The sequence below is a fragment of the Lycorma delicatula genome, chromosome 9 (assembly GCF_047948215.1).
Source record: "Lycorma delicatula isolate Av1 chromosome 9, ASM4794821v1, whole genome shotgun sequence".
NCBI lineage: Eukaryota > Metazoa > Arthropoda > Insecta > Hemiptera > Fulgoridae > Lycorma > Lycorma delicatula.
The window spans coordinates 37,216,254-37,288,342 of record NC_134463.1 but is presented as its reverse complement, the minus strand read 5'-3'; the positions used below and the strand labels follow the sequence as shown (position 1 = coordinate 37,288,342).

The window sequence follows — 72,089 nt, the reverse complement described above, 5'->3', positions numbered from 1 at the left end:
AGAAGTAGTATAAAGTATGTAGTTTAAGAGAAAAAATATTTATAAAGTTTTCAGAATAAATTTGTTTACAATGAAAGTTTTTACTTTAGGATAACCTCTCGTATATACACATTTGTATATACGTATATGTTATTCACATATAAATATATATAAAAAATTTTGGTATGACGAAGTTACTCATTTTATTGACTTTTTGGTAAACAATACGATATTACTTTCGATCGCATGGTGGGAATGAGGATAAAGAATAATTTTTTTTACGTTTTGATATATGAGGAGTAAGAAAATACCATTCACTTAAATTGGGGTTTCCTTATATATATATATGCCCATGAATAAAATTGTGTGGTTTGAGAATTTCCAAAACTACTTGATAAATCTCCTTGAAATTTATATATACTAGTTGACTATCTGAAGTTGTGCATGTGAAAATTTGATGAAGATTGGTTGAGTCGTTCTTCAGTTACGCTTTAAGGTCGAAAAGATCTAAGCGGAGCAAGTTCGAAGCGTGTTTCATTATGTTGCTGCACATTGGAACGTTGACGTTTCTTTATTTGCGGCATCTTTTGTTAACAATATTAAACCAAATTAAAAAATGGTAAAATTATTAAAACAAAATTAAATTAACCAAAAGTCGATAAATTTATTGCCTTAATTACCAGATTTCCCTGTACTATAAAATTTTGTTAATAGATGACTAGTTCCAATCTTTGAGCGGCAAGGATAATTCTTCAGGATAATAAAAAAATTTTAGTCATTTGATGCGATTCACCATAACTACCACGTATTTCATCATAACTTATTTACTATGTACTACATAGTTATGATTCCTGTTATCTCATGCGAGAAAAAAAATGTGTTACATTCATTTTATTGCTTATTTTGTGTTCCATTAAAAGAATTAATTTTTAATAATGAATAATTTTAATTATTTTGATTCAAACGTATTTTTCTCCTTACTCCTTACATTCCATCGATATTTTTGACAGAAGTAACTCCCATGAAACCTTTAGTAATCCAGATGTACATTTCAAAAAATTTTATTTGAAAGAATATTATTGACAATTCTTCGTAAGAACAACTAACATTTGGCTTTGACAATTTAATCCTCAGTTAATCGTCCCTATTTTTATAGTAGATTTATATATAAATTTTTTTGTAGTAGGTTAATATTTTTACAACACTAAAAAAAAATGTATTGTTTTAGATGAGTTATATGGCTACAGAGTTACAGAGATATTGTATATACGTATTTATGAAAATTGTTAGCTTGAATGCTTGGTATAGTTGAACTTTTTTAATTTTCTTTCAGCGTTCATCTGGTTTCACACACTCTTCATTTAATGTAAGCTTATATTATTCAGTAGGGACAATATTATTCAGTAGTACATCACATCAATAAAGAGTGACAAAGATTAAAATTGATTATATATATGTACAAAGATTTTTGCCTCAAATACAATAAATCAGGATTAGTCAAGGCCTTGATATGACAATGATTGATTTGTTATAAATTAGTTGGAAAGTTTATTTATTTATTATGAAAAACAAGATAATTTGTACATAATTAGTATTTTAAAAGGGATATCATAATACTATTGTCAGAATCTTTTTAGCTTTTGACCTTTCTGTAGATTGAGATATTTTAATTATTAGAGATTACCCTCCCACCTATAAAATGTCTTACTAATCATTTTAATTTATTTATTACAATTTAATAACTGTAACACCTAAAGGAAAAATGATAAATTTGTTTTAAAACATCTAATTTTATTTTTCTTATTAATACTGTTATTTATTTTATTTATATTTTTACTTATACGAAGCAAAGGAAGTATTGTGATCGAGAAAAATCTCGGTTTTAGATTTCAACGGAAATATCCATTTTGACCATCCTTGAATCCATTTTGACTAGTTTCGGCGTGACGTCTGTACGTACGCATGTATCTCGCTTAACTAAAAAACGATTAGCCGTAGGATGTTGAAATTTTGGATTAGGACTATTGTAACTTCCAGTTGTGCACTTCCCCTTTCGATTGCAATCGACTGAACAAAAAGTCTCCAAAAAATGCCCAAAAAGTCCAAAATCCAAAATAATTTGGATTTTGAACTTTTTCTTAACTGCAGTTATAAGCCCTCATTGAGAGATTTTCAACGGTATTTCATAAGTAGTACTTATTTTCTCTGGTTCCAGAGTTACAGCCAAATAAAATTTTTATTAATGAAATATTTGGTTCATACAAGAGGAAGGCACATCGATTGGAATCAGACTTCATCTCATTTTTTTTTAAATTTAATTTTTATTAACCTCAGATTGTAAAAAGGTTTTTACGATAAATAACAACAATAAAAAAAAAGAAACATGAAAAAGTGTCAGAAGTTATTAATGAAATAAAATTTTATGTACTTTTTCATTTAAAAAAAAATGTACATATGTAATTTAATAGGCGTACAAGGAAGTCATTTGGTGCCCATATCAGATTTCTTTTTATTAGCTGTACTTTTTAAAACTTAAAAAACCAGTTTTGTTATTTTTAAAAATTAAAAATTTTTAATGTAAAAATATATACGTAAAATTTAATTAAAGTTCTTGATGATAATCAATCTTTATTACGATTTTATTATTATTTTTTTATATTATAATACTAAATGAATTAAAAAGGACTTCACAAGTTTAAAAGTATATAAAAATTTATTGAGATAATTTACAGACTAGGTTGAGGTTTCATTCCATAGAAAAACACATCAAGTTTGTCACCCAACATTTACTTTGGTTCTATATGGCTCCCATTTGTAATGCGACATACATCCCACCTGAAGTCAATTTCATTTCAGACTGTAACCAGCAAATCGGGTGTTACCTCCGGCGTTAATTCGAAGTCTTAGCTCAACAAGATCGACAAGTAAAGGTGGTACATAAACCCAATCTTTAATGAAATGCCACAAGAAAAAATATAGTGGGGTCAAATCTGGGGAGCGAGTTGGCGATCAGTTGGACTTTCATGACCAACCCACCTACATGGGAATCGAGTATCAAGAAAATCTCGAACTTCTATTCGGTAGTGAGGTGATGCCCATCTTGCTGATAGAAATGGCGTCGACTTCCGTCATCATCGTCTAACTGAGGAATTAGAAAATATTGAAGCATGTTTAGAAGAAGAACGGGCCGGACAATCTTTATTTGCTTAAAGCACAAAAAAACCATTAACCTTATGGTTATCACGAATGTGCTGCAAAGTTTCATGAGGATTTTTCCTACCCTGCTGAATATGGATTCAACAGTTACTGGTGGTCACCTTGCCACTTATGGAAACGTTGATTTATCACCAAAAATTACATTGCCTAAAAATGTATCGTTGTCTGCAATTCTATCCATCATTTTCACACATAATTGCAACGGAGCAACTTTGTCGTCATCTGTAATATGTTGAACTACGGTTAGTTGTATGATTTAAGTGCAGTCGTTTACGAAATATGCCCCAAACAGTCTTTGTGGAATGCCAGTCTCATATGATACACTTCGAGTTGATTTTTTAGGACTACGTGCAAAGCTTTCTCTAGTTGTTTCACTGCAGTTTCAGGGACTTGTGGGCGTCCTGGTCATTTTATACGTTTAACAGAACAACCTGTCTTAATGAAGGTTTGATGCTAAGAGTAAATTGTATGCTTACTAGGATTTTTCCTAACGTACTCTGTTCGAAAATTACATTGAACCGCATTTGGTGACTGCCTATCGTGAAACCAAAAGACACAGCTTGCACGTTTCGTATCAGTAAATACACCCATTTTTATTAACAATGGTGACAGCACTGGTGTCCCAATTCGTATTTTTTTAATAAACCACGTCCCTCAAAACTTGATGTGTTTTGCTCATGAAATGAAGCCTCAACTGAATCTATAAGTAATCTAGATAACTTTTCCTAAGCTTTTAAATCTGTATAATTTTTATTGGAATAGTTTATTTAGAAATTCCTCTCTTTTCTTGTATCAGTAAGAACTTTTTATTGAACGTATACATTGTTTCAGGTAATATATATATAAAATCATTTATATCATCCTCTTTGAAGGAATACCTAACAGTTGACCCAGAGGTTAAACACAAATATATATACATATAATATATAAAATATTATATTGATATGTTATTTCCTAAACTCTAGTTTATTATTATATGGTATTTATTTATGTACAGTATTTTAAAACAGACTTTGATTCAAAAAGGATAAGATAAATGTTTATTTGTTTTACAACTTGTATGTAGAAGAAATATAGAAATTCAAAGACGAAATTAGTAGCGGAGAAATTGTCCAATGAGAGAAAATAAAGGTGTTACAAATTCGTTGATGAGGTTGTTCTTTTGGTAGAAATAAAAAACTAGAAGAAATTTTAAATGGTACAGGTTTATTGTTAAGAGAGAAACTCAACTTTAATATAGATTGAAATAAAACAAAGATGTGGTAAAAGTAAAAATAAAATAAAATATAAAGGAAGAAAAAGAAAAAAGTTAAATAAGAGGAAAATAATATACCAAATTTGTATAATTTTCCTGTCTTTGTATAATAGTTTACAAACGATGGTTGTAAATTTTCAAAGAAGTAGATTCAAAAGCACATTTTTACACACAAGGAAAACTGATGCAGAAAAGAAACCTGCCGTTAGTTAGATTAAATATTAATCTAAGCTTGAAAAGTTTTTAAAATATATGTTTGAAATGTGGTTTATTATGGTAATTAAACATGAAAAATAGAAAAGCAAAAACAAGAATACAAAAACCTTTAAAATTCAGTGTTATGAAAAGATGTTAAAAATTAGGTGGGTTGATAAAATATGAAATAAAAATATCTTTAGACGAGTAAGAGAGGAGAAAAAGTTTCTGAAATAATCTTATGAATTAATCTAATGAACATTCAAGTACTAATTTTTTTTTTGTAAAAGAGGGTTCTGTAGAAGAGATAAAGGAGCTGATATAAAAGAAAGACAGGCATATTAAAAAAATGAACTGAGAATGTAGGGTGTAGTAAATATAATGAAGTTTAAAAGATTAGCAGAACAGACATGAATGAAAAATATATCAAAACCAATCGAATTTTCTGATGATTAAATAAAAAGTTACTTTAATTCTTGTCCATTGATGATTTTATTAAAATCCATTCTTAATGAGTGAAAAAAAATACTTCAATTCTGTCTATAGAAGTTGGTGCTGATGTATTTTTTATCATTTTTTAGACGACAAACCAGATTCTATAAATACTAGGTTTTCAGTAATTCAAAACGTTTTCAGTCGCTTGTACAACTATGTCAGTGACAAATGATGTTTGAGTTAATCACTGTAATTAATGATGAAATAAAATATGTATAATATTTCACCGAGAAGGAAGATAAAACACATTTTTCAATTTTTTTAAAATTAATATTTTATTTCACCCTCTGTATTTTAAACTTTTCTTATAAAGCAAGAATCATAGATGTGTAAATAATAAAAAAAGCATATTTTAATCAGTAATGATGGGAACTCTCGTTCAGTTTTTCAAAAAAGCTAACTTATATATCTTTTTTTTTCTTAATTTTCATTTGTGATTTCAAGGTCGTGGTTCGTAAAAAGCTTTTTAAATATTTTATGGGATTTATTTCATTTTTTATTAAAATCCATTTTTAATGAGTAAAAAAAAAATATAAACACATTTCTGTCTATAGTAGTTGGTGATAAGTATTTTAATAATAGCTATATATATATATATATATATATATATATATATACCTAACCAAGAATGAGGATTTATTCAAGATATCTACACAGCACCACTTTTACATTTACCCTTAGTGCCTATAGATAATAAGTTATGTTTAAAGGTGTATCTCAGTTGTATCTGTATCACGTAGCCAGTTTGTTTTTATTATGCATGAAATTCGTTCTTCGGTAAATCGTAATGTATGACGAGTAACGTCCATTCCATAAATTCTTTTCATTTCTTTATGCACAGAAAAATGATACGAATACGTGATCATGATTCCAAAAATGTAGACGCCTATTAAAATTTCAACGAGTGAAACTGTGTTCATACAGCAAATTTCATTAAAATTAGTTCAACCGTCCATGCAAAGAGGCTAACAAAAAATAGATAAAAAAAAAGCATGAACAATTCAGCCAATCTGCTTCAGTGGTTTTTGAACCCAATAATATCATGAAGGCGATGTCGGTAGCGGAAAGGTTTCCTCCACAAGAGGATCCCGTGGCGGAAATCTGGGATCTCCATCTTTCATTCGAAAATCCTAGATTTGAATCCCGGTCAGGCATAGTATTTTTCATTCGCTTCAAATTTTTCATATTCATATTCCCATGCACTAGCTTCTTTGTAAGTATCTATGGTAGATTAGGTCATCAGTTCAAAGAGAGTTAAATAAATAAAAATGATGTTTTTATTCCTTTGCTTGTCATTTAATAGACAATCGGTGATATCTTACTGGTTTTGCCGCATTATTTTTTGCTGGTTGTGCCAAAATTTTTCGTAGACTTCATGGACAGTTTGGAAGTGAATATTTACCAAAGGCAAAGGCATAAAATTAGATATATTCGTTCGTAAACAAGGCTATCATATGATCTTTGGAACTAAGAATAACGCATTGTGATTATTACTTTTTTTTTAAGAAATAACAGAATTACCCGGTAATTAATTATACGAGTATATATTTTCGGACTTCTGATTTTTATATAATTTGGAAAATACCATATTTAGGACCTAATTTATTCGTTACAATTGAAATTAATTGTTGGAAACGTCTTTCACTCCAGGTTATGTCCCTCGTAGGTTACTCAGTACCCGTACCCAAAATTTCATTATTTTTTTACTATCCACGTGTAATATACATTATTTAATAATAATAATAATAATAATAATAAGTTTAGCAGAAATCTTGAATTGTGTCTTCATAAGATAAAAAACGGTAAGTTTGTGTCAGATTTATGAATTACTTATAAACTAACCTAATCTAACCTTAATCTTAATTTAAATTGACTAAAATCAGATTTCACATAAATATTATTTTCACCGAAAATAATGTATATTGCACATTTACTAAAACCCATATCTTAAGCTTAATTTAGTCTTATATGAATCTGATCTCATTCTCAACTTAATTTCACTCAAACCAAATTATTTAGTTTAAAAATAATGAATATTACATTTGTACAGCACTGAATCACGAAAATGTTGGCAAAGGTACGGTTTATTTTACGAGGGACATAACTTGTCCCTCGTAAGTTACGAACGGTTTCGACGAACAGTTCGAATATAATTTAATACTAATAGTAATAATAATAATAAGAAGAAGAAGAAGAAGAGGAGAATAATAATAATAATATCAGTTGTAAGGAATAACTTAGGTCCTAAATAAAGTATAACCAAAACTTCATCAAAATCAGAGGTGAGTCCGTAACTAAATATAATTATAAAAAATCCTGAAGGATTTTTCGGAATTTCTTTTTGCATTTATTCCCGTTTTCCTTTTCTGTCGAGATTTTCACATTGCATAAAAATTTGAAATTTGAGTTGACTGTTAAGGAGTACGATACGTGAAATTATAATAAAAACTCATGTTCGAAATAGATTGCTGGGCTTTTTCCATTCAAATACTTTAGTGGCCTTTACTCAAATTTTTCACCGTTTTAAGAGAGATGAAAATACATTTTTAAACTTTATTGGAATTTGTCATAAGACTTGGATTTATTTTAATGCTTTACTTTTAATCAAAATTTAGAAACCATACTTTACCTTCAAGAAAAGCAAAATTAGTTTCTTCGCCTCGTAAAATTATATAATTTTCGTGTTCCGGCATTAAAAGGATGTTACGATTACCTGAACTTCCTTATCACAAGAAAAAATATCAATATTATATTTTTATAATGTGTTCAATCAAAACATGGCACTACCAATACGCTTCAAATTAAGAGTAACCCGAAATTTGATTTCGCCAAGAGAATGATAATCCGCATAATATTGACAATCCTTTGTCAGCTGAGTTTTTAATAATTTATTAAATAGCTCTCAATCCAATTATAATTTGTTTGTACCATTGAAAAACGTTTTGGGCGAAAAAAGAAAAAAACAGTACCCTAACATCACTGAAGTTTCATATATTTGGTTTAAGAAGCAACTGTCTCATTGAGGTTAAGGGATTTCCTCGTTGATAAAGCAATTAGATAGAAATCTAGAAGGTGAGGTTACGGAAAAGTAATAGATTTTACTTTTTTTTAAAGAGAACTTGAAAAAATTGTCTTACTTTAATTCTATTTAATCTCGAATCTGATAGATAGATCATATCATATATTTCATATTTCCTGAAGATAAACCATTTCCAAAGATATTACGATTTTTAAATCCGCATTGATATTGTAATTTCTACGTAATCATATTTAACGACTCGAGTAAAACTTACGGGTATTATAAAATAATATCAGTTTAAAGCTAATGGTAATTCAATAAATTAATTCATTAAAATCTAAAAAGAGATTTAGATCTTATAAGAGAACATATAATCCTACCTGCAAACACAGATAACTTAATGTCGGTGTTTCTGTATAAGACCCTATGCTATATATAGATATAACCTGAGGGTGAAAATTCCCTGTAGGGATATTCTCTCCCTGAATGATTCAATACATTTCCTAACACCCTCCTTACTCTTCCATATCCCGCCCCCCGACCTACCCTTTGCAACATTTCTCCTATTCCTTCATCTAAACGCACCCCCTTACAACACACACACACACACACACACACACACACACACATACACACACACATACACACACACACACACACACACACACACACACACACACACACACACACACACACACACACACACACACACACACTTTTAATGCTTCTACTCTCCTCCTCCTCTTCTTTCACTGACAACATAATTAATATCGTTTCCTCAGGCAACTCACGTTCAATGTCGTCTTTATAGTTTTAAGTCGAGTTAGACACAATCTATAATGTACTGTGTCTTACCTTGTAGTCGTAGTAGACCTGGCTGGGTTGATGGTACACATGAAAGAAACGAGAAGCAAGTTGCTCTGGAAACATGAAAGGATTGTTTAATAATGTAGTTGTATATTGAAATTATAATGAACTTTATTAAGTACAGTAAATAGAATGAGTGAGTGAGTGAGCGAATGGATTAAATGAATTTATTAATAGAAGCTATTTCATTCTTAGGTTATAATAATTTATAATTATAACTTATAATTATCTCTGTTATCTTATAAAGCACAGGCAACACAAATATTTGCTATATAATTCTTAATTAAATTTTTGTTATAATTACTTTTATTGTAATTTATATTGTTAATATATTTGTTTTATATAAAGCAGTTCTCTTTTTAACATAGATTGCGTTCACTCCATGAATTTCAAATCAAGTCTAGTTAATAGGTAATTATAATAACTAGCATTTCCCGTCGCGGCTTCGCTCGCTATATATATAAACATAATTTTAACGTGAATAAAATAATTAATTTTTAAACGCCAATCTTATTTTATTATTTGAATTACAAAAATGAGTAATTATTCAAAAATATAAAGTATCTTAAAAAGGAATGAACATAAATAGTAAATAACGTGCATGAGTTGCAAAAACATAGAAAGAAGCCATCTAGCGTGGGGGCTCAGGCGCCTGGATCTCCCATGGGTTCAATAAAGACATGCTTGTAAGAATTCTAATGATAAATAGAAATTAAACTGTTCAATTTATAAAAACTATCAATGTATTACAATCTCTTCAGAGCAACAGTTTGATTAGTATAGGACCCGAACTATGAATGATCTGAACAGTACAGGTTTGAAAATAGTCGACCTTCATCTTATAAATTGTAGTTACAGCTGATTACCCGTCCTTTGTGCATGTAAAAAATGTATTTTGCTCGTTTTTTAGCGTTACCCGACAAACTCCATTAGGAGGTGACCATACTTCGTTTTTCATATTTTAAAAAGTTTTAAATTCTTTTTATATTATGTTTTTTAGTCAAGTAATCGGAGGTGCAGCTGGTTGAATATCTTTTTCTTGTTTAACCTCCGGGAATCACCGTCAGGTATTATTTCAGAGGATGAATGAGAATGATATGTATTGAGTGCAAATGAAGTGTAGTCTTGTACAGTCTCACTCAGGTCGACCATTTCTGAGATGTGTGGTTAATTGAAATCTAACTACTAAAGAACACCGGTATCCGGATTTTTGATCAAGTATTGAAATCCATATAAAAGTAACTGCTTTTAATAGGATTTGAACGTTGGAACTTTGGACTTCGAAATCAGCTGATTTGGGAAGACGCGTTCACCACTAGACCAACCCGTTAAGTCGGTTGAGCCGCTTTTCCGTATACCAACGCACCTTTTAAAAATCAAAATACAAAACAAAAAAAAAAAAACATGAAGAAGGATTTCAGATAGTCATATGAAGAGTATGTGCAGACCCAAATAAAGAGAATATGATGTTTACTCTAGTCGAAAATGGGGAAAATGTGTATCATTCTTTAAAAATTTTATCCTTTCTTAGTACTTTTTCAGGGTCGAATTGATAAAAATCTGGAACTTTGTTTTTAGATAATCACATGAAGATTACACACACCGAAAATCAAGTTGATATATTCATTTTATATCCAGAAATTTAAAAAATACTAAAATTCAATATTACTCCATTTTAACGCCTTAAACTCAGAGTTTAAAATAATTATTTTCTTAGCGTGCAGTTACACCGTAAGAACAGGTATACAAATTTTCATCAATTTATATTCAGTAGTGTTTGTTGGGCGTTGGTTATGATTCTGTCAGGAAGTGTTTTATAGGTACAGATTTATATTTCATTTTAATAGAAATCAAAAACAGTTATTATAATTTCATAGAAACTTTAGAACAATTTTATTTTTTTTTATTGATATTATTATGGTTTTTATACAATAATTCTAATATACAATATTACTAATTAATTTTTTTTTTCCGAAGTGAAAGGAGATTTCTTTTCGAAAGTTGTTCCTTATTAAAATTATTACAATAATGTGATATTCCAGTTTTTCTTATGATTATGGTGCAGTTAAAAAACGTGTGATATAAGATGAACTTGCTATAATTGTTTTCTATAAGAGTAATGATATCTATATTATCGTTGAAAATGTAGAGTTATGTTATTCGTAGAGATTAAGTCATCCGTATTTCGGTGAGCTCAGGTATCTGTTGTGCGACTATAATCAGCTATCACTGTAAGGAAGCAGTGGAAAGATACTTCACTTCTCATTTTTCCTATTACGTCTGAAATAGAATTTTAGTTCTTTTTAAGAATAAATATCTTATTTTCGGATATTAATTTCTTTATCATCTCAGATCATGTATAAGTTTACGATTACAACGACAAATATATTTTCTCCTCTTGAGACATAAAATGTATGTTACGTTATTTCGTATGTTATTATTATATGTACAAACAATATTATTATTATTAATAGTAGCCCCTTGCTGCTCTGAAGCGTTTTATTACAAAGTAATATATATATATGTTTGTCCCGTATGCGTTTCTATATCACTCGTCCGATTGCGATGAAACTTAGGTTAGTTGTGCACACGCCCGCGCGAAGGTTTCTGAATTAGTTAGGACCCGCTAGGTGGCGCTGAGGTCAAGATATTTCGAAAAATTGTATTTATAGTCCTATTTGGCTCATATTCAAAATGTGTGTTACTTACATGGAAAGAAATGCCTCTGCAAAAATGGACCCGCTAGATGGCGCTGAGGTCGAGATATTTGAAAAAAAATTGCATTTATGGTTCGATTTGGCTCATATTCAGAATAAGTATAGTTACGTGAAAAGAAAACGTTTTGCAAAAACTATGCCTGCTAACAAACTTTCTTCTTCTATATATAAAAAAGGTAATGTTCGTTTGTGTGTTCACTATAGACTAAAAAACTACTGGACTGATTTACGCGCGGAAAAAAGGGAAAAAAAGAGAAAAATATGGAAAGGGGAAAGGGAAATAGAGAGAAACCTAAAAAGGGTAGAAGGGGGAAAGTGAGAAAGGGAAAAATGAAAACGGTAAGAAGAAAAAAAGATTCAGGGTAAAAAGAAAAGGGGAAAGGGAAATGGGAGAAGGGAAATGGGAATGAGAAATATGGGAAAAGTAAAGGGGAAAACGAGAAAGGGTAAAAGGGAAAGGTTAGATGTTGTGAAGTTCCGTAATGTTCATGTTTTTAATGTTTTATCAAACTTTTAATTGTTTTCATTTATTCTTTTTGTATACTCAAATCTAACAATAGTGAAGCACTCCCGGGTCTGCTAGTACTTTATAAAATCGGCAATAAACTTATTCCATTTACAATATATCTCACCCCTGGCCCCTTGGTTTTCTCTTTCTTTTCCCACCACAGGTAAAATGCGTGCTCAAAATTTATTTCCAGTCCATTCAAACATTCTACTGAGCGGATCCAGCGATTTTCTTTTTTTTTGTTCGGAATGGTCCGCAAATATGTATCAAGCATCGACAGACATTCAAAGTGATTTTCCTGTGTATAATAACCTCAGAAAGTTGCTTAATTAAGTAATAAATGAGGATGTTTTGAGAAAATTCAAGTTTGGTGCCCGATGACGCTTGATAATATATCTATGGGTCATTTCGAGCAAAATAAAAAAAATCATCTCGATCCGTCCAATAGAACGTCCACACGGACTGAAATTAGGTTTTCAGCCCAATTGTTTTAATACAAAAGAAGATTAATTAATATATTTATTTGTTATTATTAATAATAATATCCATATTTTATAAAGATTATTTTTCTATAGAAAGTTGTATTATATTAATTTTCCTAGCTTTTCTTTTGATTGCGATAAATATAAACCAACTGAAATAAAAACAAGTGACTGTTATGAAAAAAAAAAGGGAAAGTGTCACTTGTAAATATTTCGCAAAGTAAAAAATTTAAAACAAAATAAAAATTATCAATTTCCTTAATAAGGCTAGTATAGACATTTTTGTTTTATTTATTTAAATCTATTTTAATGGTAAATCAGTTTTAGGATTGACTGTCTCATTTCATAATACCAAACATTGATAAATCCAAAGGAAAGGAAGATAATGTGTGCGATTATTCTTATACATGAATATTTTAAAAGTACATATCTAAAATGAAATGTAGTATTTTTGTTAACTTAGTGTAAAGGTTGAAATGCAAATTAGATAATTTGGGTTATTTGTTACAGCGTTCAAATCCTAGTAAAGCCAGTTATTTTTACACGGGTTTGAATACTAGATCGTGGATACCGGTGTTCTTCGGTGGTTGGGTTTCAATTAACCACACATCTCAGGAATGGTCGAACTGAGAATGTACAAGACTACACTTCATTTACACTCATAACATATCACCCTCATTCATCCTCAGAATTATCTAAACGGTAGTTACCGGAAAAGCTAAACAGGAAAAGAGAGGGTTATTTGTTCAAGTCAGGATGACACTTTCTGACCGAATCTTATTTTACGGCTATGGTGTGTGTACAGCATTTGAGTATAAATTAGTTGTAGTCATAAACGGTTTTTACAACCGTAATAATTTGAAATTATTTCTTTTGCAGAAGAATATCACTAGCATTGTTTATCTAAGGATTAACATACATGTATATAGAAAATTCGGCTTAGTGAAAAAGGCAATGGGAAAGTATTTTATAATTAACTTTCCCTAATAGCATGGCATGGGTTGTTTATTATTCTTGAAAATGGCTTCCCATTTTCTTGACTTTTGTCTCTGATCACATCACCTAGTCGGTGAGATTATAGCACCTTAACTATGCACATTAATTTTTTTGATTACTTCTAATAAATACGTTATAAAATCTTTTCATAATCATTGTGACATATTGCGTAAAATCATTTTGCCAGTGACTGGCAATCAGATGATTCGTTTTACGCCTGTTTTATAAAAATCGATGCAACCACTTTAGCGTTGTAGAGAACGCAAACAAATATAAGAATAAATAAGTTCGCCACCCAAATCCATTTGCTTCCTACTGACGTAGTCAGCTAAATGTAAATAGTCGGACAAATAGTCTGACTATGAATAAAAAGCCAAGCATTTTCGGACATAAATTTGTATTAACTCTTCTCCTTATTTCATACTCTACAATCAGTTCCTAAATTATTTCCCTTTACTCCTGAATCATTCCTTTTTATATATGTATCTATATAAATGAAAGACAATCTTCGTTTTGTTTGTGTCCTAAAAACTACTTAACCAATTTCGCTGAAAATTTTACAGTTTATTATTATTTGTCCTGGAAGTGTTTATATTTTATTTAATAATGTAATAATTTAATAACATATTATTTAAAACAATTAACTATCTGAGGAAGTCGATATTGACATAGACAACGATCGATACAGACAATATCTCTTGATATATACAACGACATTAATTTAATAATAGAAGTTTTAGATTATTTATTTATACGTTCTTCTTTCCTTATTTAAATAATAATGAAATTGGTGAGATTTGAACTGCAGTAAACGTTTTGATAATAGTAAAGCTTTAACGGGTCCACTAGTATGTATGTATATATATATATATATATATATATATATATATATATATATATATATATATGTGCACTATGTAAAATATGAAAACCATAATAAAAATAATTTAGCCTAGGAATTAAACTACTTATTGCGTCGTGAAAATCAAATGATTCAGCATTTCACAATTTATTCTGTACGTTTAAAACTTGTTCATCTTTACCTGAATACTGTTCAAACGAGAATTACGCAGAAGTCAGTCAGCAAAAAAACTACGTAAATTTTTTTCATTTGTTGATTAACAATATCAAAGACGGGTTATTTCAAAATGAGTCATAATGGTTTCGTCATTTATAAAGAATTTAGAACTAGATGATGATTCGACTTTAGAAGGTATTTTACGAGTTTTACAATAAATTATAAGATTCTACTGTAGTGAGATTCACTTGTGTTGTTAACTTGATAAAACGCAACGCGCCGAGTTGTTTATGTATAAAATACTATTACTAAGCTTGTTTAGTTTGCGGTAATACCTAATAGATTAGCCATCATTATTAAATAAATAAATTTCTAGCCTTTACAAAAATTTATAGCTAATCTAAAGTGTAGGTATAACATGTTTATTTTTTTAAATAATTGGTTTTATAAATAATAAAAATCGGAATATATATACGGTCGTGTTCTTAAAGTACAACAAAGAAAAAATACATTAAAACCTAGTTCTGTGTCCTTGATTGTTCTACTCTCCAGTCCCGGCATAAGATTTTGTTTTCTACACCTTCATTTGCTATTTTCTCTCGCTGCATATAATCTTTTGTTTCGTAATAGCAAAATTCATGAACGAAAAAATTTTTCATTACTACATTTTACTTTAGAAAATTATTCTTTTTTATTTATTTATGTTAATATTAAAAAATGAAATTATAATGTATTGGAAAGCAAGAAAACAAAAAAACATTCAGTGACAGTTTACAAAAAAAAATAAATAAATAAAAAAATACTTTCTTAAATCCAAAACCGTACGGTTATTTCGATTATTAGACAATCATTATCATAAATAACGAGCAAATAGAGTTTGTATTGGGGAAAAATGATAGAAAAAATAATAAATAATTCTTACGAAATTGTAAAAAACGAATGTTCTTCCAATATATCAAAAAGACTGTTGAATAAAAAGTAAGATGTTATTGGAGACCACATTTAAAACTGTAAAGTTCGGTTAAAAATCTAAAGGATTAATAACTTCAATTCAAGTTCTTCACTATAACTTAATAGAACTACAATTATATGTAATTAATTAATTAATACATTAACCCGATTTCCATGAAGCGAGAAATAGTTTCTCTGTCTTTTATTCGAAGTTTCTGGGTTCAAGTCCCTTCAGGCACTTCACACGCTAAAAATTCATTATAATCGATGATTATTATTGAGTACCTGTTGTTGATATATTGTCGCATGTTCGCGGCTCAATCAGGGTATTGAGAGATTGACAATTTAAGATGTTTATATAACTACAGTTTATTGGTTTAAAAACATAAGTAAAAGAAGATATCAATAATATGACAATGGTGATAATAATAATAATAATAATAATAATAATAATAATAATAATAATAATAATAATAATAATAATAATAATAATAATAATAATAATAATAATAATAATAATAATGATAATAATAATAGGTGACAATAATAAAACGATTAATGAAAATTAGTAAATAAACAAATATTAATCATAGTAATCACAACCACAATAATAATCATAATAATTTATTTATTTATTTTTTATAACAGAGCAGCTACTTGAACCTTTGCATATTTTACATTGAACACAAAAAGCATATACAACGTATAACGTATATGTACATATACAAATCAATAACGAATTTACGTATATAAGTATTAATAAATGTATGTAATGAATCTATGCATAACAGAATAAAAATAGTAGTAGTAGTAGTAGTAGTAGTAGTAGTAATAATAATAATAATAATAATCCAAATAATAACAAATATAATTTTCATATTATTATATGATACCCGAAAATAGATAATAAAATGAATTAAACAATTTCTGGCAAATTTTGAAAACATAAAAAATATAATCATTAATTAAACATATTCTATCAGAAAAAAAAAATCCAAAAAACAGGGCATATATGATACATGATAAATATAATGAGTACCGATAAAGTAATATACAGATAGAATAATAATAATAGACAATAAAAAAGCATCCCACAATAATAATTAGAATAATGACAACAATGGCAACAGTAGACTATAATAATATTAAATATCAATAACTCAAGTAATCATAAAATGTCAATAAACAGAGATTACGTACAAAACAGAATTTAAAGTAGTAGTCAGGATTTATTTACAGGTAGATAAATAAATAATGAAAACCAGAATTCAGTCCCATTGGCAAAATACATTACATGACCGCTATTATTAACACTTTTCAACGCGTCTTTTATTAACAAACAACAATAGTAAAACAAGCAGATAAGAAGAGTATAAAACTCTTTTACTGCAATACCTTTGCTCTTCAGAAATAAAACAGTTTACGAATGAAATTTAGTATATTATCTGTTTCACTTATAATCTTACAGTAACTTGTATTGTCTTACATTACTTGTGACATCACCTTAATTGCGCCGACTTAGCTTACTTTGAAATTCGCTCCATCCCTGACCTTCCCGCTGACTGGTCTCGCGAACTGAATTTACAGAATTCACTCGCAGACTCTTCTCACGGACCTGATGTCGTAACGTCTCGCTAGACTGGTTCGCAGAACTGATTTTTAACTTTACGTTATCTTATTTTGTACAATATTCTTCATATAATTATTTAGTATAATTTTTTGTGCAAGAAATATACAAAACATAAATTAAATGAAAAAACTAAGAGAGGTATAATTTTATTTAATATTAAAAATATATTTTACGTTGATAAGAAAATTAAATTATTGCAACTGTAATGTGATGAAATAATTAAAAATAGTTATCAGACCCTGCACAAAAGCACAAAGTTTAAATTCACTTATCATTATGACTAATTGTATAAGCGCGTATGAAACTAGATCAATACAAAATCAACGTAACCTCAAATTGAGGTTATATCGTCTGTTGTCAATCTTAAATTGAGCTTAACTGAAGTAGAAATCGCCCTATTTTCATCAAATTTCACATTTGCAACTTCAGATAAACTACTACAGCATATCTAAATTTCAGTGAAATTGATCTAGCAGTTTTTGAGATTTTCGAGCCAAACATTTTATATATATATATATAAGGAAATTACATTTCAAGTGGATGCTATTTTCGTACTCCTCATAGCTCAAAACATAAAGAAAATTCAATTTCACTTCTCAATCCCACCATGCAATCGAAAGTAATACCCAAATCTTCTTCGCAAACTCTGTAAAAATTACCAACCCGTATGATGACTGCCTAAGAATCGAAATAGTCATCTAACTTTCAAGTTTATTATTATTATTATTTTTTTTGAGAACGTTCATTGAACATTTCCTTGTTTTGCCAGTTTATTTTAAGAACTGTGTAACATAATTGATTCTTTAAATTGAATATTCTAACCCAGTATCTGTAATGGCTGTGACCTATCTAAAGCACCTGGGTACAATAAGCAATATTCAGATTTTTACTGAAAGTAATTGTTTAGTAGGCAAGTAAATCATTTTAATAAATAAAACACAATGTCAGATTGCACTGTATAACATCATCTGGTTTGCTGATGAGTTTAATCATCAGCACATCACCATTCGTCTTACTGATGAAGACGATGGAACATTGCTTTTCCTTAATGTATATGAGATTGAATCGTTTTTGAATCATAAGGTGAGAGTAATCCTTACCATTATCGGGCATTAAATTTCACCAAATTGTATTCTTTATTTTTTAACCAATCATAAGGTGAAAGTAATTCTTATCATTATCGGGCACAAAATTCCAACCAATCGTATTCGTTGTTTTTTAACCAATCATAAGGTGAGAGTACGAGGGTTATTTTTTTTTCAAGGTCCGATCGGTCACGAAATTAGAACCACAGTGAAAATAAAAACATTTTTATTTTTAACAAGTACTTACATAGTTACGCTATTTCTCTACATAGTTGCCACTCCGATTTAGACATTTGTCGTAGCGTGATACCAACTTTCCAATACCCTCGTCATAGAAAGGAGCCGCTTGTGTTTTCAACCATGTTTCTACACTGGTCTGCAACTCGATGTCTGTGCCAAAATGTTGTCCATCTAGCCAGCGTTTCATATGAGCAAAGAGGTGAAAATCGGATGGAGCCAAGTTAGGGCTGTATGGCGGGCTTCAAAACAGGTGGATTAGAAGAGGAGGGCCAATCACATGGCCACAGGAGCCAAAACATGACTTCTTTATGAAGTGCTTCTGAACTTCATACAGTCGTTACTGGGTTTGGATCCCGATCAGGTTTGGCATTTTTCATGCAAAAAGTTTCGTACAAATTTTATGAGTCTTCCTCGTCACCTCTCAATAATAGTTGATAGTCGATAAACAGATAGTTGCACAAGATAATTAATTTACTACAACAAAGTTTTAAATATAAATATTTGAATAAATCATTTTAAACGTAGTATTTATTCTATGTAAGACTTTTTTTTTAATATCTCATTAAATTATGGTTGTAATAATTTTGTTATTAATAGAAAATATATTTTAATATTTTAAAAAAGTTACATCTCTTACTTTTCTTAATTTTTTTTTTTTGTAAAATTTTAGATTACCTTTTCAAACAAAATAAAATAACAGAAGTCTGTTTTTCTTTCGTTATCATCTGGTGTCATTCAATCGGTTTGATTTTTTTCCATTGTTCTTTCTTTTATATATTGTATTTTTTTCTTCTTTTAATACTTTTAACTTTCTACACATCCCTTTGTAATTGATATTGATATTGAATGTTTTACTATATGATTCAACAATCTAGTACTACTCTTTCTACAAAATTCTTCTACAAATTTCGCTCTTTTTCTACTCGTCATAAGATTCGGTTGAACTCTTTTTATCACGTTTTTGTATACCTTACATTAAATTGAGTTAACTTAATGAAACAATTCTGGGTAAAAATGAAGTAATAAATTGTTAAAAGGTATTTTTACTAAGATTCAATTAATTAAACACGTATAAATAATAATTTGAGACTTTAAACAATTATTTATAATGTTTTAAATGTTTTCCTAATGATGTTTCTTTGTTTCTTCTCAAATAGCTCATTAACGTAGAAATCACGTTTTAAAGTTTAGCGGTGTAAATAAAAGTAAATAACCAAAGAAAAAAGGTGGCTTAACCTTTTACTTTACTATTCATCCTAAATCTCATATGTTGTTTATTTTTAATTCTTTCTTTTTCTCGTTTAACGTGAGACAACAACAAACTTTGTATACGTTACTGTCTTTTAGTCTTTTCTATAATCCTTGTGGTGGTATTAAATTAGTTAAAACCTTGTTCCTTTCCCTTACTGTTCCTGCCCGTCATAATCTATAGTTTACCGTTCGTTTTCTTGGGTTCATCACGAACATTTGGCCGGAAATACTAAATTCTTTTCTGACTTCATTTTTTGTTCGTATTTTTTTTCTGGAAAGAAAAAAAAAATAGAGCTCATAATTATTTTACATTAAAAAATAAATGTTTATTTGCAGTTAATTTATAAACTAATACTTGTGTACAAAAGATTTTAGTTCAATTTAGCCATTTTGTAATTTAATTTTGAACTTCAATTAAGTACAACAGATCATTATCATTAAAAAAATTGTACATCAGCGTGAATAAGTCTATAAATTATTTATTTATTTATTTTTTAAATAAAGATAACTTTGCATATAATAATACAACTTGTAGAAAACAATAAATAAATAGAACCGATTAAAAAAACAAAAATCATTGAATTCGGTTCTAAATTAGAAGAAAACAAATTAGTATACAATTAATATACAAAATTATAATTAGTATACAAAAGTATACTGCTATCAAAATCTCAAGATTTAAATAAGGTTGGAAAAAGCATTATGTTTACTGTCTGTTAATTTTAATTGGTTTTATTCTTTTAAGTTATTAAAATTTTGTTTAATATTATTTTTATTTGCCTTTAAAATATAGGTAGGCCTACCCATAATATAAAAGTGTACAAACATATTTTCCGAATGAAAAATGACCCTATGAAAGAAAGATTGAGAAATCAGCGTTTCGAAGAAATAAAAATATTGAGTATCAGAATACCTTTAATATTTAAAAAATCAATATTAAATAATAAAAATAATGTCAAAGAAAAATAAAATATTTTCAGATTAGCAGTGACAAACCATTTTATTTTTTGTTTAAACCTATTCCGGTGATGTTAACTAGAAAAAACTTGATTATAAGTCGACAAGAGGACGTTTCATTAGACAAAAAAAAATGTGTCAGTGCATTTGGTTGTAAAGCTTGCACGTAAAAACAAAAACATATATGAGTTCAACTTTCTTTTTTGTTTACCTCCTGAACCACTGTAAGGTATTACTTCTGAGAATGAATTGAGGATGATATGTATGATTGTAAATGAAGTGTAATCTTGTACAGAATTAGGTTGACCATTACTGAGGTATGTGGTTAATTGAAACCCAACAACACAACACCGATATCCACGATCTAGTATTCAAATCCGTTTAAAAGTAACTGCCTTTCTAGTATTTGAACCTTACAATTTTCGACTTCGAAATTCACTGATTTGCGATGATGAGTTCTCCACTAGACCAACTCGGTGGTCATAAGAGTCAAACTGACAAATTTATCTTTTAATTAAATTTAGGTAAAAAATGGAATGTATATAAACGTGAGTTTCAGAGGACTTTTTATTAAAAAAAAATCTCTTTCGTCACTTCGGAAGGCGGAGGTAGATTTTACCGGTGCTAAGTAGGAAATAAAAAAGATTTCCACCTTAAAATTAAGAAAAACTTCAAATTTACTCAATATAACAATGGTTACACGTGAAAAAAGTTTCACATGCTTAGCATAAGACAAACCCATCTTCTTACAATTCCGGCAATATTTTGGTCATCCCTTGCCGTAAAGGTTGGTCATATCAAAAATTGTTTCAGATAAAACTTTTAGGTAATATTTATAGGACTAACGACCATTTTAAACCTATTTGATACTATGCCTATTAAGGGAGGTATGATTTTGTTTGTCTTCGAAACCCCATTTTTTTTGCACCCTGGGCCAATGGTTGATGATATCAAAAAACTTTATGTATAAGTTTTAGGCCCTTATCTAAAGAATAGTAGGAACTTTAAACGAATTCGATATTTTACTTAATAAGAAAGTTACAGCGATATTTTGTTTTTTCGAAAAAGCCCCCTCCCCATTTCCATTCACTTTTCTGATTTTGACCGTTAACGAACTCGACGGAGATTTTCTGACAAATTATTTTTATGGAACAATTTGAAACTGATTGGCGCAAAATTACGGCAGATATCGTGTCCACAAGAAAGTGATATATATATATATATATAAATTTTTGAACTGACGGTTGTTTTGGGGTTTGGGGGATGTGAAAGGCAAAGATATGTCGAAATTTTCCGGAAGTCGAATCATGGTACCCATTACAATAGATAGGTTTCTCATGAAATCTACCTAAAACATTTAATTGTCCAAAAATGTAATGAAATAAAATATTTTGTAATTTGGGGGGTTTTAACCACTTACTACCCCTTAAAGTTGGATATCTCATTCGATTTGAAAAATAGATATTTTACATAAAAATAAAAAAAAAGATTTATTTTTAATTATTAAAGATCATTAACTGATTTTGAATAAAGTTCTTTTAAAACCACGACCTCGTTTATATTAAACATCGGACCTTTTATTATTAAATATCACCTAATTATTTTCAAGTTAGTTAAATATAAAGTGATGCGTTGATATTAAAGTATAAGCTGTCCTGCCCTATTCGTATTGTATTATAATATAATATAATATTAAATTTAAACTTGTTTTCATATTATTATTTATTATAAGTGTGTCATTCATTACATGTGTATTATTCTAATTTTTTTTGATATATTTTTTTCTATAATGTAGGCATTTTTAATATTATTACGTTCTATTACATGAAATGTTTAATCTCTTTAATTTTTAATTAGCAAATGTAATAATAATTTTTATTACTTTAGAGCGGAACACTGGTTTTTAATTCTATTTTGTAATACGTCGACATTAGAATATAAACAACAACAAATACATATATATGTAACCGTTTACTTCAGGGTTATTATGTTTTTTTCTGTTAGTCTCCGGAACTACCGTAAGGTATTAAAATGTACTTCAAATATACGTATGCATGTGTTTATGTAAAATATACTTCAGAAGATGAATGAGGATATGTATTAATGTAAATGAAGTGTAGTCTTGTATAGTCTCAGACCGACCATTCCTGAGATGTGTGGTTAATTGAATCCCAACCACCAAAGAACACTACTATCCACTATCTAGTATTCAAATCCGTAAAAAGATTATTCTTGCTTTTGCTAGGATTTGAATCTTAGAATTCTTGACTTCGAAATCAGCTGATTTGCGAAGACGATTTAACCACTAGGCCAACCCGGTAGGTTTAGCAATTAAGCCTGCTACGCTTCAAGATCTTCGAAATCGAATTGTTATAGTAGTGAATTCAATATCCATAGACAAATTACCAATAGAAATAATTTGGGACCAATTAAAATAACTGTTGTTTATAAATCTAGATTTTTACATCCTTAAACGAAGTAATACATATCTCGCATAACTCAAAAATGATTAGGCGTAAAATGTTGAATTTAGAACTGTTGTAACATCTAATTGTGCACTTCCCCTTGACTTGATCAAAAGTGTCCAAAAAAGCCCAAAATCCAAAACATTTGGATTTTGGAGTTTTTCTTAACGGCAGTAATAAGCCCTCATTGATAGCTTTTCAACGATACATCATAAGTGGTACTTATTTTCACTTGTTCCAGAGTTATAGCCAAATAAAACTTTTATTAATGAATTATTATCTCTTACAAGGGGAAGGAAGGTACATTGGTTCGAATCTGACTTCAATTCTTTCTTTTTTTTTTTTTTTTTTTTAATAAAAAGTACGTAAAATTTTATTTCACTAATAACTTGTGATTTTTTCAATATTTCTTTTTTTATTGTTTATGAATTATTATTTATTGTAAAACTTTTTTACAATCAGAGGTTAATAATTATTAATAAATCAATATAATTAAATTAAAAAGAAAAGTTAGAAAAAAATTTCACCGGTGCTAAGAAGGGGATAAAACAGATTTCAATCTTAAAGTTAAGAAAAACTTCAAATTTAATCAATACGACAATGGTTGTATGTGAAAAAAGGTTTCACATGTTTAGTAAGACCCATCTTACAATTCCATCAACATTTTGGTCATCTCTTGCCGTAAGAGTTGGTTATATCAAAAATTGTTTCAGAAAAGGTTTAGGTAATGTTTAGAGGACTAAAGACCACTTTAAACCAATTCGATACTGTACCTATTAAAGTAGGTATGGTGTTTTTTTGTCTTCAAAACCCCATTTTTTTCACTCCATGAGCCAATGGTTGGTTATATCAAAAACTTTACTTAGATAAGTTTTAGACCCTTATCCATTTTTACATTACTATGATAACACTGCACCTCCTTTAGCTGTGTGATAATTTGTGACAATAGATTCAAATGAATTATACAATTTTCATTGTTGATCAGCAATAAGTATTGTCAGCCTATAAAATAAAATTATTTTAAACATTTTTAATTGTTTTTAATATTTCAATATAGTTTTTTACGTAATTATTTCGTTTTAACTGTGTAGATTATTAAATATACTCAGCTAAAATACTACTTTATAAATGTTGTATTTCTTTGAAGATTATTATCAGCAATCAGAGTTTTTGTTTTTAAAAGGAACTTTATTAGGTACAGGAAGAATAATATGATTTTCTGACTATTTTTCTTCTGGTTTGCTTCAATAAAAAAATAATTTTTAAAATTCTTTTTCTCTTTTTATTGAGTATATTTACATTAATTTTCTCAGAATTAAATTCTTTACAAGTTTTGTTACTAAATTTTTCGCATTTATTAGTCATTTAACAAACAATATTACTGCAAACTTAAAAAAAAACTTGTTTTTCGACACCAAATTTTGCGTTTACGTCGGATATTTTAATATTCTTGTACCTATTTTATCCTATTTCCCAGCTCAAATTACATAAGAAACCATTAACTTTACTCCTTAATTTGGGTCCCAAAAGTTACAATAGAGTAAAGTTTCTTATTATTAGAAGAGCTGAAATCTTTCGCAAGCCGTAACTCGAAAAACAAAGCGTTTTCAGACCTATTTTTTCATTATTTTTACCAAAAGAATATTTCCTGAAAGTTTTTTTTAGTTTTTTCGTAGGACACTGTATGTATATATACATATTATGTATATATGCAAAAGTCACAAAAAATATTAGTTTTTTATTACATTTCTATGTAAGTTTTATAATAAAGCTTTTATAAGTTTTGAACATTAAATTTAATATCAAATAGCAATCACTAGTTTCTTTTAGTATGAAAGTTACGATTAGGGTAAGCAGTAGGAAGTCGAGAGTAAAAGCCATACATACAGACTACTTCGATATTTCCTTCAATAGGCCTATTTATAAATTAGATTTTGACACTCCCTTCCATAAAGTACAAAGGATATAGGGGGAAACAACACTTTTCAACAGTAAATTTGATTGGCCAATGTCTGATGCTCACCATTTAAATTGATCTACTACCAAAGGTTATATTTATTTTTCTGTGATATTACATCACCCAAGAAATGCGGAAAAATGATTATAATACGTTTAAATTGTGAAAAATATTTATCAGTTTATTTCGTTTTATTTTCCAATTAATTTTCATTCTGTGCTAATTTTTAACATCAAAATTTTTTTTATCTATTCTTTTATTTGTCTCCTCTATAGAGTTTAATGTTTATTCAACACTACGGTTATTGATTAATATGTATGATATCCCGGATGTCTTGTACAGTTTTGTTGAATCGAAGCTTGAAAGCAACTGTATTCCATGCTCATACAATGAGTTAACTGTTACATCCTTGAATTGTTTGGTCAGAATGTACTTTTTAATAAACCCCCAACACAAAAAAATAATTGCTGGAAACAATAAAGACGAGTTGTTAGTATTAAAAAGTAAATTGACTGATTTAGCTTCCGGTTTGTTCGATTTAACTTCGTAATATATTTCCGATGTTGGTCGCAGTATATTCCAAGATCGCAATATACTCGTATTAATTATATAATAATTTCCACTTACTAACAATTTTTTATTATTATGTCCGAGCGCTTTCCGATATTAATCCATCATCAGAAACATTTAGCTTATGTGATATACATTATAATTATTTCCTTCACAAATTAATATATTAAATGAATTTTGAATTTTAAAAACAAAAATTATAAATACGACAACTGATCGTCAAGAGGTGAAAATAATGTCACCATTGTCCGCATTTCGATATGAAGCTCTCAATTGTTATGTTTATTGGTATGAATCAGTAAAACCAACTTAAGAATCAAAATTATTGTTTAATATTTGTTTAAATAAATACTGATATACTAATAAACATAATAATGGAGAGCTTCATACTGACATGACGGACAACGTCGATATTATTTTTAACTTTTGAAGATCAATGGTTGTATTTATAATTTTTGTTTTTAAAATTCAAAATTCGATTAATATATTAATTTGTCAAGGAAATAATTATAATAAATAACACATAAATGTTCTTGATGATGGATTGATATCCTAAAGCGCCTGGACATAATAATAAAAAATTGTTGGTAAGTAGAAATTATTATGTATATTTAATTTATATCAGTATCAACGGACCATGATTAATAATAAAATTAAAATACTGTTATATCAGTCTACTGTTTGAAATACAAGTGAAGGCTGCCTTTCAAGTTTTTATAAAAACAATGAAAGAAAAATATTATCGTATTATTGTTTCTCAAAATATTCGTATTTAAGATTTATATACTTTTGCTTGCGTTGCAATTAGTTCTCAAAACGTTTCTTCACTCTGAAGTTGGTGCCTCAAAAACATGGTTTTAGAAGAATTCAACAGCTTTTTAGGTGATGAAAATCGCTGTCAAAGCATTTTTCTTTCATATTCGGGAACAAAAAGAAGTCCTTAGGTAATAAATCAGGTGAATACGGGAAATAAGACATTCATTTAATGTTTTTTCCCCTCAAATAATCCATTGTTTGACGTGATGTGTACGAACTGGCATTGTCATGATGAAGAATTATGAGACGTTTTCGGCTGTTTTTCCTGATTTTATTGATGACTTCCCGATTTCATTGACGCCAAACAAATTGTTTATTATCATTCAGCATTAACTGTTCTTCGATTATCTAAAACAATGGTTGCTACATGTCCAGTATAACCGAACAAAGAAGCCACTAATTTTCTTGGAAGTGCTTCACGAATGAACCACTTTTGTTGGATTCAGTTCATTTTGGAACAACCAAATAGTTGATTGTTGATTTCTTTTCGGCTCGTATGAATATATCCAAGTTTCATCTCCTGTTACGATGTTGTATGCGGATTTTTCCTCGGTCGAATTTTTTGAGCATTTCTTTATAAACGGGTCTGTTTGAGCTTCGGTCAAATTATGCGGAATCCATCGGGAACAGATCTTTAAACAAATAAATATTTACCAGGATGCCTAAACTATCTCCCTCCAACCACTAATATTCATAACAACTGCGACCTTCTTACATAACAGACATGATCAACTTTATACTATGACGACCAGTTGATGTGATTTTAAATTTTATAAACTTACATTTTTACATAATTTATTTCTATTGATCTAAAACTGAAAAATAACTTTTCCCGAGGATAGTCGAATGACCGAAGGTGCTAGAAAATCACTTTCTATATTGATAGCACTTTTCTATATTATATAGTACTTTTCCATAATTGGAAAAGAGATTGCGGACGAATTTTTGGTAAGGTTGAATTTCATTTATTAATATATAAATAATCTTTTTCACAACTAAATATTCATGCAAAATCGAATGTACTGTAGTATTCGATATGCCTAAGGATGCCTCTATCTCACGGTAAGTCGCATGCCGATCCTCTTCAGTCATGTTACACATAGAATCGATAATTTTTTGAATAACAACCGATTTTGGTTGACTATCACGAAGTTCAATGCTGACGGAAGCACGATCACAACAAAATTCTAAAAACCAACTTTAAACAGTTTTTTACGATGGTGATTTATTACCAAAAGTTTAACGGAGTGATTTGATGCGTTGTTGTTGAGTTAGGCCCTTATTAATATTGTAAAAAATTATCCAATGAAAATCTTCACGTGAAATTTCCATTTTTTCACAATACTGTATTTTTTAAATGCTGACTGTAAACAAACTACACTGCCGATTTCTGAGCTACCACTATTGTAACAGTAAAAAAAGTCAAATTTTACAACAATAATAATATAGTGGTCGTTAGTAAAAACTTGAAAGGGGACCTCCGTAATATTTTCTTTTTAAATGTAGTTAATAAAAACTGGATGAGTTAATTATTATTTTTTTTTATAAAATTTTGTCTCGTAATTCTTCATTCTCCAATTTATCTTAAAACATCTGCATTTTAATATTAATTTCTCCGTTTGTCGTCTTAAATTTGTCGATCCGTCAACTGCTGTCGATCCGTCAACTGCAATATTTGTCAATTTATCGACAAGTGTGTAAGCGATGCGCCACCTCATATCCAAAATTACTTTTTTGTGTTTTTTTAAACGTCTTTAGTAAGGAAATCTGAATGTTTTATACAGTTTAATTGAATCGAAACCTGTAAGGTACTGCTTACAGTTTTGATTCCTATGAATCAATAAACCATTCGCTGTATGTTTTATTCATAATCATTTTCAAAATACCCACATTTGAGTTGATTACACAATAAATTGAATTAATTATACAATTGTTGTTTACTGTTCGTTATCTATTATTTCGTAATTGTATTGTAATGATTAAAACTAGTATTAAAATTTATCTTTATTATATAATTATTTTAATTTCCTACTACTGAACCCCATTATAATTTCGTACATGTTTTGTTTTTGGAACCAATTTACGTACAAAAGTTGGGAAGTCATTGTATTGTGTAGTAAAATTAACATGACCTGAATGAAAAGGGGAGGGATAAAATAAATAAAAATAAATAAATGGACAGAGTGGGGTGAGAACTGAATGGATTGAGATTATAATACACTTCCCTTTGATTATTATTAGTCTATAATTTATCGATAACATGAACTAAAAAGTATTGGTAACAATTTATGGTCCAACACACACACACACACACACACACACAAATAATAATAATAATAAAAAAAGATCTACCTGGGCAATGTAATACATACAGTAATGTAACATTGTTGTTAAACCGGATTGAATTTATTTCTACCCCTCCTCCTATCCCACCGATTCCACAAACTTCAACCTGAATACTATGTTATCCCACGCCATCCTCTTTTATAATAACTACACCACTAACTGAAGTGAACTTGTTATGTTAGGTTATGTGATGTTCCCGCGGGATACTGATACAATTCAAGTCTAACAAACCACAGCATTACTTCCCCTTTAATATTATTAGTGTTATTACGTATGATTCAACAACGAGATATGAATTTATATACAACTAAAATAACGTACCCTTTATATGTATAATATATTTGTAGATAGCTACTGTATTAAAACAACGTTTGTTGTATTAATTCTAAATATAATAAATTTCGATTTGTAATCTAATAAAATTATAATTTAATATAAATTTATTTTTTTCAATTTATATATCCACGAAAATTATACATCGATATTAACAGTCATCAAAATGAGCGAATTAAATTTTAATTCGTCGATCAACGTGATGAAACGTTGAAGAAATTTTTATAACATCAAAAATTATTAACCAATATATATATATACATTTTTTTTCGATATGGTCTCTTTGGCCGCGTTGAACTTTTTGCACAGCAGATGTCTTCCGTCTGTTTTCCCAGTACAATTTCATTTCGTCCCGTTTAAATTGTTTTTGTTCATCAGTCCACCGCCTCCCAGTTCTTGTCTTATCTGTAAGTTTCCGGAAAATGTGATTAATTTTATCTTTAAACTCAGTTCTGTTACACTCATCGGCTTCGTTCAGTTGTAGTTCGCTGAGATCCTTCTTAACTTCGACGACCCAATCCGTAGTCGCTTTCATATTTGTTAAAAAACTAAAGACGCGCATCGTTAACCTATCATCCGTCATTCTGAGTGTATGACCGTAGAACTTCGCCCTTCGTTTTCTCATTGTCGACGTCAGCGGTTCGTTGTTCTCTTTATAAAGTTCTTCGTTACTTCTTAGTCTATAAGATCCGTCTTCTAGTTTTCTTGGGCCCAATATTTTCCTCAAGATTCTTCTTTCACGTATTTCCATCTTCTTCAGTTCATTCTTCTTCCTGAGTATCAAACATTCTGAAGCATAGAGTGCGTCTGGTTTGAACACGGTAGTGTAGTGTCTTATTTTTTATCCGTATGATATACTCTTTTTGTTGTATATATTCTTTGTTATCCCGTATGCTCTTTCTAATTTCCTGGTCCTTTTCGTATTAGCTGCCTCATCGAGTCCATTAGTTTGAATAATTTCTCCAAGATATTTGAAATGATCGACTCTCCTGACATTCCCTCCTTTTGTTTTTATTTTTTTCTCCTTGTGATGTCAGTATTCCATGTATTCCGTCTTCTAGTAAGATATCTGTAGTCCTGTCCTTATGGCTATTTCCGCTAGTAACTCTTTCGATTCTCTAGCCTCTTCAACATTTTTTTGTAATTATTGCTATATCAACTGCAAAGGCCAAGCAATCCACTTTTATTTGGTTTTTACCAGTTCCTAATCGTATTTCTTTTAATCCGTTTTCCTCTTTCTTCTTCCGCCATTCCCTTAATATTTTCTCGAGGATTAGATTAAACAATATTGGCGACAGCCCATTGTATATATATATATATATATATATATATATATATATATATATATATACATAAACCTTACCAATATGTATTAAAGTATTATATGATTGTATGTTGTGATAGTTTGTATTTTTTTGCCTTCAGTCATTTGACTGGTTTGATGCAGCCCTCCAAGATTTCCTATCTAGTGCTAGTCGTTTCATTTCAGTATACCCCCTACATCCTACATCCCTAAAAATTTGTTTTACATATTGCAAACGTTGCCTGCCTGCACAAGTTTTTTCCTTCTACCTGTCTCTCCAATATTAAAGCGTCTATTCGATGATGCCTTAATATGTGGCTATAATTTTTCCAAAATATATTTATATTATGTAATTCTTTTAAACTATATTTTTCAAAATGCTTCTTCTTCATCAATTTGCCGCAACACCTCTTCATTTATCACTTTATTCATCCATCAGATTTTTAACATTCTCCTATAGCACCACATTTCAAAAGCTTCTAATCTTTTCTTCTCAGATACTCCGATCGTCCAAGTTTCATTTCCATATAAAGCGACACTCCAAACATACACTTTCAAAAATCTTTTCCTGACATTTAAATTAATTTTTAATGTAGACAAATTATATTTCTTACTGAAGGCTCGTTTCGCTTGTGCTATTCGGCATATTATATCGCTCCTGCTTCGTCCATCTTTAGTAATTTTGTATAATATAGTTATTTTGTCAAATTTGGTAATGTTTGAATTTCATATTTTGTTGAAATCTTGGTTTTTATGTGATATGTATCAAATTTGTACCTAATGTGCATGAAATTTGAACATTTATTATGCAATATCTTTGTATGTGCGTCCTGCTTCTGTGAGGCAATTTGCAAAAGGTTGTTTATTAATAATGTATGTAATGCTTATACACAGTATCCCAAAGTTCTACCGGGACATTCATCACCTATTCTACTCAAAAAATGATGAAAAAATTTCTAATAAACATATAACCTAAAATGCTTCGTTTGCGAGTTAAGGCTAGTGAAAAATCTCTCCGGATTTCAGATATCTCAGTGAAATGGAAGTCGTACTGAAATTTTTAGGACGTTAATTAAAGGGAAAAATGAGTGATTTCGAAGATTAGTGATCATTTTGAACTGAAAAATCGAATAAAATAGGTCCCAGATCCGTATCTTTATCTGCAAAGGTTTTTGAGAAATCTGGGACGAAAACCAATAAATTGGGGGTAAAAACTTTGTTTTATTTTATTTTATTTTTAACGTACAACAGCTTTGTTAATAGTAAACATGTATATTATTTCTTATTTTAAGAAGTTTTTTTTAATTCTGTCCAAATTTATTTAGCGTATGGCACCAAAACACAACACCAATTACTATCAAAAATTACAAACATTTAACAAATTCTTTCCAAAACTTAGTGCTGTCAGTATTACGGAATTTTTTAAACAATTTTTGAAGAATTTATGATGAGCCAGTCCGGAGATATTAATCAAAATACAGGCTAACATAAGTAATACGTCTTTCGGAAATTCGCATAAATTTTGTTTGTTTTTTTTTGGAGTAAGGGGGCTTAAATATCGAGTTTTGCAAAAATTCTGGTACCCAAAATTTTGGCAAAATCATATAAATATATATATAAAACATTGTTTTAAATCCGTTTTCGAACACCATTGATATCCCTATTAGTGTAATTATACATAGTTTTTAGTTTGAAGAAAATGGCGTCTGATGTTCATAATTACATTTTCATTTAACAGTTAATTACTATAATTATTGTTGCTACTATTTGCATAAAGTACTTTTATAAATTGATTTTACTTACGTTTTATATATATATATATATATATATATATATATATTTTCTTTCTTTCATAATAATCGGTTCAGCCGTTCCAGAATTGTGACAGAATATAAAACATACCCTCCTCCTCCTCCTGCTCTTCCTTCTAATTTTGTCCGGTGAAAAAAAGTCATTAGAATCATAATTGATCATATTTTACTTTGTTGTCTAATTGTTGATGCGACTATAAATAAAAGTATTAGAAAAAAACAACAAATTAGAAATTTTTCAGTAACGTAAATGATTTATAACTGATTTTGTCAGACCAACAGTTATAAATAACTAAAGGATTATCGTTAATTTATAGATAGATATCTTTCTTCAGTAATCATGTTAAGTAATAAATCATCAAAATTTATAAAAGATTTTCGAAAGTTTATAAAAATAAAAAAAAAGTAAAATTATGCCCAGGTTTCTAAATATTACTAATATATTTATTATTTCTTGTGAAAATCAATTAGTGTTATATATAAAAATTCCCGAATCATTTATCATAACGTCCGGTTTTGTTTTTAATACCATTGGAAGTCTGGAAAATTATTCATCAAACTATTTATGTTTTAAGTTTTGATAAGCTACTTTTACAGAAACCAAATATGATTGTGAGTTAATTTATTATAACTATTATACTATTATGATGATTTAATTATATTATTATATTTAATCATTATAACTTAATTAAACAATAGTTAAGAAACCATATATTTTAAATTTGAATGTTGACAAGAACAGTTATAATCCACTGCTGTGGTAGAATCACGTCTCTCATTAAAATTAACTACTTGTAATCTAGTAAGTCAGTAATTCAATTATTTTATAGATTACTTATAAATAGTGTTCTAACATTTTTGTATTAAAAATATAACATTTTGTAGTTTTTTTGTCATTTAAACCAGTTTATTTTAAAATAGTATGGTAAAGAGAAGGCATTAATTTGTATAGTAGTAATCTTTTTTTACAGCATAACATTTTTAAAATGAAACTGTCATTTACAGTTCAAATTTAGGTTTTTTATTTTTTTTTTAGCCAAACTATAATTATGAAACAGTCAATAATTAAATCATAATTATAAGCAGCTAAAAATTATTAATTAAGAATTTTTTTTAATATTTTTATTTGTAGTCGCATCAACAAAGTCATTATCAGCTTATCAGTGTAATTTAACTGTACCGGTAAATGTGTAGTCTTAACAGACTCAGACCGACCGTTCTTGAGACGTGAGGTTAATTGAAATCTAACTACCAAAGAACACTGATATCCACGTTCTAGTTAGTATTCAAATCCGAATAAAAACAACTACCTTTATTAGGATTTGAACCTGAGAACATCGACATAATAATCAGCTGATTTACGACCACCAGTTTACCAGTAAACCAACACGGTGGGTTAATTAAGAATTTAATTCAAAATTAATTAGCCAAGAATTAAGAAACTCTAACGTAGTCTATTTTGTTAATTTTATAAATTTATAATTATGGGTATAGTTTGAATTGTGTATTATCTAATTAATAATTTGAGATGAATTTTATTTTATTTGGTATATATATTTTTGGTAAGGTTTTAATATATAAAATTTTACAACAAGAATTCCTTATTACCTTTAACAATGCAAATTTAATATCTTTAAAATTGCAATAAAAATTCGTTGCACTGAATTCTCAAACAAAACATTCAAAATTAAAATTCACACTTTAGGTAATTTATTTTATTTTTACGAATAATTACGAGTATGATATGACAACCAGTTTTAGGATAGCAAAATCTGTTAAATCTTTAAAATGGAGAATTCTAATCATTGTTTTTAAGCCATTTTATATTATGTTTAATATTTTTGTTTATTAGGTTTTTATTATTATTTTTTTAATTTGTTGTGATTAAGATAATAATTTTTATTATATTTTAGCTAAGATTACTATAGTCTTTATATTGAGTACTGCTTAGCTTCATTCTTTTATCACTTGATTCATTTCGGAAACTCTCCCTGTTGTCAAAACTTATTATACTGGTACTTATTTTTGTTAATATTTATTGACTATTATAATATTAATAATTATAATATTTATTGAATATTTATTATGAGCGTTGATTAAATAGAATATAAATATTGACAGAAATTTAAATGTGAACAGAACAGAAATTTAAATTAACGCGTGAACAAATGATAAAAGAATGACCCTAAAGGTAACAATACTCAACATAGAAACTATTTTTTGTACGAAGTACAAAAAAATTTGTTACTTCATAGAAATAGTAGAAAGTACTATTTTTACGAAGTAAAGGAAGTATTGTGATCGCGAAAAATGTCGGTTTTCAGATTTCAACTGAAATATCCATTTTGACCATCCCTGAATCCATTTTGACTAGTTTTGGGTTTCTTCTGTACATACGTACGTAGGTACCTCGCATAACTCAAAAATGATTAGTAGTAGAATGTTGAAATTTTGGATTTAATACTGTTATAACATCTAGTTGTGTACCTCTCTTTATGATTGCAATCGACTGGATCATAAGTGTGCAAAAAAGCCCAAAATTCGAAAAGAATCTGGATTTTGGACTTTTTCCTAACTGCAGCAATCAGCCCTCATTGAGATCTTTTCAACGATATATCATAAGTGGTACTTATTTTCATTGGTTCAGGAATTATAGCCAAAGAAAATTTTAATTAATGAAATACTTGGATCATACAAGGGTACATCGGTTCGGATCCGACATAGTTTCCTTTTTGTTTTAACTTTTTTTTTAAATGTATTGATTTATTAATAACTGTTAACCTCTGATTGTAAAAAAAAAATTAGTATATGTAATTTAATATGCATACAAGGAAGTCATGTGGTGTTCACATTAGATTTTTTTTTAATCAATTTTGTGAAGTATGTCGCAAATAAATGTGAATTAATAAAATGATTATAATTAATAATGACCGGGTTTGAATAACGGTCAGGAATGGAATTTTTCATACGATAAAAAATTACATTTTCATCCCCTACGCACAAGCTTTAAGCTTACGTGACGTAAAATCAAGCAAAAAAAAAAATATATATATATATATATATATATATATATAAATAAAAAAAATAAATATATAAAAACATGTAATTTATAATTGTATAGATTAATTTGTTTGATCATGCTTTGTTCAATTTGGGAAAATTTACACAGAATTTATAAAACGAAATATTATTTTTTGACCTTGAAAAATTAAGAGTATAAGTTGGGATTAAATAAAATTTCTTGATTTCTTGTAATTTCTTGAGTTCTTGTAATTTTAATTTTTATAAGTTTAAATAACAATTACAGAAAAAAAACTTATTTATTTTTAATCATAAATTTTGAGGTACATAATGGTTTTTTTATGTACACCTAGATTTTACCGTTGAAAAAAAAATTCTCAAACCAATGTTTATTTTTTTTATTTATTTTTTTTTTTACATAAATCATTTTGAATTAATACCGAAAAAAATGTTGTATCTATATATTAATTTTAATTATTTAATTATTACCAAATTATTACGAATAAATTTCCATCTGGTCATTTAATTAAAACTTTATTCGTCAGAGTTCATTGGCTTGTTCGTAAAAAAAAATAAAAGATAACATCTATAAATTTTGAATATTTTTCAGAATAATAAACCAGTTTTTGATAATTTTCTTGATTATTGATAACAATTTTATTGATACTTATATTAATTTATTTTATTTTTATTTATTTTCTATTTATTTTTTTTTTTAAATGAGTAATTTTTGACAGGTTAAAACTAAATAATCGTATACCATACATCCTCATTAAAAGAAATATTTTATAAATGCTTTTTAATATTAATCTTTCTCATTAAAAAAAAAAATACTTTCAAAATATATTTTTTTTAATATATTGATTAAAAAAATAAATCTGACAAATTGAATACTCCTACAACAAAGAATAAAAATATGTATTTAAATAAATGATGAAGATTAAATTAAAAATATTCAAAAGACTTATTTTTTAATTTAATGATTTGGTTCTTTTATCAAATACCAGCGTTACCATTTGTTCCATTCAGATCGGTGGCTTTTTTAAACGAATATCTTTATCCATTATTAATTTACGAGCTACTTCATTATTTTTCGTTGAAAATTTACTTACCGACTGATTCGAGGCGACTTACGGCGGCCAGGTTCCCCATTGCATCATATGTTTTCTGTTTTCGTCCTCTATCATGTAACGTCACATGAATTCGGCGAAGTAGGATTCCGTGTAGTGCCTGGCAGTTTCTTTGTTGTTTTTTATTCCTCTATTTCAACGACCCATACAAATCATGATTTTTCATTTTATTAATCCTAAACAAGTGTTTAGCTTGAAGTGCCACATTATTTACAAAAATTATTTCTTGTGCTTTGATGTCGTGACCAGAGAGGTTAAATTTTTAATTATTGTGATTATTATTATATGGTCTTTGTTGTTAAGCCAGGCTCAAGAAAATCTATAAAAATGATATAAGGTATTATCTTCTATATTTTGAAAAATTATTTTTATCATTTTACCCACTGAAGATTATATATTTTTTTATGATTAATTTACTATATATGAATATGTATGGAAATTTGATGTTTTGAATATGTTTGGGAATATGGAATTGAAGTTTTGTAAAATATAATGTGTTACGTTAACTGGGATTTGAATCTGGAACTTTCCAGATGAAAAGCTGGGACACTCTGCCGTAGAGGTCAGTGAAATTTCTTTTTTGCAGGCGAGTGTTTCTAATACTCTAATATTTCACTTGATAGCTCATTTTTCATTTTTGAAATTACAAGGGAAATGTGATTTCTGTCAGAATCCTTTGAAAAAAAAAATTCATCTTCAATTTTTCATCATAACAATTCTTTGGAAATTTGTCAGTTTCTTTTCATTTCTTCATTCAATATACAGTAAGCCCATTTTGATAAAGATTAAGGTCTCTGACTGCATAACTTCTACAACCTTAAAATATTTTTAATGAACGAAAAAAAAATGTTCAAAAATTATTATAAAAATTAACCAATTTTTTTCTTTATTCTTACTGTAATATTTATGTAAGTTTCTAATGCATTACTTGCCATGTAATACATAAAAATGCCATGTATTCCAGGCAATAAAAAGCTGATGTAACTGTTAAGGAAGGAACTGTTCAAGTTAACCGATTGAGTTGAACATTTATATGAACATAACTTTTACACCTGAGAAGAATACAAAATTATTGCCGTTACAAAATGTGTTTTACCTTTTTTTCAATATGGTGGCGTTCTAACGGCTTGCAGTAACAACCGGATTATGTTCCTGGCCGATCTTTAACTTTATATGATCAAAACTTTGATCAAATCGAACTCTGAGACATCTTGCAGGTTTTGAGATCAAATTTTTTACAAAAAAATAAAAGAAAAAAGTCTGTGTTTTTTTCAATATCTGTTTTGGTTATCGAGAAAAGTAGCTTCAAATGTACTACCCGACGGCTCAACCAATGCAGTTATTTCCACTGTTACTGTGTGTATGATGCGACGTGTCACGACCTGCCACCGGTTATTTGACTAAAAAACGTAAAATAAAAATAAAAAATAAAAAAATGAGAAAGGAAATTTCACGGTCACCTCCCCAAGGTGTTTGTCGAGTAAAGATAAAAACCGTGCAAAATACATTTTTACTCTTCCTTCGTACGGGTAACCAGCTATAAGTACTACTTTTAAGATGCCGACTATTCTGAAAACCGCGTATTTCAGATCACTCAAAATTTCGAGTCCTGTGCTAACTAAACTGTTGCTCTGAAGAAATTACAATACACTGATAGTTTTTATAAACTGAACAGGCTTCAATTGTTATTTATCAGCATTATTCACACAAGAATGAGAAGAGCCCTTTGGCTGGACGACAATGAACGAGCGAAGCGAATCCTTACCGGCTAGTTCATTTATAAAGAATTATTTGTTAAATTAGAAACACTCCTGTCATTTGCCTTTTTCAGTTGGAGGAGACAGCTAGGCGGGAAAGTCGAGCAAACTTTTAGACTAAACTCTGATCGTCTAGTCAAAATTATAATGAAAATAATTTCCCTAATAAGTTTGTTAAGTGAAATATTAATCAATAATAATACGAGTAATTTTTACTTAACTTTAAAATTTTTATGTCGATAAGGAAATTCTAGCTAGAAATAAAATAAATAAGATTCATAATTGTTAAAAAAAAATAACAAAAACGTTTTTCTCTTTTATAAAAAAAGCTGATTGTTGGTTAAACGTTTTCAGAATAAACGTGAATATGATTTTAAAAGATACGTTAAGTAGAGGTTAATAGATGAAGGTAAAAAGGGCATTATACATTAATGAGATATTCATTAATGATACACTCTCATGAATGGCCTTCCTTTTTTTCTTATATTACTATGAGGTAATCAGAATATTATTACGTGTTTAAAAAATCGTGCATTGTAAAAATAACCTTGAAATTATAGTAAATAAACACAAATATGACGTATTTATTTATAGTAAAATAATACTTTTACATTAATAATAATGTATACAAATAAAACATAAATAATAAATGATTTTATATTCTATTTTTAACCGAGCTAGTCAGATTTTTCACACAAACGACTATTTGTTAAAGGGCTACCCCTATGATATTTAACAATCCCTGAAATATCTAACGATTTTTAATAATTAAGATACTACTCTTTCTTCTTAAGGAATGTTTATTTATTTTTTATTTAATTTTTTATGTATTAGATAATTCGATTTTCCGAAATGTTACTTTTCATGCTGATTGTTGTAATATACAATGGGGAAACGTAGTGCCAGCAGTTAAAAAATTTCCCCACCCGGGTAAATTTTCTTAACATATTAAAATTCCATGACTTCAAAAATATTAAAAATTTACATTAAAGGTTTTGTGTTTTTTTTTTTTTTTTGTTTTGCTTCTACTTGGATTTGTATTTAAGCAATAGTCTAATGTAAGATCATAAAATTTAGTGAGCTAGTGTATTTAGGTAATTAATTCTATTTATTTATTTTTTTAATTAGTAGTGTGTGTATTGTGAGGTTGGGGTATATCTAGAATAGAGTTAAACTTTTAGGAAATTATTATTATTGTGTATATTGTTTAGCTGATCAAAAAATAACATTAATAGAACAAAATATTACAATGTTACCCGTTCTTTATAACTATTATTATCATCATTTAGTATGCTTTATAAAAGAAAATAAATAAGATTGTAAGTGTAATTTACTTAACATCTTTATTACTGGGAAAGAATTAGATTTTAAAATTTATACAAATATCACTAAAATTCAATAACATATTTGACAATTTTAAATAATAAATTTATTCTATATAACATGATTTACGTACAAAGAAATTAGTATAAAATCGACTTTATGGAAATGGCACCTATGTCACTAAGTAGGCCCATTTTGTAAACCCTGGATAGAAAATGGAATTGCTGGACAAATCCCTAAGGATTGTAGATTTTCTTCGTATTTATCGAGAAAACAAGGGATAAACGTTAAGTAAAGAGGGTGGACTAGACAGGACGATCTACGTACTGAGTTAATTCCTGTAAGTGTTGTTAAAAACAAATATAAATAAACATTTAAAATTAGATTGGTTGAAATAAATAAAAAAAATTACTTTATAGGATATATAATAAATTATTTTTTATAACAGTAAAGTAAAACGCTTAAAAGATAAATAATTAAAATATAAGACAGTAGTATATTATTTACCTTCCTACTGAGTACGAATATTATTATGACTACTGCAGTTTTCTTTGAACAATTTAGAAAACTAGTTCATTAGATTTTAAATATGTTTATTTTTCTGAACACCTAAATTTCAATAATTTTCCTTTATTTACGCCCATTTTAAACAATATGTACCAAATTATAATTAACATATAATTTCTTGTAATATATAAATCTAATTTTCTCGGAAAATATTTCAGGATAATTGATTATGGAGCAGAGAAATATATAAATTGTAAGGTATTGTATTAATAAATTATTACATTAATTTCTCAAACATGGTACTGCTGATATGTTAAATAAATAAATTAACAATTAATATAATCCATCGTACCAGCACGTTGATATGTTCTCTAGATCTTTCGTATTACTTTGAAGCCATCATCAGGAGTTAAAATTAATGCATTTAAGTGAAAGTTTAAAAATCATAGTTAAAATTTTAAAAAAGTCATGACTGTCCCGATCCTACTAGCATACTGTAGAGTATACTAAATTTTAACTATGATTTTTAACCTTTGAGTTGAATGCATTAATTTTAACTCCTGATGATGGCTTCCAAGTTAGCCAAAAGATCTAGAAAGCGTATCAACGTACTGGTAAGGTGAATTATATTAATTGTTAAATTTATTTAAATTATTACATGTTTATTTATTGTTGGTAAGAAGTTACTTAAAAAACAAAATTTTTCTTTATTTTTTCTCTTTTTTTCACTTTGTTTCAGATTTAATTCAACAGGGATTAAAAATGTATAAATTATCATTAATATCATTTCTTATATTATTTTCGATTGGATGCGATTCGTTACCGAGTAATTTAAAAGATGCTGAAAATGATAAAAAAATAGATGTTATGGAAAATAATGAAGAATTAAAAGAAAATCATAGACAAGAAAAATCAATACCATTTTTCTTAGATCCATCACATGGTGCATTTGATACAGGTTCGGATCAAGAACCATTCTTATTGGATTTAGATGAACAATTAGAAGCAGCTCTTGCAGCTCAGGTACTTTAAAATCTATTAAATTTTAATTAATTTATATAATAATTATTATTTTTATATAATATGCTATCCAGGTTTTCGTGATAATATTAATGTATTGTTTCGTGACAGAAATGGGAACATAAATTTGTTGTTTTGCTCGTTTACTCTTTCATACAACATTAGCAAAAGAATAAATACTCTTTTGAACCAGACATTCTGATATGCAACAACATATTCAGCTTGTAAAGAAGACAACTAGAAATTACTTCATTCTTCAACTGCAAAGTAAATGTTTCGCGTGTTTATGCCATTTTTGGGAGTAACCTCTGATTCAGAACAAATCTCTTCAAACCTTTTGGTTATGATGTTTAAAATACAAACTTTTTATACTGTTTGCCCTTTCGAACTCAAAGAAGGCAAAAAATGGTGAATGATGATTTAAAGGGAAATTCTAAAACATTTTTTCATAGAATTTTCCATTTATTAAATTTTTAGTTTTTTTCAATGTGTTCATTATTTTTTGGAATTAAGGAACCCATGTTTTTTTTCTGTTCAATCCAATTTTGGGTTGGTTAAAAGGGAATAATCTTTTGCAGAGATCTTTTAACTACATTTGGCCTTTTCTGTTTGTCATCAGGTGTCAGTTAGATGTTTCTACACTCTAATTAAGACTATTTGTAAAAAGATCTATGATTGACAGTTTAAGGAAAGTGGTTATAATTATATAAATGTATCTTCTTCTATTCTTTAGACTATAATGATTTTTTAAAAAATTATTAAACTTAAATTTCAATCACATTATGCTGTCGTTTTTTCTTCCATTTTATATCAAATGTTAAAGAAAATTATTGGGTTTTCCATGCAAAAAGCAGTCGTAGTAGATTTTTTAAAACCTTAATTAGATTGTGACACGAAAGATTCAATATTAATTTCTTTAATTTTAATGCAGTCCACAAAATAAATTGATTACAACATTCTGTCATAAAATAATAAATAATCATCATTTTGTAACAGAATGTTTACCAAATAAATATATTTTTCAATAAATGTACCTATTCTTGTTATAGGGGATATAATTGATCCTCTCTGTCTAATTAACTGTTCTCTGTTCATTATGAATTAACAGTCTTAATTAACAATGATAAATATACAAAAGAATCAAATAGAAATAATTAAATGAAATTACTTGTTGGTAATGAAGAAATAAGTTATAGGCTGTAACTCATTTCTTTCTTGATCAATTGTTGTTTGCTTAATATTATCTATTAAACTTTGTATGTAATTTGCATTCAAAACTGCATAAATCATCTTCAACCTGTACACGATCTGCACAAATATCCTCATCTTCCATTCTAAGTTGCGTTTCAATGGCATCATATTTGCCTTGCAACTCTTGAAGGTTTCTTAATTTAATTCGTAAAAGATGAGTATCAATTTGTATACGGAGGAAGTAAATCGGATGTTTTCAAATTGAAACACTGGTGTGTAAATATGTTAAAATGTTTGATTTGGTCAGTTTTTGTGCATATGTACAAAATGTTATCAAGAATATAACTTTTTTTATAATTTTTTTTTTTACTTAATTGTAATTTCAAAATGATTTTAGTTTTTTTGTTATTTTATTTATGTTTCTTCATTCTTTCATTTATTGTTGATGTTTGGAAAATGCAATAATAATTTAATTTTCATTCTTAATCAATGTCAATCAATATTAAATATCACCTTATTTTAATATTATTTATTTATTAATTATATTATTTGTTTCACTTTAATTTCAATTTATATCCTATTATTTTGTTGTATTAACCTGTAAAATTTATATTCTTTGTTTTCTCAAATGTATACATCACCTTGGTACTGTTATATTTATAAGATAAGGTTACTGTTTTTGTAATTTAAGCTGACAATATTTAACCGTGAAAATGTTCATAATTTATACTTTAATATTAAATAAATTAAAAATTTTGCATTTTTTAAATTGGTTATTATGTACTTACTTATGTCATTAAAAAAGCACATTATTAAAATATAATAAAAGAGATACAAAGTAATCCACGGGAAGAATTCGAAATTAAAATAGTTAATAATTAAAATAAATTAATTTTATTAATCATGCCCATTGGTATTGATATATAATTTATTTATATAATAGTTTCCACTTATCAACAATCTTTAATAGTATGTTCGAGCGCTTTCGGATTAGTAATCCATCCTCAGGCTGTGTTATAATTTACTCCACATATCATTAATTATACTGACTTGAATTTTTAAAAAAATTATAAATGTAATAATTGATCGTCAGAAGGTAAAAAAATGTCAAACGTTATTCGCCATTTCAGTATGAAGGTCTCAACAATATTGCTACATAACAATTGAGACCTTCATACTGGCATGATGAAGAAAACTTATTCGAGTTATGCAACAACACTGCTTTTTTTTTTATGAGTATATAATAAAATGCCAATAATAAATAACATATTCAATGTCCAATTCAGACATTAGCCCACTAACATCATGGCAGGAAAAAAAAATATATCTCTTCTAAAGTATTTCAGTAAATTTTCGTTTCTATTTCTATACGCTGAAATTTTACTATTCTTGTTTAATAAATTTCATTCTTTAAGACGTGACCCTAGGAGTTCTACATGTTGTTTCGACAAATGCAAAACACAAATTAGGTCGCTCAGTTCTGCTTGTGTGATATGGTGAAGTTCAGTATTTGATTCTTTTGGAATGTAATTAATATCTACTGAAGTTAAGGATTCATCAGTTAAGCCTTCTAAGGAATCGGAAATTTCTTTCCAAGAAGTTGAAGCAATCGGAATCGGTAAATCAACACCCTGAAGTGCCGGTCTCATAGCTGAACAAACATTTGGGTACGCAATACTGCTTTTATTGTTTGAATTGAAACCAGTAACATTTGTTAAGCAAAATTAGCAGTCATCATAGTCGTTAGTAGGCTCTTGACAAATCATAGGTACGCCAAAAGGCAAATGATCTTTTTTTCTTTTTAACCGCTAGATTAGGTTTTTTAACGTAGCACTTGCTTGCTGCATGTAGAGCCCAGGATTTATCTTGTTCTCCCAAGGGACAGTCAAAATAATTTTGTAAGCAGTTTTCAGCAGATTCGATACTGGTTTTCATTAAATTTTCGTGGTGAATTTTCCGCAAACGTAACAGAAAATAATTGTTGAATTTTTAACAGTCTGATTTTTATTCATTGTAAAATTTAAAATGTTTTAATGAATTAAAGTAAACTGAAATAATTATTTAACTATGAAAATAGTTTAAGTTTTAATTAATAAATGTCTTACTACTTAAAATAATTCTAATTAAAATAAAATAAATCTACTTAAAATAATTCATAAAATTGTATCACCGTGGAGTGCAATAAAACACAGCGCTAAACATACACACACAAACAACAAACCTTGATGTTCAATAAAAAGAATACCAAAAGTTGTTCTGTCATAAAAATCTTTCACTAAATTTTGGCATCGCTTATGAAACAATCTTTATAATATGTATATGATAAAACCACTCTCTTTTTTCTGTTTAGTCTCAGGAACCACCGTAAGGTACTACTTCAGAGGATGAATGAGGATGACGTGTATGAATGTAAATGAAATGCAGTCTTTTACAGTCTCAGGTCAACCATTCCTGAGATGTGTGGTCAATTGAAACCCAACTACCAAAGAATACCGTTATTCACGATCTAGTATTAAATCCGTATAAAAGTAACTAACTGCTTTTACTAGCATTTGAACCTTAGAACTCGACTTCGAAATCAGCTTATTTGGGATGACGAGTTAACCACTACCACAACTATGATAAAACCACTACCACAACTAAAGAATACAGCAAGTTGTACTATGAGCTGAACTCATAGTGAAGAATATTTCATCACGTTGAATTACTCATTACTTGCCAATTACGACTTTGCTTCATCATTCGACTATTACGTATCCAATATAGGTCTACAGCCTCCATTACAATATAAATCAGATGTGAATAAGCAAACATACAGACGCACTAACTAATTTGTTTTGTTTGTTCCATGAATAATGGAACAAAAAGGGAACAGGGGTTGTAACTTAAGAACGTTACATGATGGGTTGTTTCGAAATATATATATATATATATTCAGCAAATAAAATACTATATAGAACACCTACTCCATTTTCAGTTCCAAATTTTATGTTAACCAGTGTATCTATAAGCGAATTTTAAGATTTTGATTTTTTTTTCTCTCTGGATAATTACTCTGTGAATATTTATCTAATTACTAAAATAGAAAGCTTAAATAAAATTAATTTATTATAACCATTATTAATTGAATTTTTAATTCTGTTTATTTTTTACAGATATCTAACGGGCAACAAGATAATGAAATATTATCAAGGGCAAGGCCAGGAAGACCAAAACCTCATTCAGGAGATGCGTTTCCGAATTCACCAATATATTACATTCGTTTACCACCAACGCCGTACATGTTCGTCCCTGGGGTAGGTTACGTCAGTCAACCACCAACTTTACGGCCACCCCCTGTACAACAACCAACTGATTCTCCCTTTATAAATTTGCCAATACATTTCGTATCGAACGCTAAACCTACCGGTGTGTACACATGGACACCACCAACAGAAAGGCCTATCGTACATTACCCAAGACCAAAGCCACCACCTAAAGATTCAACAATTACTAATATGGACAAAGGACCTTACGTATTTAATGGTAGACCGACTGATATTTTCTTACTTAGAAATACATACAACAGCCTTTACGCTGATGCTTTACAAAACTTTTACCCTTAAATTTACCATAAATTTTAGGAAATATTTTGAAAATTTTATATAAATAAAAAAACTTAATTTAATTATACAAGGAATTAAAATAAAATACTCGAGTAAAAATCGTAAATTTCATCCAATTTTTTTAAATTACTGCATGTATATAAAATGTATGTGAAAAAATTTAGCCACATCTTTCCATAACTCAATCGATGGTATTACTTTAGTGTTTTTGGCTTTGTGTAAAACTCTGATGATATAATATTTAGAATGATCAAACCAATATTTCAGTTTTGTATATAGGTTAATTATTTTTAAGTATATAAGTTCTTTTTTCGAAGGTAGAAACACATCTAATTCATAAACGTACGAAATTTAGCGGTAAATATTTATTTTAATATCAAATTTTAGTTTAGTGTGTAATAGAAGTGTAATATATGTAAACCAACAACATTACGGTGTAAAACCGTCTATAAAAAGGATAAATCTAGAAACTACGTGTGCGTTTTGATTGTTAAACAATCATCGTCAGTAAATATAAAGGATTATAAACGACAGTAAATATATTTAAAAAAAAAAAACAAAAAAAAACATCTAAATCAATTCACAAACAATTTACTTGTATTTATTAAATATCAAGTATAAAAATACAATCTTGCGGTGAGCTGTTCAGTTTAAAGTCATCCACGGCAACGAAATTAACTTTCCGACTGGAATGTTGACAACGTGATTGCATTAGGCCTATTTATTTTAGTTTTTCTATTATTTTATAAGTTTTTATGTTCAAAAAATTTTAATATTTCTAATTTCTTAATATTTATACTTATTTTTTTATTACCACTGATATTATTTAACAATCGAAAACTGTGCGTTTAGTTCTCGATTTTTATTATTTGTATACGATTTTTGAACGGTTTCCTTATTATAATTTTCTCGTAATCGTTTAGAATACAATTCTTACGTTTTATAAGTATATAATATTAAAAAATAATAAATTAAACTAAATAAAATAATTTAAACTTATTCAAAGAAAAATAAACGTAAGGAATCGGTTCTTTTAATTTTTATTTTATTAAGAGAAAGAAGAAAAAACTTGTGATAAAAATTACCAAAAATCAGATTCTCATCTTGTTACAAGACAGTAAGATATCGATTGAAGTTACTTAAAATTACAATTGATTTTTATTTTGAAATAAATATCTCATTTTTAAATTGTTTTTTACTTTTATATTTATGTGTGAAAATTTTCAAATACAGAAATCATTGTTATTTTAACTATTATTCAAATCGATGACCTTGAAAATATACGAGTATAGTTTTATTTCGCCCTGCACGATATGTAAAACACAACAAAACGTGTCAAAGAGTTTAACAAAATATCTCCTGCATCATAAAATATATTTACCCTCTCTTTTTTTTTTGTTGAATGTACTTATTTCTGTTAAAAGTATACGTTGTTGATAATTTTATCAACTCATTGTATGAACTAATACATTAAAAGTAAACAAATATAACCTATTTGTTTCTATTAACAGAAATTTACATAAAATTTACTTAATCAACAACAGCTTCAATGAAAGAAGTCTATTGGACTTTAGGGGGAACTAAGAGTAAAATGAGGAAAACAGAATAAATGAATGAACATTTGGTTCGATTGTTACTGATTGTCTCCTTTCTCAGATAACATTATGTTAATTGGTGTTATTTCTGTGTGACGTACTTTGTGGGAGGATGTGGCTAAAGACTGATGTAGGTAAAAACGATTAGTGAAGAAGTTGGAAGGGCTAACTACTGACAAATAATACGAGTAATTACAGCGGACTTCTTTTATTGATCTTTATTTAAATAATTTTCTTTATCTAAACATATCCGCATTTTTCTTTCCCTAGAATTATTTATAAATAAAACGTCTTATTTTCATAATTTTTGTTGTATTATAAACAGTTAATTTGTTTATTTCTATAAAGAAATTATTCTGGTTCTGAATTTTTTTAAATTTATTTTAAGCTTAAAATTAAACATTTGAGTATTTTTTTTGCATTTTATATTGTAATTCCTTAATATAAAATTATGAATCCATACAATACCTGAAAAATTCTTATAGAATTAATCTAATTTTAAAAAAATCTTGTTTTCATAATTTCTGTTGAAATATGAACAGTTCATTCGTTTATTTTTAAATAAAAGAAATGTATTCCGGTTCGGAATTTAAAAAAAAAATCTATTTAACCTTAAAATTCAATATCTGATTATTATTGTCTATTTTTTATTTTTTTATTTATAATATAATTTCTTAATATAATACCTGAAAAATTCTTTGGTTTTACATTTTAATTAACTCAACGTAAGTAGTTGAAATGTGTCCTCATTTTTCCTTTTTTATTTAAAAAAAGCACAAAAAATAAAATGGAAAGAATGAAAGGTATTTTTTTATTAATCCACCAAACACAACGTTAGGATTTTTTTTTTTTTTTTAAATTTTCTATTCATATTTAATGGATTATAAATTTTTACCGTACTAAATGATATTTTTCCATTATGTACTGCTTTCAGTTATGATCACAAAAATTTAGATTTTTTTTTTGTAGTAAATTTAAAAAGAAATCGTAAAGTAAGGTTAGGTTTGTTGTATTTTACATAATTATTTTCACATAACATGTATATAAAATACTAATTATTTTGCAGTATTATTAATATTACTACTTAATATGTATTATTTTTTAAGTTATTTAAAAATGAAATAGTCAATAACTTTATAAAATATAAGTTATTAGTTTAGTTAATTTATTTATTAGGTTATTATGTATTCTCTAATTTAATGTATTTAACTTTGTTTTATAGACTTTTTTAAAAGAAAAAAAAGCGAAAAGAACATTTTCTTAGAAATTTTTAACATAATTCAATATTTTATCTATAAATAAAAGATTAAAATCTGAACTGCTTTTTCCCCCAACTTATGTATTATTTATAAACACCATAGAGTACATTGATTTGTCACTCTGAAATATTATCAATCAGTGACTCATTTACAGGAGCTGACATATAAGTTATCCGGCGCAAATCGGAGTTATTTTTACTGAAAGTAATGACGTTCACCTAAAAGTAAAGATGTCACTATAAAATTAGATTATCTTCTGTACATTAGACAGCAGAAATAAAGTAGAATTGATCGTTTGCAACCCTTAATTACAAATAAAAATGTTCTGATATTACATGAAAAGTAAAACGACAAACATCGTATTGAGAGAAATTTCACATGTTATTTATTGAGTGAAATCCCTAACAGTTCAGTTCGTTCATAGATTCTTATAAACCGTAAATCCACATTTACATTGATATCCGTAATTATTTATTACTTTTTTCATGTTAAGTAAGGTAATGTATTTTAGCAAAAAGCTTATAACGCTGTTTTAAAATTAAAGACTTTTTTCGCTTGATGATATGTGGGATATATAAATGGAATTTTGTAGCGTATGAAAGATGCCATGCTTGACCAGTATTCGTACCCGGCACCTCCGGACGAAAGGCCGAGGATTTTGTATGTTAATCATCCATCGACTACACTATTTTATTTCTGCTATACGGCAGTATATTTCAGTTATTAAAGAAAACAACGAGAAACTTGTTAATTTCAATTTTATTCTACTAAACTTGACACATTAAGACGATTATTAATTCTTTAGAATTATTGTACTACATTCAGGAATGATTGGTGTCTTCTATCAGATGTCACTTTCAACCAATTAATTATCAATTTAAATTTATTTTTTTTTTTTATTATAAAACTAGCAGACCCAGCAATGCTTCGCTAATGCTAAATTTGATTATTTATATAGATTCAATGAACACAATTGAAATTTTGATAAAGTATTAACAAAATGAACATTACGGCACTTCCCAAAATTGCCCTTTTCCTTTCTCCCTTTTACCCTTTCTCCCCTTTCATCCTTTCCTTTTCCCCTTATACCATTTTCCTTTTTCATATTTTCTTTCTCCCTTTCCTCCCCCTTTTTCTTTCCTTTTCCCATTTTCTTTTCCTTATTTCCCTCCCCCTTCCTCTTTGCCTCTTTCCCTTTTTCTTTTCTCTCCTTTCCCATTTCCATTTCCTTTTCCCCGTTTTCCCTTTTTTCTTTTTTCCATTTCCCTTCTTCCCTTTTTACCTTCTTCACTTTTACCTTTTTCAATTTTTCCCTTTTCCGATTTTGTTTTCTCCCTTTTCCCTGCGCGTAAATCAGTCCAGTAGTTATTTAATCTATAATGGACACACATATCGGAAACATTGAAATGGAATCGTAAAATATTTAGTAGAGCGTGTTTTCTTTTACGTCCAACAGATAGCTCTGTTTTAAAAAAAAAAAACTTGTTTTTACCTGTCACAGGTGTGATATCTTAGGTATATAAATAATATGAATATAAAAACACGTGCGTATTTAAATGCAACGTTTTGTCAAAATTTCAAAGCAATCGGTGAAGAACTTTCGGCGATTTAAGATTTTGATTAAATGAACATTTACATTTTTATTTATATAGAATAAACAATTTAAAAAAAATTAAATTAAATTTTTATTTAGCATTTAATTTTATTTAAAATTTGTTGTTATATTTTTTTTTTTTTATTATAATTCTGTTAATTTCCCAGTAACAAGTCTGTAAAGAAAATTAAAAACCTATTAAAATTATTATTATTTTTTTTTTTTTTTTTTGTAAAAATATATATATATATATCAATATTGTTTGATTTTCAATAATTTATACCTATTAAATTAATTGGTTCATTGATGATTTATTACTTATATACTCATAACATGTATAAAATATATTCATTTTTTTTTTTTTGGCTTGATATCACCACAGAAGTTTGTGCATGGGATATGGAATTGAAATTTTGTAACGTATGAAAAATATCATGTCTGACCGGGACTCGAACCCGGGACCTCCAGATGAAAGGCCGAGATGCCGCCCCGGAGATCGGCATTTTAATTTCATAAAACGAATAAAATCGTAATAATTAATTTCTTTTTAAGCTAAGAATTATAATTATGAAGTTTTCATTAATATTTTCCACTTTTTTCTGCCGTTTTCTTTCATTCGACTGCTGTACAATCTTTTATATATTATTCAATTATGCACTGCTAGTTATTGACGTATTGCAGGTTATTTAAGTAATATATTAGTTATTATTATAATAATAGTATTTTTTATCATTAGGTGTTAAAAATATTACTTATAATGGTTAAAAAATATTTCCACAACAAACCACAATTGAATAACAATAGTAAATTTAAATTCCAATGATACATCAATTTTTTTAAATAATTTATCACCCTTAACAAATAATGTACGAGAAAACTTCTTAAATGATATATTTAAAAAAAAAAAATAATATTAAGATGCTTAATTAGTTAATTAATTTTGTTATAGATTTAAGATTATACTATATCTATTGTATATAATGTTTTTTTTTCTATTAATTCATTTATAGAAAATTTTTAATATTGTTATTATTTAATTTTATCATTCAAAACTAGATTTAAGCTCTAGTCCCATTTTTGTGATGATCACAGTTTTTTCGTTTCTTATTTAATTTTATTTATTAATTTTTTAATAATATTTTTTCGTATTTATATTTTTAATAAGTTACTGTCCTTTTAAAACTCATTAATTTTATAGCACTATTTAATTTTATTTTTATCATTAAGTTTATTTATTTTTTTATTAATATAACTTAAATTTATTTGTGAATAGTGTAAGTAATTTGTTATGTTAATCTGTATTAAATATTTTTTACACTTTTTAATTTGATTTTGTTTTTATTTTTTATTTTTTTCCTTTCTTCATTATTACTGTTTTGTTTTTTCATTTCTTTTATTTTTAGTTAGTTCATTTTTCTTATTTTTTAATTTTTTAATTCAAGTTTATTTAATTTTTTTCTTTTTTTTAGTAAAAGAAGACTGAACTAAGTTTTAATTCGTTTTTTCCTTTGGATAAATAACAAACTTTATTTTAATGTAGTTCGTTGATTATAAAAGTTTCTATGAAAAAGGGGAAATCCCCTGTTATTACTTACTGCAGCAACTTATGAAATAGCTAGTCAAAACAAACTGTTTATTTAAAAAGGAAGATGAAATAATTAGAAGTAGGTATATTATTCTATTTCTGGGTAAAATTTAATTTATGTTAAGGTATTCAATTAAAGAAAAAGAATTTAAAAGAAAATATAGAAAAAAAATTACTTGAAAACGGCACGTTTTGTTACTTTTCTTTTTATATTTTTTTGTGGAAAAAAGTTTTAAAAGATTACTTACAAGTTTTTTTTACCGAATTCTCTGAGGGAAAAATCATACCAAGTAGAGATAGCTGTTATATACTGTATATGTATTCAATATAATAATAAAGTTGAAATACCAATTCTGATTAAAATACAATAAAAATATTAAATCACGTTTTAACATTTTCTCTCGTCAATTTTTACATACCATGGAAGATGAAAATTCATACAATATTCTTTAGGTTAGATTGTTTGATGGAAAACTCCAAACAAGCAGATTTCTGTATGACTAATAAGGCGAGATAAACAATTTTTTTAGCTGTAAAAGTTATTTTATCTGTTGAACACGAAGGAAAGATTTCTCAGAAGATTAAACAAAAAAATAGTTTTATATAAAAAAATGGTCATATATTCAACGGTCTGTTTTTTGTTTCTCCAGTGCTATTGATTATAGAAATCAGTCATATTTTAAGACAAAGTAAAATTGAGAAAGTAAAATACATAAAAATTAAATATTTTTATTTCTTTATGATATATTTTTACTAACAAAAATTGAAGTCATTATATCTTCGAAATATTCATTTTAGAGTTTTCCTAGTAATTTTTACGAAAGTAAAAAGTAGAAAAATGAAAAATATTGTTGCCTTTTTATAATAATTTCCATATTTTTAAAGCTCAAATAATAATTTAAAAAATCGTGCTATTACAAAATTTCTACCTAAAAAAAAACTAAGAAAATTTATACATACAAATCCTTCAGAAATGCAGTACTTCTAGACACATTCTTCTAATACATTAACTTAATTATTACTTTTAAAATTTGTTTATATTAATCGAAATAAGAAATACTTATAAAATAGATAATTCCATTACTACATCTTTCTTTCTATTTCAATATACCTCAAAATACATCCCATCGTATTAAAAAAATGTAAAACTTATTCTGAACTCTTATAAATCATTTAGATTTTTTCGTGTGATAGTAGTGTTCGTTTTAATATTTTTTATGTTATTTTCTTAACGTTATGATGATTAGTTTGATGTAAAAAGATAACGTTTTTGCAAATAATTTTATTTATTGAAATATTTCATTTTTTCAGATAATATTTTTGGTTTTTCACCATTATTAATAATAAAAAAATTAAATTAAATGAGCAAACAGCATTTGGTGTTGTTTTTTCATAATCCTCCCCTTCGTTATTTTTGATTTCCCGGAGAATATAGCTAGAATAGCTATATTAAAGGGGAAAGTATGAGGATCATGTCAAAAATTGGGTATCAGGTATTTTGCAAATTTTTACGATTTAGGGCCCAACTAGTTCAACTAGACAAAAAACATGTATGTTCATATTTATATGTATCGTACTGCTTTTGGCCTTTTATCTCATGATTTATCAAACCGATTTTCTTGCAATTTGAATGAAGTATTTCTCTATATGGTGCATTGACCTATCAATTACTTTTTTAAATTCTTTAAGGGGATGAAGCGATATTGCGAAAAAAACATTTTTGATATTCTTTAGAGGCATTTTAGATGAAACTTTATAAAATTTTTAATTTGTTTTCTAAAATGCATATATAAAAAAAACCACTAAGAAGACTGATTTTTTGTTAATTTAATTTTGTTTTATTAGTTTAATATTTTTTTTGTGGTTTAATATTGCTAACAGTAGATACCGCAGATAAAGAAACGTCAATGTTCAAACTTGTAATATAATAACGAATCACGCTTTTAACTTGCCCGGCCCAGATTTACTCGACCTTAAATTGTGTGTAATTTAAGAAAAACTCAACTAATCTTCATCACATTTTCACATGCATAACTTCAAATACACTAATACTGCATATCTAAATTTCAGTGAAATTGATCCTGTGGTTTTGGAGATTTTCAAGCCAAAACTTTTATACATAGGCACGCGCGCGCGTACACACACACAGAGAGAGAGAGAGAGCGAGTGATGTGTATATATAAGGAAATTGCATATTAATTGAATGGTATTTTCGTACTCCTCATACCTCAATACGTAAAGAAAATTCATTTTCACCCCCACTCTCACCATGCAACCGAAAGCAATACCGTACTTTTCGAAGAAAAGTCGGTAAAAAAATTTTTTCAAAGAATCAACCCCCACTTCCTAAAATAGAAATATATTATTTTTTTGTTCTTATGCTCTATCTCCTGTCGATTTAAATATTTTTCAAAAGTTTATTTTCATACATAGTTATCAAGAAATGCCTATAATTGTTTTTTAATAATAGACCCTGGACCTAAAATTCAGAAAGTTGGTTTTTGGAAATCTTCTGTTTTCTAATTAGCCATTTATTGGAGGGGGTATTAGATTTAGAGAAAGCTTTACTTAAGCAAATTTGTTAACCTTACCTTTGTATTAATAACTTTAGAAAATTTTTTAAAAATTTATTCCTCCACCTCTAAAGAATAAGTACATCTTTTAGCTTAACTTTTTTAAGTTTTATTATTAAAAGTTTTTTTTTATTTTTCTTCATCACATAAAGGGATATTAAAATTAAAGGAGTTTTGAACTATATTAGATTCCGGATTCAAAATGAGAAAAAAGTTTTTCATTACTTTCAAAAAATTTAAAAGCTTTGTCAGCTTTTAAATTTTAAAGTACCGGGTTATTCATTAAAAATAAATTGAAAATTATCGAGAAAAAACGGCTGCTTTTGATTATTTGTTAATCCTTATTAGTTTTCGTTTTTCATAATTATTTTTGTTTTTGTGGAAATCAACTAAAAATATAGTAAATATATAAGTAGTTAATAGCAAACAATATAAATCTTTAAAAGAACTAAGCTGTTCCAAGCGAAAACAAACACTTTAGTAAGTCAACCACTTTTAGTGCATAATCGACGGATGCTTAGTGATGGTGGGCCTTTCATATATTCTACTAACCTAAAATTGCATGATCTCATATTTAAGTAAAGTTTTAATGTATCAATATCAACCAATTTCAGCGAACCAATTTGCGTTTGAATACATAGATACATACGTATCACTCATATATATGTATGTACTCATACTAATACAAACACAAGATCAATCAATTTCATTTTGTTGTCCCTTCAAAAGAAAAACATTATTTGTACAAGCTATATACCACATAGAGAAGGGTGTGCTGAAGTAAACCAACTGACTACAGCCTATACGTGTTAAGTCTCTGACAAATAAACCTTCACAGCCTCTCATTATTATATTTACCCTTAGATCTATCTACCCTTAAGGGGGTGGGGATGTACTGCACTAATAGAAAATTTTGACGAGGGTGCAAGTTTTATTTTTTCTTTCATCTTTGTGTTATTACAAAAACTAGTCTGTATATAACACCAATTTATATGTGATAATACAAGAAATAATAAATAAATTATTTATTACGTAATCTAATAGCCATTTTTAGAGTGTTTTTTTTTAAATTATTATAACTTAATGCACTTAATATCGTAAGCACTTTTTATTTAATAAAAATTATTATTTAAATGGAATACTTGTAATCCATTTTTGTTATTTAATATGAGTTATTTATTATTATTATTAATAATAATAATAATAACAATTATTATTATTTATTTAATTTTATTTATCTCATACAATAATTTTCTCATTTCACATTCTGATAATAACTCCCCCAATAGCTGAAATTAGTTTGTGTGAGGGAGTTCTATATATCATCTCTAAAAATATTCGTGTATATTTTATATCATATTTTTATATCGTTATACAATTTTTTCCCTTTGTACTTCCTTGCGTGAAGTAAAGGAAATATAGTGAACGCGAAAAATTCCGGTTTCCAGATTTCATCAGAAATATTCATTTTGACCATCCCTGAATCCATTTTTACTAGTTTCGGCGTGACGTCTGTATGTAAAATACATACGTACGTATGTCCGTATTTATCTCTCGTAACTTAAATACGATTAGCTATAGGATGTTGAAATTTTGGATTTAGGACTCCTGTAACATCTAGTTGTGCACCTTCCCTTTTGATTACAATCGACTGAACTAAAAGTGTCCAAAAAACCCCAAAAAAAAGATTTTTTTTAACTGCAGTAATAAGCCCTCATTGAGAGCTTTTCAACGTTATAAGTGGTACTTATTTTCAATGGTTCCAGAGTTATAGCCAAACAACATTTTAATTAATGAAATATTTAGATCTTACAAGGGGAAGGCGGTTTGAATCAGACTTCATCTCTTTTTTTTTACCTCTTTTTTAATTTAAATATATTAATTTATTAATAATTATTAACTTCTGATTGTAAGAAATTTTTTACGATAAATAATTATTCAATAATAACAACAACAAAAAATGAAAAAATATCAGACGTTACTAATGAAATAAAATTTTATGTACTTTTCATTTAAAATAATGTGTATATGTAACTTAATAGGCGTACAAGGAATCATGTGGTGTCCACATCAGGTTTTTTTATATAAGAATGATAAAATTAATTGGAACCTTTAACAAACTTGCTTGTTTAAACCGAACAAACAAGGCGTCATTTACTGTTTGATATTTCTCCGCTCGTTTCAGCTTGTTTAGGAGTGTTGGAATATAACTACCGGGTCGGTCTATTGGTGAACGCGTCTTCCCAAATCAGCTGATTTGGAAGCCGAGAGTTCCAGCGTTCAAGTCCTAGTAAAGCCAGTTATTTTTACTCGGATTTGAATACTAGATCATGGATACCGGTGTTCTTTGGTGGTTGGGTTTCAATTAACCACACATCTCAGAAATAGTCGAACTGAAAATGTACAAGACTACACTTCATTTACACTCATACATATCATCCTCATTCATCCTCTGAAGTATTATCTAAAACCGGTAGTTACCGGAGGCTAAACAGGAAAAAGAGAGAGAGGAGTGTTGGAATAAATACTTCCGGTGTTTATTTACCATTCTTAGTGTAGCATTTCGGTGTGATAAATCTTACTTAATCTTACAATTATTTTCTAGATTTAATTTTCTAATCATTTGGCACCGTTGGTATTAATACAAATGTATAAAGTTCCATTCGAACAATTTAAAAATATATTTCAAGTACATTCGAAGTTGCTACTACATCATCAGGGATTTCTTATAAGAAGTTAATTCAAAATTCATATGTGATATGTATAATAATTATATTTAAATTAAAATTGTTACCTTCATAATAATTACAGACTTATTGAGGTATAAATTATGTTTTATTTCATGACGACCGACTATTATGAACGTAACAATTTTAATTTAAATATAATTATACATATGTCACATGAATTTTGAATTAACATCTTATAACAAATCCCTGATGATGGAGTAGCAATTCCGAAAGTACTTGGAAATATATTTTAAAAGTTTTGGTAAGTGGAAATTACCAATCTCTCCCCTTTCAACCCTCTTCCTCTTAGTGTTCTATATAACTCGATTTCTTCGAGATACCCTGAATCAAATATACTATCGTCTTTTTCACTCTTCTTTCATTGTAGTTTGATTCTTGATATAAACAAACTATATATTTATATTTGTACCTTTATGATAAAAATTAACCAAGGCCAATCAATCATTGGAGTGCTGCAACAAAAGATCGAAATCAATTATAAGGAATATCACTCAATCAAGGTTTTAAATTTTATATGATCACTATATAATGAAAAGTATTACAGTTTTATAATTTTTAAACAGTTTGGTTAAAAACATAAACATTATATTTCAAAATTCAACTTATTAATAAATATTTAAAAATTCTAACGTACCGGCAAAATATGAGAGCTTATTTACATGAGTATTTTTGATGATGGCTTAACTTACCTTTAAAAAAAATGCTGTGGTAACGTACATAAACTATATCCCATTGACAGGGAATTAATTCTATTATTTTTTTTTTTTAAATTACATAAAGATAAATATATATTAATAAAATGATATTATATTTCAGAGGAGATTATGTTTTGTAAACAATTTTATTCATTAATTTTTTTTAGCTTATAAAAAATAATACTATTTGAAAAAATGATTGAAAAATCTATCGAATAAATGATATAAAAGCCTTCAATCCCCACCTAGGAACACTTATTAAAAGTTTTTTCAGATAAAAACCACTTGAATTCGACTGACAGATTACTACAATACATAAAATTTTTTAGCATTAGGCTTAAGCGGTTGAACTCCTTGATTTCCAATACTAGTTGCTCAAAATTGACCCATAGTTTATATAAATCCTTTTCGAAACCCATTTTGTTAAACAGTAGCTAAATTTCTTGTTCAAAGTCATCTGTCATGTCTAAAATACAACATTTTCATTCGAAATTATTAAGACAAGTAATTAACGTACCCTTGTTTGGGTACATTGTACCTTTCTAACATATGCCACATTATACTGAGAATTACGGTTTCCATATGTCAACTATGAGATTTATCATATATATATATATATATATATATCTTAATTATAATCCTCCAACCAGTTGTCGATCTAGATTCATTAGACCTGCCAATCAACTAGACCTTTTCAAGATAGATATTACGTTGAAATAAACATGACATAAGACATTCCTAGTCAAGGTCTTGTTCATTTATATAAATCAATTTACGTTTACTCCCCGATAAAGTAAATTGGACTACTGTTGGTGAGCAGTGATCGCAGGACATTTTAAAGCGATATTTAATTTAAATTATCAGGTACACTAATTTTTTTGTTTTATAGGTATGAATAAATTATAGTAAACATAAAAAACATTTTTTCTTTAATCTGGTCGATTTAAATTTTGTTACCTTTAATGAGTGATTAACAAATTGACTTCATTTTTATCATTATTTGGTGGTTTCTGTAGTGATTGATGTATTCTTACAATTATCAGTTCTATAAAATGTTAACTATCTGAACCAATCACATTTATAAAATTCTTGCTCAGTTCTCTGCAAGAAGATCGACTTTTCATTATTTTATTATTTTATTTTGTTTCATTTTAAAAACTTATCAACTCATTCTAATCAAAAAGTTTACAAAAAAAATTTGATCCATAAAAACTAGTTACACGTCAAAAAAATTCTACAATAAAAAATAAAAATAACAATATTTCTAACAGTAGATAGGGCAGATAAAGAAACTTCAACGTCCCTCCTTGCAACATGATAACAAACTGTGCTTCTAATTGCCCAACTCAACGTTTTTCGCTCTTAAATTGAGCGTAATTCAAGAAAGATTTAACCAATATTCATCAAACTTTTACAAGCACATCTTCAGATATATTAATGCAGCATATATAAATGTCAATGAAAATAATCTACTTGTTTTGAAGATTTTCGAGCCACAAAATTATGTACGTAGGCTTATAAATATACATGGAAAATTCAATTTAAGTGAATGGTATTTTCGTACTCCTCATACCTCAAATTTTCTATTTTTACTTATAAGAAAATTCAGTTTTACCCCCTTTTCATCACCCACCAAGCAACCAAAAGTAATAACCTATTTTTCTTTGAAAAATCGGTAAAAAAATACATTGAAAGTAAAAATTTATATGGAATCAAAGAACAAATCTTGTATTACTGCTGTATCATAAATAATGCTACATAGAGTGAAAATTATTTAGGAAGTGTAAAACAAATAGGAAGATACCGGAATGGGTGCAATAAGTAACAGAGGTGTAGTATTTTGGTAAGGTGGTGATAGTAAGGATATGAAAAAATGGGTCGGATAGTTAGAAAAAGAATGAAAAATAGATGAGAGAACTAAATGAAACGGTAACTATGTGAGCTGAAGGTCTAGATTAAGGCTTAATGTTGATGAGATGAAAGGATGAAAAAATCAGATGATAGTAGTATTTGAAATCGTATAGGGTGGATATCTTCAAAGTGTATTAACCTTATGAAATTTTATACTATGGCTTCTGAATATGGCTATTTAACTTTAGTTACAATCGGTTACCAAGAGGGTGGTCAGATACGTTCACCATGGGTCCCGTATCTCAAAATTTTAATGTAAGAATAGAAAGTTATTTTACATAATATTATCATTCCATTACTTACGTACTTTAATGTTCTACTTATTTCTTCTTCTAAGCAGTAGTCTGAAGAAGTGATGCCCTCTGAATATTTTATTTTATTAGGTATACTCGTAAATAAAATAAAAAAAGATTAAACAAACAATAAAATAGAAAATTAATAAAACAAAAGGAAATGTGTAAATACGAAAGAACGGTTAAAGAAACGTTTATAAAACTATCAGGAATGCTAAAAACCTGAATATCTAAATATTTTATGTAAATATTCGCAACCTAATAGTAATTAAAATAATCTAACGTAAATTTTATTCCAAGAGAAAATATTAAAAATTTTAAAAATCTGATGTGAACACCATATGACTTCCTTATATGCCTATTAAATTATATGTGTATATTTTTATTTTTTAAATGAAAAGTACGTAAAATTTTATTAATAACTTCTGATATTTTTTTGTTTGAATTGTTATTATTGAATTATTATTATTATTTATCGTATTATTAATAGATAAATAAATTTAAATTGAAAAAAAAGTTTAAAAAAATGAAATTAAGTCGGATTCAAACTGATGTGCCCTTGTATGATTCAAATATTTCATTAATTAAAATTTATTTGGCTGGAACCATTAAAAATAAGCATCACTTATGATATATCGTTGAAAAGCTCTCAATGAGGTCTTATTACTGCAGTTAAGAAAAAGTTCAAAATCTAAATTGTTTTGGATTATGGACTGTTTTTGGACACTTTTGGTTCAGTCGATTGCAATCAAAAGAGAAGTATACGAGTAGATGTTACAACAGTCCTAAATCCAAAATTTCAACCACATACATTCATCATGCACACATACATGCATATTTATATAGCCTATGACATTACCGTTAACGTAAGGATTCCACTGCAGGATCTTACATCTAAATCGTTGAGCTGTTACGGAGAAACAAACATAGATACTTACTTACACACTAAACACATACTCCTTTTTGGACAGTCATGTAAAAATAAACAGGAGTGATTTTACTACTGAAATGTCAATTTGCAGATTACCATAAATGGAATTAAATAGAATATGATTTATGTAAAAAGAAGAAAGTTATTATTTTTTAATAATTGTATTATTTTGTTTAATTATAATAATGAAGGTTAAATTTCTTAAAGGTTGCGAGCTAATTTTCTTATTTTTAAAAAACAACACTTATTTTTAATATACATCGTTGACAACCGGTTGAAAAAAAAATCCCTTGAGGCACGCTGGAAGGCGGAGGTAAATTTCATCGGTGTTAAGTAGGGGATAAAAAAATGTCCACCGATTAAGTTAAGAAAAACTTCAAATTTACTCAATACGACAATGGTTGCATATGAAAAAATTTTCACATATTTAGCATGCGACAAGCCCCATCTTACAATTACAGCAATATTTTGACCATCCTTGCCGTAAAGGTTGGTCATATCAAAAACTGATTCTGACAAAGGTTTTAGGTAATGTTTAGAGGAGTAACGACCACCTTAAACCGATTCTACACTGTGCCTATCAAGGTAGGTATGATTTTATTTCTTCGAAATCCCATTTTTTCCACCTTCTGAGCGAATGGTTGGTTATATCAAAAAAACTTTACCTGTATAAGTTTTTGGCCCTTACCAAAAAATAGTAAAAACTTAAAACGAATTCGATATTATCCTTAACAAGAAAGTTATAGTAATATTTTGTTTTTTCAAAAAATCCACCCCCATTTACATTCAATGATCCGATTTTGACCGTTAACGAACTCAACCGAGATTTTGGTTGTTAGGGAACAATTGTAAAGTGATTGACGCAAAATTACGGCAGTTATTGTGCTCACAAGAAAGTGAAATAAATACATATATAAATGTATATAAAAACGTTTGAGCTGACGGTGGTTTTGGGATCTCGGGGATGTGAAACGCGAAGATATGTCGAAATTTTCCGGAAGTCGAATCATAGTACCCATTACAATAGGTAGCTTTCATATGAAATCTATCTAATTACTTTTTATATCCAAGCCTCTAATTGAAAGTTTTATTAAGCCCAATGATTAAATTAATTTTGTTACACGATCATTGGAAATCGGTTAAAAGTACCTTTAATTTTTATTTGACATGAACCGAAAACTTTTAATATTTCTGAGAAGCTACATTAATATCTGTAGTACCGTACTTATGTACAATACATATAGCTGGCTAACGGGGCTCCGAGTAAATTCCTCGGATATGCTTTTCTTTTGACCTGTTTCCACCTTCAGGTCCCCTCATGGATTGGATTTTTCGGCTACCTGCAGGATATGAACAATTTATTGATTAGGAAGTGGACATATACCAAACTTAGAGCTGGCGATGTGGCGGCCACGGTCGAAGTTATTTGCAGGTGTAACGGAGACCTTTCGTTGTCCACATGCCCCCCGCGATGGCAAGCATGTAGTTAAGGTGCCCATGTTGTTCGGAGCATGGGAGCCCTGAAAGCCTCGGTGTGTAAGGGCCTGGAGTCAGTGCAGAGACTGCGCATCCGCTCTCTGCCAGGACATATGCCGGTTCCACCGGAGTACCGGAACGGACCTCCAGGGTTGGTAGCCCTGGAGTGGGGGTGTACCCCGGCGGCTAGCCTTACTACAGAAGGGATTTATTGTTCATGCAAACTGAACAATTAAACGTGGCAGAGGGTTCACGCAAACACCCTCGTTTAGAACCAACCGTTTTGCCTGAGGCAAAACGGAGAAAAAGTGCGGAAACTAAAAGGATAGAGATTGAGGCTAGAAAAAGCTTACAAAAAGCTTTTTTCAAGAGCACTAATGCACCGAAACCTAAATATTTGGTTATTACCAAAGAGGATGGAAATTTTTCGTAGGTGAGTCCTTTTCTCATCGCTCGGGAGATAACCAAATGCGCTGGTGGCCCTGTAAAAGAAATAAGGAAGACCTTCATGAGACTTCATGTTGAGACTGTAAATGATGTCCAGTCTCAAAAGATTTTAGGGCTTAAAAAGATTGGAGAACTGGCTGTACATGTCGATCCCCACGGTACGCTCAACACCTCAGGAGGTGTGGTCGTCTGTCGGGATCTTCTAAATTGCACGGAGCAGGAAATTGTTGAGGAGTTGTCAACGCAGGGAGTCATAGAGTGTCGCCGAGATTGAACATGAGAAGGAATGGTGAAGTCCTACCTTCAGCCTCTCATGTTCTCACATTTAACCGGCCTACCTTGCCGGAGAAGATTAGAGCGGGGATACATCGATTGGATGTGCGGGCATTTATCCCGCAACCAATGCGATGCTTCAAGTGCCAACGTTTTGGCCACACCACCATCAAATGTGAGAGAACGCAAATATGCGTGTGCAGCGAAGAGGTGCATGAGGGAGAGCCGTGTAAAGAGCCCCCTACATGCATCAATTGCAAGGGACAGCATTCATGTAGATCCAGGAATTGTCCTGTCTACAAAGAAGAAGTAGCTGTGCAGGAAGTTAAAACTCTGCAGAAAGTCAGCTACATCGAAGCCAAAAAGATTATTAACGCCCGCAAACCCAGAGCAACAACATCTTATGCTCAAGCTGCGGCTACTGTTCCTGCTCCTGCTCCAATTGCTGTAGATGAAAGTCAGCTCATCAGTAAACTTGCTCCGACCTTGGCTAACATGATTGAAAGAATTATTGACAATAAAATGAAATCTTTCAATATTAAAGATCCAATAAAGCCGAAGATACAGCCTCCTCCCGAAGATAAAACAGCGAAAGCTGCTCTTGCTCTGAAGAAAACGGACACCAAAGCAGAATGCCAAGTCCGTCTTAGTGAGACTCTTGATGACAAGAAAACGATAATACCTACAGAGACTGCTATGGAGGCTCCCAAGCCTCCTGCACCTGAAGTGGCTTCTAAGCCTCAGAGGCCACAAAATATCACACAGGGGGGGGGTGAGTGTCCTCCCTACCACAGGCGGTGACCGGTGCGCCCCCCGTGTTGGGGTGCGGCCAGGTTGCCGCCTCTCAATCGGCGCCTGAAACCGGCGCCGATCCATGCCCGTCGTCGTCGGCGGCTTCGGTGGTCTCCGATTCGGAGACCGGAAGCTACACCGGCGACGACGTTCTCCACGAACATGATGCCGTTCGCAATATGGAGAAGAAAAGAAAAAAAGGATGGCCGAAAGGAAAACCTAGGACATAATTTAATTAAAAATTAGCGAGTCGATTGTACAATGGAACATCAATGGATGTTTTTCAAACATCCATGAGCTCCAACGCTTGGTACATGACGTATGCTAACCACAAACTCACTCATAACAATTAATTAATTGATAAATAATTTTATTTTAAACATGCTACAAGTTTATGAGATTAATTATTTTAATTTTTTTTGAATTAAGAAAATTAAAATGACTAATAAAAATAATTCAATTAATTAAAAAACACTTTAAAAAAATATTGAAAACAGTAAATCTCCTTTATTATGGTTTATTACAGCTGTCTTGTTTTTTATCACGTACAGTAAATTAAATTAATTTGAAAAAAATTCAATTTAAACGTTAAAGTAGTTAAATTAGAAAAATAAATTCTTTTGAGTATAGTCTTGCTGTGATTTGTTTTAATGCGTAAAATTGCGCCGGCTATTTTATCATAATGATCATAAAAATTGAACTCTCAATCGTTCTACCGAGAAAATATTTGATATTTTTCATAGTATTATTTTTTCATTATCTACAAATATCTTGCTTTGTAAACAGTTGACCTCAAGTAAACCATATTTAATTTATAAGTTACGGTAACTGAAATAAGTTAGTATTTTTATCAGTAATTATATTTTTAAAGTATGTGGTATAAAATTGTTTTACGACAATCACTATAAATGTAGTTTTACAAACAATAGTAAATTACTTCAAGAAAATATAAAATTTGATAATAGATATTAAAAGAATAAATAAATAAATGGGTGTAAAATTTTATTTCAGTAATAAAATAAATAATTTTTTGTGAATGAAAGGAAGAAATTTAATTAAGAAAAAAACCGCAAGAAATAGAAAACAAAGAATGAAAAATAAATTTATCTCTTTCCCGCCTCTAATTGTGGCAACTAACACTTTCAACGTTCAAAATATGAAACTACATTAAGTTACCTGTGTAATGATAAAAAAGAACTAGATAAGTTATTATCATCTGGATCAAGAAGTTAAGATTTCAAATATATCCTTTACTTGCATAGAAATTTACACGATAGATGCTTCTGCATTTTAAATAAATAAATTTATAATATAAATATTTCGCTAATTAATTATAAATTTTGTATTAATTTTATAAATTAAAGTTAAGTCATTTATCATATGTTATAAAATTGATGGTAGTAGCAGATTTTACTCAAAATGTAACTAATGTTAATACTTCTCTAGAAATATTCATATAGTTCTGGGATTGAATTACAGTGAGGTTTGTCATTTTTATGCTATACTAAATTCATTTATGATAAAGTAACTATAATTAAGTTTAAACCTGTTGTTTCGTTGAAAATAAGTAAGTAAATGAATAAAAAATATAATTATTGGGATTTATAAATACTTTAAGTAAGAAGAAAGAAATTTAAATTTTAAAACTGAATTTGTTGTGTTAATGAATTAAAAACATAAAAACAGTTTTTCTTTTCATTTATCATGATTTTTTTATCGGTAGTATATTTAAGTTTATGAGTTTCATGGTTTTTTACATGTTTTATCGACAATTATAACTCCGTGTACATTATGGCAATACATATGTTGTTTCAAAGAACCTCGTACAAAATTTTACAAACAGTTAAATCTTTCATTCCTGGCTTCTTCTTCTTTCTTTGTGTTTAGCCAGCGGAACCACCCTAAGGTGTTACTTTAAAGCATGAATGAGAAGGATATGTATGAATGTAAATAAACTGTACTCTTATACAATCTAAGGTCAACCATTCTTGAAATGTGTGATTAATTGAAACCCAACCACCAAAGAATCCCGGTTTCCACGAACTAGTATTCAAATCCGTATAAAATTAAATGCCTTTACTAGGATTTGAACCTTAGATCTCAACTTCGAAATCAGCTGATTTGCAATGAAGAGTTCACAACTAAACCAACCGGGTGGTATAGGCTGTCAGTTCAAAAGTTTACTATCTTCTCTAATTCAACGACTACGTAGAATATTATCTAGATATTTTGGAGTAAAAATAACTAAATTTACTAGGACGAACGCTGGAACTCTAGACTTCCAAATCAGCTGATTTGGGAAGACGCGTTCACCACTAGACCAACTCGGTGGGTTATATTCTTCCTACTTGTTCCTGACATTTGGCTCGATGTTGTAACAGCCCCTGTTTCTTACATTATATATGATCATCCTTCATGTGTTATTCGTCACTGATTTTTAAAGTTAGATATTTTACATATCATAAATTACTCATTATTTATCACCAAGTACTGCAGTTAACTATCCTGATAAACTGCGCCGTACGTAAAGAATTTTAGATAGTTTCAGGTTTTATGTACTGTATACAGAATGTGTCAGGAAATTCTCCTTTCATAATCTATTCTACTCGTGAAAATAATCGAAAAAATTCATATACGGGTAAACAAATGTGTTTCGTTTGTGACTTACGGCTAGTGAAAGATTTCGCTCGTATTTCAGCTACCCCGGTGAAATGAGGTTGTACCAAAATTTTTAGGACTTAATTAAGGTACATAATTAGTGATTTGTTATGGTCTTTGACTTTAAAATGGAATAAAATATGTCCCAGTACCGTATTTGCAGTAGTTTACAGAAATCTGGGCTGAAAACCAATAAATTGGGGTGAAACCCCTGTTTTTTTTTGTTTGACGTTGAATAACTTTGTTAAATGGTTAATAAATACTTTAAACTTTCAAACATGACTTGTAGAGAATCAGTTCCTTAAATTTGGCCTACCCTCCTAGGGTACTTGTACTTACAACATATTTATAAATGTAAAGGAAGAAAATATAAAGACGAAAAATCAGTTTTGTACTGTAATTATGCGTAGAGTACTTCTTTCAAAATTTTGTAAACTCATAAATCATAGAAGTTTAAAACATTTAATCGATATTACTAGACCAGTTTTTTTTTGTATTTTTGCATATGTGATATGTCAAAATATTTTACCGTTAAAATATGAATTTCAATAGATAACTTATTTAGAAAATCCTGTGTAACTCATCCGGAAATTTTGGTTCATAGGGTAAATTAATTCATCACGCTTGGGTTGACTCCCTAGATCTAGTTTCACATTTTTATTTTTAACAAAACGCCAAATTCTTTCCATGAGAACTGAGCCAGGATGTTAGTATTGATTTAAAATTCGTAAAATAATATATGGTAAATCCTAGTTCATTATTATTTTTTTAAAATTGTTTTTGAAATTTTAAACAAATTATTACTTCTTCTTCTTTTAATTATTCAAAATAAATTATTGTATATGAAAATAATAAAATTAAATTTGCGTTTAATCTTCACCAGAATCCCATATTTTGGCTATTGAAATACTATAATCGATTATAAAAAATTAATTAAAAATCTTCAAAATAATATATTTTTTTTTTTAAACAAAAGAATAATTCGATGACAATTTTTGTACGTGTTTTGTATTATAAGATCCGCAAAAATATTACGAGATTTAAAATTAAATAAAAAAGTTTAATGTCCCTCCGGCTACGGACCTAACTAGAGGTATATCTATTATCAATTCTAATTAAATTAAGTACATCTATATAAATAAAAGATAATCTTCGTTTTGTGTGTGCCCTAATAACTCAAAAACTACTGAACCGATTTCGCTGAAAAATTTACGATTTATTATTTTTATTTGTGCCGGAAGTGCTTACATATTATTTTAGTTTTACATAGTATTTTAGATTTACATATTATTTTAGTTTACATAGTATTTAATATCAGGCAGACCCGGTAATGTTTCGATATTGCGAGATTTGAGTATATATATAGATTAAATGAACACAATTGAAAGTTTGATAAAATATTAACAAAATAACATTACGGAACTTCACAAAATTTAACCTTTCCCTTTTCCCCCATTTCCCCCCCATTTTTAACATATTCCCTTTATCTTTCCCCAGTTTTTCCTTGTCCCTCGTTTTCCCCTTTCAACCCCTCTCCCTTGTTTCCCCATTTCTCCTCCCTTTCCATTTCCTTCCACCATTACTCTTTTCTTTATTTCATTTTCCCCCGTCCCCTTCCTCTTTACCCTTTCCACTATTATTTATTCTCCTTTTCCCTTTCCGTTTCCTTTTCCCCGTTTTCGCTTTTTTATTTTTTCCATTTTCCTCTTCTCCCTTTTTACCTTCTTCACTTTTCGATTTTTCCCTTTCTCCCTTTACCCTCGCGCGTAAATCGGTCCAGTAGTTGTTTAGTCTATAGCGGACACACATATCGGAAACATTGAAATGGAATCGTAAAATATTTAGTACAGCGTGTGTTGCTTCACGTCCAACAGATAGCGCTGTTTTTCAGAAAAGCTTGTTTTTACCTGTCACAGGTGTGACATTTAGGTATATAAATAGTATGTATATAAAAACACGCGCGTATTCGAATGCAACATTGTGTAAAAATTTCAAAGCAATCGGTAAAGAACTTTCGGAGATTTAAGATTTTGAACAAACAAACATTTAATTTTTTTTTATATAGTTATAATAATTTAATAACGTAGTATTTAATCACCCAATAATTATATGAGGAAGTCGATATTGACATAGACACGATCGATATGAACAGTGACATTCGATTTAGATTATATCTCTCGATATACACAAGACATTAATTTTTTTTTTGCTGGCCTCCGTTGAACGAGTGGTAGCGCCTCAGCCTTTCATCCGGAGGTCCCGGACTCGAATCCCGGTCAGACATGGAATTTTTACACACGCTACAAATCATTCCTCTCATCCTCTGAAGCAATACCTAACGGTGGTCTAGGAGTTAAAAAAAAAGAAAAGAAAAAACGACATTAAATTTGAACTGTGGTAAACATTCTGGCAAAAGCGAAGCATTGCCGGGTCCACTAGTATATTCGTGCATATATATATATATGTATATGAGAATGATAAAACATCATTTAGGTCGACTTTTCCAGGTTGATAGTGAAGAATTAATTTAAGTATAGTCTACACCTCTTAAACAATTTCTGCTAAAAGCGAAATTTTTTTTAATTAGATTATATTGTATTTAATTTTTCACTTTTTTTAGGTCTTCAAAAGCGATTATCGCCATTGTTAAATAAAAATCTGTTTTTATTAATTCGTAAAATAATTCCTCGCTATCAACTTGAGAAAGTCGACCTAAAGCGATGTTTTATTATTCTCATATATATATATATATATATATGAGAATACATACTGAAATTTTTAAGGCGTTATGTAAGCGGTAAATTTGATGATTTCTTATTTTTTGACCTCGAAGATCGAATAAAATAAGTCCCAGAACTGAATCTCCGGTGGTTTTCATGATATCCTACATAAAAAATAAGAAGAAAAGACCGAGTCCCGGCTGCCTGAGCGGGACCTTGTGCTCTTCCGAGGTAGTTTGAGGCGATGACACCCCGTGAAGCTGAGATTATGCTTAGTCGCGAATCCGGCTCCAAGAGGCGGGGAAATCGACGGAGGGGAAAAAATAAATAAAAAAGAAAAATTTGGTAACTGAAAAACGATTTTTTTTTAAATTTGAAGTAAAATAACTTAGATAATTACTAATAAATGTGTATATTTTATTATTAAACCTTGTAGAGAATTTAATCTTCAGAAAATTGATGTAATAAAATTTATAAAAACCGAAAATAAAATCAATCTTTCTTATTAAAACAAAACTTAACAGGAAAATGTTATGAATTTAAAAAAAATAAAAGCAACTGTTTTTAGTACAATAAATTTAGGCCTTCGGAAAATTTGATTGGAAAAACTAACTATGCATTGAAATTAATTAGAATGCTACTCATTTTTCTCATAAAATTGTTATTATATTTAATAATAAACGTTAGGCGATTTAGTTGTTTTTCGCATAATTTTGATCGTATTTAATTATTTTTGAGAGTAATGTTATGTAGTGTTTGCGTATTTATAATACTCTAAATTTACTACATTTTTCAAAATGAATCTGAATTTAAAAAATTCCGTTTTGAATATATATTTAAAAAAAATAAAATTTCATGAGTATTCTGCATACCTATGCAGAATATAATGATATGACTTTTGTGTACGACTTTTGCGATGGAATTGCTCCAGCTGCAGTGTAAGAATACATCTACGTATATATCCTGTACGAATAGTTCCCAATCGTAAAGTACTTTCTAGACTTTTCAATAATCTTCGTGTGAGTGGTACCCAAATTAGTTGATAGTTCCCAAATTATTTCCCTTTCTTCCCGAATCAGACTGTACATATTAACACACGTAAACTTAATTAGAAACACCACTTTTTTGAAAATGTATATTTTGCATTTTTTTCGTTAAATTTAATTTTTAATTGTTTTGAATTTATTTTTACCTTCCCATGTAGCGATAAACTTTAGAAGTTAAAGTATTGCAATCGGTCCAATTTAGGCATAACCGGTTTTCATCGGATCTTTAAGTTTTAACACCTAAGGAACCCAAAAAATCCAAAAACCGAATGGAAATTTTCCGGATGTTAATATTCGTATGTGTGTTCGGTGTCGCACTTAAATCATCTTATATTTCCACAACTACTCGACCGATTTTGACCAAACTTGGTCAGATTACTTCGATATATTGGGAATTGATCCTGTTAAATTTTCAACTTAAAAGATCAAAGGGGAAAAGCTGTAGAGCAAGGTCACTCTCATTATTTCAAAATTTCGCCTAATTAAGGTCACATTTTTCTTAGACACATTTACTTACAATTAAAAAATAATATTTGCAAAAAAAAATTTTTTCAAAATTGCATCCCCATGACAAAAAAATGCTCTAAATAAACTAGTGGCTAAGTGGGTATACTGCGTCATTAGTACCCCCTCTCTCCACAAGGAGGGCTAGTGTAGCACTGACGTACAGCTGCTCTAGTCATCTGCTATGTTATAACGTCTCAGGTGCGCGGTAGAATTAAATAAATGAAAAATATTTAAAGTGTAGAGAAGTATTTATATTGGTCCCTAATAGCTATTAGGGGCCAATATAAATTCATTCGCTTAAATTCGCATAAATTCATTCGCTCCACACCCGTGCGAATGAAATACGGTATGCGCGCGCGGTTTTTTTAGAATCATTGAATTAATTTTAAAAAATGTTATATTTAAATAAAAGGATAAATATTTTAAATTAAGTTGTGTGTGTAAGCTATCCATTTAACTGTAGAATCCTACAATCGTGTTGTCAGTTTTTTATATTATTTTTCTTAATTTTTATCTACTGAAGATGATTGTCAGTCAAAGAGCTTATATATTCTGAAATCTTAATATTTTTAATAGTTCGCAAAAGTTTTGCGATTTTACTACAGTACTTTTATTACAGCTCATTCTTTAATTTTTAAAGAGGTATACTTTATCGGTTTGCAATTAGTTTAGTAATGTTGGGTAAAATGATGTAATATTAAGTATTAAGATAAGAAATAATTTTAAAAAATGTTTTTTAATGATCAAAATAAATTGTAACATAGTAGAATAAACATACATTCTACACATGCAAATAAATATATGGAGTGTTCATAGAATAAGAAAAGGAATTTCTGGTTTATACTACTTTAATTCTGTTTGGAAAAAATTATATAATCAAGAAACTTCCATACATGGTTCTATCAAGTTTTACGTTTCTCGCAGTTTTGTACAAAAACAAAAAAGGAAGTATCCTATTAATAAAAGTA

At 28.5% G+C, this 72,089-nt stretch overlaps 1 protein-coding gene across 1 annotated transcript; it reads left to right on the top strand.

Annotated features, from left to right (window-relative positions):
* The first annotated feature begins 14,887 nt into the window (after window positions 1-14,887).
* Window positions 14,888-46,016, top strand: LOC142330638 (uncharacterized). The gene is made up of 3 exons (XM_075376082.1): window positions 14,888-14,942; window positions 40,940-41,223; window positions 45,567-46,016. The coding sequence occupies exons 1-3, from the start codon at window positions 14,888-14,890 to the stop codon at window positions 46,014-46,016; spliced, it is 789 nt and encodes a 262-aa protein (XP_075232197.1).
* The last annotated feature ends 26,073 nt before the right edge of the window (window positions 46,017-72,089 follow it).

What these genes read in the sequence shown, in the direction of transcription:
- LOC142330638 (XM_075376082.1), top strand. Translation starts at nt 14,888, where the DNA reads ATGGTTTCGTCATTTATAAAGAATTTAGAACTAGATGATGATTCGACT. An exon ending in TGATGATTCGACTTTAGAAG is followed by an intron (nt 14,943 to 40,939) that starts GTATTTTACGAG and finishes ACTTTGTTTCAG; the next exon opens with ATTTAATTCAACAGGGATTA. An exon ending in AAGCAGCTCTTGCAGCTCAG is followed by an intron (nt 41,224 to 45,566) that starts GTACTTTAAAAT and finishes TATTTTTTACAG; the next exon opens with ATATCTAACGGGCAACAAGA.